We start from the raw sequence: 72,089 nt of genomic DNA, 5'->3' as shown, positions 1-72,089 counted from the left end.
TTCCATTATTCTTACCAAAGTCAATTTGTATTCGGATTATTTTTCTGTTTTTTTTGGGCTTTTATTTTTTCAGAATGTTTGCCCACTTCAAAATAGGAAAAAAAATAGAGTATTTAAAGATAAATTATTTATACCCGGGGGAATAAGCGGTCCAGATGTCTACATTTGAATGTTCTCAGGTGGCATCTTGGCACGCCTGTCGCTACCTATTAACATACTGTTTAACCTTTTTCTTAATGTTTATTAATGATATATATATATATATATATATATGATATAAATGAGATCCGGCTAAACCAAACAAAAATGTATACCCCAAATAAATGAATAAAAATACAGGACAGGAACAGGTAATAAAGGCTTTCACTTCATGTGATGGTCAAAAGAAGAACAAAATACACATTAGGCACGGGACCATTTTGTTGTAATTCATAAATGACTTATAATTAGTACTCTAATTTGTAAGCATTTTTCACAGGCTTCAACAGAGAGATCGGAATGTGATTAGTTTTGCATGTATTTAGTCATAAATAAATATTGGACACATTTTAGACCAGATGCTGCTGTTAGATGAACAAGTAAGGGATTATCAAAGTAATGGTGCTACATGAAAAGTCAAGGCATCACCCTAACTTCCCACACTATAATTTAAATTTATGTCTAATCATTTGATATATGAGCCTGCTGGCAAATTCTTTTAAACGTGCCTTTCAAACTCTTTGGCCTAGTTTGTACTTGTCCTCCTGAACTATGGAAGACATGCAACTGTTTCTGAAGTTGAGTAGTTCTCCACATGATGAGTAAACTGATCTTCAAGGATAAAATTGGTTTCCCTTTTGGTGTGAAAATATTCCTAAAATGCTTTTTTTTAATGTGTGTATTTAAGTGGGGAAAGGGTGTTTTATTATTATTTTTTAGCAAATATCCTTGTATTTCTTTTTATTCTATAATTATGCAGCTTCATCAGTGTCATTTCTCATTTTCATTCTAATAGTGTAACTATGTAACTATGTAAACATAAGCACAAGTTGTAATAAACAGTTGTATATCCTGAATTGTGTCCTAGTGCATTAGCAAGAGTGTGCAAGAGACATTTCTTTAAATTGGGTTCAAATCTTAGTCACTCTCATTCTCTTCCCATACACTATTATGTAATATTTTGCTGTTGATATGAAAGGAAAACTTATAGGTTTAAAGTTATTTTCAGCCACAACCACTAAACTCTTAAGCAATCAGCCCATATGAGTCCTCTCTGCAGTTTCACACATCATTTTCATTTTCTTTATTCATGAGTAAAACTCACTCAGGTCAAAAGTAGCAGACATTTCTTAACACATTATCACTTTTTTTCCCAACAGACCAGTTCATGCCACTGGCAACAATGTTCAAAACACAAATGTAAAATTAGCCCATTAATGCTTGCAGTCATTTAAGAGATGTTTTATACAGTATTCATATACATACATACATTAACCCTAGTGACTAACAAAGAAATAAATTATGATACAGAAATGGCAGTATCTCAAAAACTCATAACAAGTCATATCAAATGCTTAATACCACGATCACCAGCCACAAGATCAGATGTTTCTCTTCAACCCAATGAAGGCTGGATCAGATTCCCACACTGCTTAGAATGGCTCATTACAACACAGAGAAGCAGCAGTTTAACTTCGAGCCCCTTCTTGCCTGTGCTCATTTCCACCACCCTGAACTTTTGTGGTTGTAAACACAAAATAATGGGAGTTAGGTGTGCGAATAATGAAATAGCAGCAATGCTAATGGCTGTGTAAAACTGTACTTAAATTGCGATTCATCATTTAGTATCCATGATTGTCTCTAGGGACACTGGAACATTGAACAATGTCAGCACTTGTGGAACAGTCAGGGGATCAACTAAGACATTGGGATTCATTATCAGAGGACCCTCCGTCTTTGTACAAACTTTCATGACAATCCATCCTGCTATAGCTGTTTAGATCAATCAGTCTGGACACACCTCTGTTGAACCCCTAAAATCCACTTTCAGAAAAGAGGGCTTCAGAGGCCTTTAGACGATCAGGCAAGCACTTCGTTTGAAGCTTCTGAGACATAAACAATGTCACCAAATAGGAATTTAAACTGTAGAACTACTAATTGTCATTTTTCTGATTTCAGTATTCCCCCCTTATTGGTAATGTTGTTTTGCATAAACACATATACTTTTGCACCACCATTTAACATTTTATTTGATTATAACCTTGATAACTGTGTCCAGATTAGAGCAACAGTTGACTTTTGTTGCCATGCTGACGCCACTGAGGAAAGGTAAGTTATCTAATCTAGTCTAATATACAACTTTATTACACAATGACTCAACACTAATTTCACACTGGTTTCTAAAGGCTGCATTGTTGTATGGTAACCTCTAAAACTCTTTTTAATTAATCACATTTTGAACTGTACAGGAGGAACATGCTGGGAGGACAATTGATGCAATGCAGATGAGAGTTTTTTAAAATACTTTATCAGCGGAGAATTCTCTTAATCTAAATCATACAAAAGTACATTTGCTTATTATATAACAGCTGGGGTGTTTCCAACTCTTATCAGCACTAGTCCCTCCCTTACAACAGCTACATGAAAAGTATCTAGAAACAAAACAATCACTTGTTAAGCCATGTTTATTTTTGATTTGACTGAATTATTCAAACTGAACACATATGTAACTCAGGCCCAACTTTATTTTTCATCTCAAGGTTGTAACATGAAATGATGTCCTCTGTACCACTGAATGTGAAGGGGTGGTGCATTTCTCTGTTCTGAAGATCTGAATTTTACAAAGAGAGTTTTAGTGTCCCATTTCCACCCCAACAAAAATCAAAATTATTTTGATGAGGAACACACAGGCTTACCCTCCTTGTTTACAGCTAACTACAATATTATTTTAGTACTGAAGCTTTTACTTTCAGCCAATTGTTTTATTATGCATAGGTGCAAGTGTGAGTTGGCAGCAGTCTGAAATGCCGGAGTGGCACACCTCAGCGGCACCTGCAGCTGCGCCTGTTGCATCACCTGCTCTCTATTAAGATTCAGTCAGATAAAAACTGGCACCAACATGATCTAGACATTACAACAGGTACAGAAAACCAGTTGAAAATGTTGAATGGGCCCTGGAAGCTCTCCAAAGTTTATGAGAAAATACACAGAATGTGCTTATTTGTTTTCCAAGAACCTAAAACTGTTCACCTGCTCCAACTCAGCTCCACTGATGTAAACTGGGGTGTGTGTCTTTGCCTAATTTTTCCTAAAATCCTCCTGATATGAAGTTTCATCGTTGTTTGAAATTAGTTTATAACATTTGCTTATTTGTTTTTTTAGTGTTAAATGAAACGTAAAACCTGATAAACAGGTGAACCTGTCACACATGCTTTGAATAGTTAGGCTACCATATACGTGTGGAGGAGGGAGAGTGAAAGGTGAATTTCCTCCATAAAATATTTCACTATGAAAGAGGTTTCCACAAGTTTAAACAACAAACAAATGTTCATCCTAGGTAAACTCCAGTTCTAATTTGACAAAACAAACTGTACCGCCTGCAAAATTGAATTGAGCATATAAATTCTGAATGTGTTTGCTTGTACTGTGTAAAAACAAATGATAATTTTCAGGTATTGGGATGACATGATAGTAAATGTCAAATTCTGCCCTGTGGTTGCACAATGCTTCTAAATATTCAGGTTGGGTCTAACACGAAATACCCTGCAATTTATAGTTATACAATCATGAGAGCTATAATGTTTGGATTCACATTATTGGTGATGGACATAAGTTTATAACATTTAGTTATTTGTTTTTTTAGTGTTACAGGGTTATTAACACTGTATGTTGTAAGAGATTATCGATACCAAAAACCTGAACCTGTGTTGGCATTGTTTAGCTGAAAGCAGTTTAATGTGTTGGCACAGTCAGTGTGTAATAGACTCGGTGAAGGAAAGAACAGCATAACTTTGTATAAATTCGAGAGATCTGTTGCAGACGACCATGTCACTTCCTGAATCAAGCAGAACATGCCCATTCTAAGCATAACTTAACATAACAAGCAGGACACGTTTTTCCACTTAGTCTTGGCATGGTTTCTATCCTGATTGGGACTCGTCTCTTTCAAGGATGACAATGCCCCCATCCATAGGGCATGAGGGATCACTGAATGGTTTGATGAACATGAAAGTGATGTGAATCATATGCTATAGCCTTTATCCCTGCAGTAGATTTCCAGAGAACGCACTGAAGCAGTTCTGGCGGCATGGGCAACCTTACTAAGACTCCATATGTTTTTTTTAATCTTTAATAAGTTACCAATCATTAAATATTTTTTTTTATTATTATTGCAATTAGGATCATGACAAAAATCTCAGGTATCTCAAGACCTGCACAAATAAAGATAAAACTATCTGCATGGCTAGATACCACGATCGATAAATATGTTTATAAGTTTTTTTTATATTTTAAGAGAACTAATAATTTAAAACAGCATGAATTTTGTCAAATTCTGAAGTTTGTCAAAACTGTTTCAGAGAGGTGTTGATTCACATTACGTATTATGTTATTACTTATTTATTTTCTATTATTTTTATTATTAATTTTAAGGCTGCACAAATAATTTTTCTTCTTTTTTTTAAATTTTCATATTCACATTTGGTCAAATGACCAAGTGTAATGTTTAAGGAGTCGATCCTAGTGACAATTATCACCTGACAGTTCCCCTCAGCTTTACAGTGTGGTTTAGTGTCTTTCAGCTCATTGTTTTGGCTTTATATTCATCGGGTGGCTACAAACACAAGCCCAAATGAATGATAAGCAACCGTCTGCTAATGTGTCTGCCATATAACAACTTCTTAACGTGATAATATGCCAATCTTGTGTTTACAACTTCTATTACTTCTCCCCAGTGGCCAAAGATTTGATAATGCTGTTTTTGGGTCAACTGAATTTTGAGGTTACTTTAATAACTATTTAAAGTTTTCTTACTTATAGATAATTTTTATAAATGTCTAAATTCATCTTTTGTATAAAAAAAAACACGGCTGACCGAGCAACAAGGGTAAAACGAATCAGTACAGTGCATACATGCAACAGAGCTGAGATGGCTTCTTTATGAGTCAGTGCTATTTCTACTTCTCAGGATAGTTTCCTTCATACCAACAAAATAAAAACACAACAGACCAGTCTAAAATTTCTTTGTTCTCTTGATGTCTGCTTGACAGAGATGTTAATGTGTATCAACAACACCCTGTAGCATCTGATGAAAAATGTCCATTCAGGCACTGCATACTCGCTTATAAAGTGAGCTGGTTCCGACTCCCTACTTTTTTGGTCCCTTGCTCTGTTGTATGCACCTTGACCTTAGTCATGTACCAAATGTGTGTATTCTTGGTCTTTATTATTATTATTATTATTAACCTTTTTCCAGCCATTATTTTACATATTGCCTTTTGGTTTGCCTTTTTTTGTTTCTAATAGTAATTAGAAACTGATTTTAAAGGCAGCCTCCAGATTGTACATCTTACTTATCCCCCCAATGCTACTGTCTTTTGGTTTAGTGTATAAAAATGCTTCAGTTAATTTGTTGTGGCTCAGCTCACTGATTTGAACACATGTGTTGCAGCAGAAAGATAAAAGCTACATTTTTGAGCTGCCATTAATATTCTCCTTGTAATTTGGGCCAAGAATTTGTTCCTATGCTGGTTTATCACTGTCCACACTCCCCCACAGCCCATGAATCTTGCTGACAGGAAGTCATGTAGGACAATCACTGACCTCAGTGCAATATTTTGAAATAGATTAAGTCTGGAATGAATCAATCAAACAAAACAAAAAAAAACATTTACTTGTATGGAAAAGTTGCTGATGAACTAGTTTATGGTACACTTGAAAAAATCTAATTTTAGCTCCTGTAAGAGTCATCAACTTCAATTGAATAATGACACTTAACTCAAAACTTGGTCATATGTCAAGTTGCTGTTGTTCTACAAGTTTGTGAGAAACCATGATAGCGTTCTAAATAAATCTGGCACAGTCTGCAATAAGGTGGAGCAAACTTTAGTTTGTGATCGTGAGGTGAAGAAGAAAAGAAGCAAAGGAGATGTGAAGAAAAAGAAGAGGCATTTCTGAGGGAATGGATGCAGCATCATTCTTAAAATGTATTTTAAAAATCATTATTTTTAGCTAAACTGCATATTTGGTGTTGAAGATTATTGTTAGACCCAGCTGAGACATATCATGAGCACCAAATTTATGAAAATCTACATTTTGTGCATTGAAACACTGAAAACATTTCAGTCCAGTGCTAGTACAGCTGTCTAAAGCACAAGTCTGAACCACCCAAAATTTGCAGAAACTCCTGTGAATGATGCATCTCAATCAGCATTTTTGTTTCACAGACTCCCACTCAAAGCAGAGGCTGGGGGAGGTAGGTAGGAATTTATGTTGCTGAAACACTGTCTATAACAGTTCTGAGGCCCCTGAATCATTCAGAGTCCGTGCCCTCAGTAGCTTCCCTCACTGAAGGTGAAGTGAACAGATTGTGTATTGCATCCTGCCAATTAGCAGTTGCACAACAGATCTTTGCTGCTAACATGTGGCATTAATGTGGTATTGCCACTCTGACTACTGTTTGATCGGCATCACAAGTGAGTCCACACACATTATTATTATTATTATTATTAGTATTATAATAATTATTATTATAGTAGTAGTAGTTTTAAACTGTTATGCCAATTAAGGCAATAACAAGCTGATAATTTCTTCCATTCATGGATGTGATAAGAACGACGCTGCATCATGCTCATAGAAAATGTAGTTTGCCAGAGCATACAGCAGAGATCATTCATCACACATGGCAACACAGGCTAAAAATAGCTCAGAAGCCCCTGAGTCACCAGTACGGGATATTTGCTCAGCAGCTGTGGGATCCCCAGCCGTTGGTCAGGATTTGCTGCGTGCAATCTCCTCAGTTCCCTCACACTTCTCTCTCTCCATCATCAGCTTTGTCCTCTTGGACCTATTTCCCTTTTATCTGCAGTCTAACTTTTTCTGCCTGTTTTTGTGGCTTTTTCTGCAAACCAGCTGCTCGAAGGATTTTATCAGGCAGGCTAAGCAAAAACCCAGCAAGACAGAAAACCCCTCCAGCAACCACCGTCACCACTGTTACTCTTCTACATAAAGATGTGGGAGTACTTCCTAGTTCATTGAATTATTTAATGTATATCAGAAATTGCTAGTTCTGGGGTTGGTTTAAGCGAACTGATCCCTCACTTACACCACTGATCTCACTGATTTCACATACTACAGTTGGTTTAGTTTAATTATTTTCCTTAATAAATTATTTGTTAATTGGCTTTGCTGTGTGCCTCATTGGGCTATTTGTTTAAGCATTTAAATAGCCCCCCGCAAATCTGCATGAAGACTAGGGTTCAGTGAGGTAGGAGAGGGGGACTTCCAAATTAGTTGTAGAGACACTATAAGTGTCTCATTTGTGCACTTGTTAACTTAAGCAGCGCTGTCTGTTGGTTCTTGTGTTTTCTTCTGCTGGGGTCCTGTACATGTAGTTTAGTATGTCAGGGATAGGAGATTTTGTTGTTGCTCCGTGTGAGGGGTTTCTAAATCGTTGCAGTAAGGATCAGCTTCTAAAGATTACAGAAGAGTATGAAATTGATCCAAGAGGTGATAAACAGTGTAAAGAGAGTGTAAGCATATGGTGAGACTGCAGTTAGTTGAGAAAGGGGTGCTGGTGGCTAAGCAAGAGTGGACTGGTCCATCGCTAGCAGCACAGTCACTCTTAGTCTCATCAGGAAACTTTACCTTTGAACAGAAAAAAGAATAGCTTTTATTGAATTTTTATTGTTTTGTCATAGTAACAAGAAAAAAGAGTTAGAACTACTGGGCAATTTGATTGAGATAGAAGAGCACAAGTTGGAGGCTGAAAAGCAAGTGGCGATTGAGCGTTTGCGGCAGGAGACAGAGCAGGAAAAGATAGCATTGCAAACTGTTAAGTTGGGGCTAGTCAGAGATGGTAAGCTTTCTGGGGATGTGTTGCAACAGGAAGAAAGTTCATCTTTGGGGTCAGGATCTCCAGATGTTGTTAATAATTTACATCTCTTGCCTAAATTTATTGAGAGGGATCCAGATGTGTTTTTCTCGTTTTAAAGGGAGCTGACTAATCATTTCAATTGTTGGTGTATGGCTTTTGATGATCATTTTGAGATTCTTTTTATTCATAAAAAGTGAGCCTTTGCGGCTCAGTGTTTTCATGAGTGTATAATCACCTGAAATATAGGAATTGTTGTGCTTTCGTTACCATAGAATAAATCAACATTACAGATGCGTTGGGTCGCCATTCATGGAGTTCGCCATGTTCTACATAGTCCCAGAACTGACAATCCAAACACTGACTGTAGATAGGACCTCTTTCGTGGCACACTTCACAGTCCGTTCTCCTTCTGCTAAATGTCACTAAATCCTACACACTGTTCCTTTTAATGTTATTTTGTGTGATCGTCACAAATACATTAGCTAGGATTATATAATGTAATTAACTTGAACAACAAACTTTAGCTGACACGAGGCATCCATATATGTTTGATTTTCAGGCACTTATTATAAAGCACGAGCAAGTAGGATATATTGCAGCAATTCTTGACATTGTAATTACAATATTTCATGTGAATGTGACTTAATAAATTGAGTCTTTGACTGTCGTGAACCAGTCTACAATACAGACAGACACTACCTCCTCATAAAGCTCAGAGAAATCTGTAGAAAATCTCACTGAATAACTTGGGACAGCGACTCTGTTCTGAAAGTGGGATCAATCTGCATATTGCCTGGTGATATTTCCGTGGTGTGGCGAAGAAGGCTGTATAAGGAATTGTGAGTGTAAGGCTGTAGCATAAATCACAAGAGCTAGCAAGTCTAGTACCCTATGTTGCACAGTTTTTTTTTATGCTAAAGGCTTCTTTTCTTTTTTGAAAGTTCTTCCTTATCTATATCCACAGTCTAGACATAGAGAACCTCACCTTAAAAGCAAAGGGATGCACTCTGGGGGAGAAAATCATCAGTTAAATGGAAATTTGGTTGACAACGTTTCACATGTTAGGAAAAGCATACTGTTCAGCCATAACGTTATGACCACCTGGGCACCCTTGTGGTCATAATGTTATTCAGCCCCATACCCAACAAACTGTGATGCAGTGTGTGTTCTGACACCTTTCAGAACCAGCATTAACTTTTTCAGCAGTTTGAGCGACAGTTGCTCGTCTGTTGGACCACACGGGCCAGCCTTCGCTATCCCACCTGCAAGAAATGTACTCGCAAATAAGCATTGTTTCCATTATCCTCCATGATGACTAACTTAACTTAACTTTGATTTCGATCTGACTGATGAGTTGTACAAACTGAAAACTGGTAATTACAGTAAAAACACTGACAATACAACAGGAAAAGCGCAGGTGTAAACGATAACATTAATGATGGCTGAATTCCATTTAGCTGCTTTAGTTTTAGGGTCCTGTTATTGTGCATGCTGACCCGCTGTCACACTACTGGGACACTGTGCATTTTTTTAATGACAACTCAAATGTATGCTTTGAAAAAGGCCTACGGACAGGCCTACTGTCAGTAATTGCTGTTTTCAGACCAAACTGTTCTGGGGGTTCCTTGGAACTATGAAAAAGTTTACTCCAACTTCCCATATGGGAGAAGAGAACTCACTACCATCTGGAGGGACAACTGACTATAAAACGTGTAAATTGTCATTTATTGTGCAGAAGTGAAATGACATCTTGCATCATCCTGCATAACTGATGGGCAGCATGTGTGCATACACTTAGATGGGTGCATGAGGTTGTGGGAGGCAGGGTGTTCTGCACCAGGTGCATTCAACACCCCACCACCTCATAGCCTTCACCACATCCCACTTCTCGCCTGCCCAGAACGATGGATGGGCAGCTTAGTATGGCTCGTATCTCTGGAGCAGGCCATCAGGACACCAAGGCCATGTGAAATAATCCCCACTTTCACTGGCACCCGGCTCAGCATGGTATTACGTGCCCTTGAGCTGTCCTCTCTCTCACTCACACATGTTAGTGCTCTGTTCCTCTTCGTTTGTTAGAAAGGTCACAGAGGCTGTATGTAATGCAGGGAGGGGGGAGCACGTAAAGGGAAATGAACAGCATTTGTACGGGTGAATCATGAGGAAGTGGAGTACACCCAAGAGGATTAAGCATCATTCTCACAGGGCAGAACATGATCACAAGCCTTTCTTTTTTTTTTTTTTTTCTTTTTACTATTTATAGATAATTTTCATATTTTAGTACAGAAATGAAAGGTAAAACAAAAAACAAACAAATACAAAACACTGAACAATTACACAAATTTGAGGTCTATATATATCCAAAACACAAAATACCATACACAACACATCATAAACAGTCTCACACATTGGCCAAATAGGCATGCCCTTTCTGCCATCGTTTTTTACCCAGATCTTTTTGGAGTCGGATTAAGTAAGTCATTTGCTCTAGGACATGTAATTGTTTTACAATATTAACAAAAGTATCTATAGTGGGGGCATTTTTCTGGAGCCAGCATTTTGTGATGGCCTTTTTACCTTCAGCCAGCAAGACCCTAAGAAGATAAATATAAGTTTTACTCAATCTATCCGGCATGTTTCCAAGATAGAGAGTTGTGAATGATATATTGATATTGAAACACAGAACCTTTGAAATAATTTTTGCCACTTCCCTCTAGAAAATCTGGATGATGGTGCAAGACCAAAAAACATGGGCCTGATCAGCAAAGACATCTCCACATTTTCTCCAGCAGGCCAGTTGTGTACCAGTCTGTTTGGACTTCTCCTTGGGAGTTATACAAAAATGAATGAGGTTCTTCCAACAAAAGTCTCTCCAAATCCAGGAGTTGGTGGAGGATGACTGTGTTTCCCAGGCGTTCAGCCACATGTCCTCTGTTATCACGATGTCCCATCGATGTTTCACATAGTCTGTATTGTCCTTATACAATGAAGTGATGCCATGGTATAACTTGCTTTTGAGTCCTTTGATAACCCTGAGTTGTATGCATCGATAAATATATGAGTAACTGCTGGTGGTTCTGTTGGATTACAACCTTTTAGCTTTTTACAAAAATAATCCCAAAACTGTAAGTACCTGTAAAAGTCTTGCCCGCCCAGCCCATACATTTGACATAAGTTGTTAAAGCTGTTAAGCTCCCTTTTTTTAACAATTTTACATACAGCAGTAATACCATAATAGGTCCATTGTTTATATCTATTATCTTGTGCTGCTGGTGTGAATTCAGAGTCGTATGCTGGCCATCTAAGCAGTTTTATCTGTTTTTGGAGTTCACATTTTTTAACCACCTCTCCCCACACCTTCAGTGAACAGTTCACCCATTGGCTGTAATATTTTTTTCTCCATTCCCACCCAGCCAAGCAGTGATTGTATTGGTTACTGTTAAAGATAACTCCACAGTTTTGCATTTAGCCATGTAAGAAGAATTACACCAATATACTAGAGGTCTCAATTGGGCTGCCAAATAATAATCCCTTAAAGATGGGAGAGCCTTGCGAGGGGGGGCCTCTCCTCCAGAAGCTGAAGGGTAGAAAATTTAACCCCTGGTCTCTGTTTATTCCAGATGAATCGGGAAATATGTTTATTCCATTCTCTAAACTGTTTCAGAGGGATTTCTACTGGGAGTGATAAAAAGAGATACAATAACCTAGGGTGGATATTAATTTTAATTGATCTAATTCTGCTACCAAAGTCAAGAGGGCTGCAGGCTCCACCCATCAAGGTCATCATATATATTTTTGCTAATACAGTTATAATTAATATTGAATAACTGTGACATGTCTTTAGGCAAACTTACTCCCAGGTATTTAATATAAGATGAGTTCCAATTAAAACTATACATTGTATTGAATTCTTCTGTAGGTGTGTAGTTAAATGTCATAACCCATGTTTTATGTATGTTTAGGACATATCCTGAGTACTCCCCATATGTTTCCAGCATTTTCATTAATAAAGGCAGGCCTGAACTAGGATCCTTTATTGTGACCAATACATCATCCGCGTACAGACTTATTTTATACTCAACTCCTCCCACGGAAATACAGTTTAATCCTGTCTCCTGACATATTGCTTGGAGCACTGCCCGCAACCACGTTGTGAAGTTATGGAATTAGACAGACTGCCATTAACCTTAATTCTCGCAGTAGGGGAGGAGTAAAGTGCCTGAATACAGTGTATAAAATCCTTACTGAAGCCAAATCTGTCCCTTTTGAAAAGATGCAAGTTAAGTTATCAGCTAGGCTGCAGCTAGTGGCTCATAGATTCATATTGTAGCTTTACTGCAGGGCACACATGTAGATGAGTTTTGAAGGTCATTTATTTGCATCCTGTTTTCGGCTGCTGCCATGTGAATGCTTCGACAAAGGCCTTCTTGTGAGAACAGCTGAACTTGTTTATGGCAAAAATGAATGAATCTTTGTCATCATTCTACATATCATTGCGAAACATGAAACTGTAATGAGGCATCAGCTCATCAGTCAGTTTCCTCACAGTTCTGCCGTCACACTGTCCTGTGATCCTTCCAGTCTGGGTCATTCTTCCAACGCAAGGTTCATCCAGATCCAGATTTATTCCTCAGAGGCCTCAGCAAGGTCCTTTTCTGCAAAAGGCTGTATTGTGAAACAGAGTCAAATGGGCATAGTGGCATTTCATTAGTTGCTTTGAATGTTAATGTAAGGTCAGCATTTTCCTGAGGACAACATGTTTTCTCACAGTTTTGCTGAATCAGCATCACCTTATTTCCACGTTTTGTAGCTGACCCTTCCAGAAAACCCCCCCAAAAAGAACATGATGTTCCCTCCCCAAACCACTTTGCTTGTTTGTATACATGTTCACTTCAAATTGCTCTAGAGTATCTACAAAAGCTCCATCAAACACTATATTAGATGTTAACACTAAATGACACATATTAGACGATTCCACACCTCCCAATTTACATCCAGTGCCAAGGTTTAGCGTCAATGCAGGAAGTAGCGAGGAAAGTTAGGGTTGGGTTATGCTCGATCAGAATTAGTTCGTAATGATAATGTAGTTGCGATGCACAGATATAGTGAGAATAAAAAAAAACATGTCATTCCATAAAATATGTGCGGAATCAGCTAATATGGACTTAATCTGAAATCACACACAGTAAATATTTCTATTTAGGTCCTTCAGGTGGCCAGAAACACAACTCCAATGGGACAAAGATGTGGCCCAAATTCTGCAAAAATGTTAGCTTGAAAATCAAAATAACTTCAAATAACAAATGTTTTTGCGGCCTGTGTTGCTGAGTTTGTTGGTTGCTGAGTGGTCAAATTGTCTTTAAGGGGACATAATTCACATTACTCAAACAAATCCTTCAGCACCGGTACAGCAACCTTGAGGGCTTTTACAGGTACATGTGGACACATTGTAAGTTGCTCTGATTTTGATGAAACATCTCGAAGAAAAACCTTCAATTTGGCCAGTGATGTCAGTGTCAGTGTCAACTTTTCTCACTGAAACGCAACCACTTCATGATTTTTTGTGATTTTGAAATCACGTATCTATGTCATCATTTGAAAAAAACAACAGCGTCTGCAGTGTTTCTGGCTGTGAATCATCCTTCCTCTGACTGGCAGTTGACAGACTGCAGACAGCTGGGCCATTTTCAGTACCTTTAAAATAAAACCACACACTGGAACCCGACCTGTCAGGCCTTTCACATGTTGACCTGTTAACCTGCACCATGCAGGCCTGTAGAGTATTTTTGGGTGCCAGGCAACCCTCGAGGGATACACCGGCCTCTAGTCGGCCTTGCTTCCTGGATGTTTAGTTTGATGTAATGATATAGCAATAAGTGTTGCCTTATCTGACTATCAATGTAAGACAAGGGCTATAAGATTGTCAGGAACTGTTATACAGCTGGAAAAGAGGCAACGATTGTAAGCTTTCAAGGAGGGTTTTTTTAAAAAATGTTTAACTTTGTATTGTAGTATGTAGTAATACATATGTGCCAGCTGCAACAACACATACATATATACAAATATATACAAATATATATATATATATAGCCTACTCTGCTACATACATGCATAAACGCACACCCCCCCCCCACATATCCATGTATGAACATGTTCACACTAACTGTAGTGATTCTGAGGAAAAAATAATTATTTCAAAATGGAAAATATTCCCTTATCATCATTATGTGTCCACTATACAAAACCAGGCCTTATAGTTGACACATGGGTAAGCCATTTTGGCCAGTTTTCATTAAAGATATCAACTTGAGTTCTTAGTTTGAATGCAATTCAAACCATTTTTACATGCCACTAACAACACCCTCAATAAGTCTTTATGTCACTTTACACAGTGAGGGTATTCTTGATTAGATGTATTGTGGCACAATACTATACATATTCAGTACATATTATTTGTATTCAAACTCAAGTCTTTTATTACAGTCAGGTGTTTTGACGCACCCTCACACTTTCAATGTTTTTCCATCTCGTCATTTGTCTGTTTTGTTGTTTTTTTGTGGCTTAAAAAAAAATCACAAGCATTCCCAGAGAAGATTTCACAGCTTTGTTTTTACTTACAGCAGATGAGGTGATAGTCTTAGATGGAGGATCATCATACACTCCTGAACAAAATCTTAAGACTGGGAGAAAAATGACAAGTATTCGCATTTCGCATTGGTGGAACATAACAAGATTGTAAGTAGAGGTTCAAAATGCCAAAAGAAGAAACAGGAGCAAGAGACAAAACAATAGAGGAGGCAATTTATTGAAAATTGCATTTAAACTCAAACAGGCTGTTCATCAGCTGATCAAAAGTTTAAAACCATAGCCTTAAAAAGTCCAAGTCTGTGCAAAAATCTGGCTTTCACGTCATTTTCTATCAGGCATTCACACTGTCATGAACACCTGATGGCAAAGGCAAAAAGGCTTTCTGTCTTTGAACGTGGCAGGATTGGTGAGCTGCACAAGCAAGGCCTCTCGCAACGCGCCATGGATGCCGAGGTTGGACGCAGTAAGACAGTCTTTTTAAATTTCTTAAAAGATCCTGAGGTTTATGGGACAAAAAGGTCAAGTGGTAGACCCCAAAAAAATTCACCTGCGCTGAGCCGGAGGAGCCGGAGACACAGGCCTATCCTCGGCCCAAATTAAGGCCCTTAATGATGCTGACTGTAGCCCAATAACCATCAGACGGCATCTGCGACAGAAGGGCTTAAAGAACAAAAAACGTCTTCAAAGGCCACAGTGGAGGAGGCTCCATCATGATCTGGGGTGCTTCAGGTTGTGCAGGGACGTCAAACTGTGGCTGGCTATGTGGAGATGTTGCAGCGGGCATCCCTCTTGACTGAGGACCCTCGTCTGTGTGGTGATGATGGTCTTTCAACAGGACAATGCTGCAGTTCACAACGCTCGCCTGACGAAGGACTTCTTCCAGGGGAATAACGTTGCTCTTTCGGACCATCCTGGGTGTCCCCCTATTGTTTTGTCTCCTGTTTCTTCTTTTGGCATTTTGAACCTCTACTTACAATCTTGTTACGTTCCACCAACGTGAAATGCAAATACTTGTCATTTTTCTCCCAGTCTTAAGATTTTGTTCAGGAGTGTATATATGATAAATATTAGGCTATACTCTAATTGTTTTGCCATTTTTCATTAAGAGTGCTTTACCTTTTGGAGTATTTTAATATGAGGTATTAATACTTTTACTTCATTAGAGCATCTCAGCTACTTCCACCACTGTTTTCTTCACTAATTGTCATCTTCATACCTCACAACAATGCTCATAATTACTACCTAATATTCTGCTGAGTAGAAATTGTATCAGGGCCAAAACAAATATTGCCAATAAGGTGTGTTCCTCTCTATAAAAATGTACTATGTGTATTTAGTTTTTTGGAATGGTGTTGAGGTGCGTCACAGGGCCAACAAAAATAGGATTACAGCAAGTGATTTCACTGATACACATTCCACCGGAGGGGATGCTCAGATCTGTAAAAACACCAGTTGTTATCTCTCATTTGAATGAGACAAATGTTGACGTTTACATGCTGATTTCTTTGCCCTCAGAGCTTATATTTAAAAAAATGGTTCCCAGGTCTGAAAAGAGATATGATCTACTTTAACAGTTGAACACTTGAAAATGTTTACTAGTGGAAGTACATTTATTAAAGGGCCGTACTTAAGTAGGAGGTGCTGGTACTCTAGTGTTCCCATTTGATGTTACTAATACTTCTACTCTAATTTATCTGACAGCTATTAGTTACGAGTTACTTTTCAGATTAAGCTTTAAACCCTCTAAATATATCAGATATTGTGTTTGTGTATTATAACACACTAATGAAAACAGAGTTATGAATATTATATTCCATTTCTGGACCTTTAACAGTCAACATGGCCATTTATAATACATACATTACTCACAACTAAATAGTTTCATTTTGTTGGTAACACTAATGCGCTTTCACTACTAGAATGCAATAGTACTACTATTTTAAGTAAAAGATTAGTTATATGGGTGTAAACCAAATATATTTTGACATCTAAGAAGCCTCCTTAAACTGACAAATTGTGATGAGCATTTTTCACTATATTTTGACATTTTATGGACAAAATGATTAATCAGTTCATTGAGAAAATGTCCTGCAGTTACCTAAAATAACAAGAAAAATCCTGACAACTTTGTTGCACTTATCAGGTAAAGATAGAGTGGTCTCCACCCTGAAGTGGGAGGATAAAAAGAGCACACCTCTCCTGAGCAAAAACCTTTTTTATTTCTCGTTGAAAGGAACTTGGTAGAATATTACAGCAGAACACACGACTGAAACAGCTGCCATTTCACGTAACACAGTACAGGAAGAAGGATGTAGTTCAATCTCATGTGTAATATTATATATAGTATATTTATATCAATAGAAAAGAAAAAAAAAACTATTGCTCCCAGGTGTTTATTTTTTTCATATGACATTTCTGCATTTGTTGTGTTGAAGTGGGTAAAGTAAAATTCAACGAGAGGTTTACACACCAAAGGAAGTGGGACAATGAAAGTGACATTCCCCAAAGCATGGGAACTTTGTGGCTTTTTTTTTTTATTAGGCTGAGAAGTAAACTTTTTTTTTTCCATTGCAAGAAATAAAACTTGAAACCGCTCTCAAAAATGGATAAATACCATCATACAGCAATCAGAATATGCAAAAGAAAAGAACACAAGGCAGCTCCGCGTAAGAGCAGGCATGCAAAAAAAAAAAAAAAGATCATATTTTTAAAAAGGAGCACAAAAGACAAAATGTTGATGATTGCAGGTGCTTACGTTCGCGTCGTATGGCAACTGATGGAAAGCCAGTTTATGACAAAACATGGTTTAAACGGTTGGACTGAAACGAGGGGGCAACTCGATGCTATGTAAAGTGAACTGGAGTGCTGAGTGTTTGCTGACAAACTACTTCAATGAAGTTGTTTCTAGAAATTGCTGTAACATACTGTGTTATCAATTTATTGTACTCTTAATTTCCTCTAAGGAATAAAAGAAATGTTAGGAAAAAAGCAGGTATGAAATATCACCCTGGACAGTTGCATCCAAGTTTAGTGTTTTAAATAAGCCACTTTAGGCAGCATTATCTAATAAATGTCTCATATTTCTAAGACATATTTCAATATATCTCTTTTGAAAAATAATTCTATCTATACTTGATCTTTTTAGTAAGTAAATCTCTTCCAGTATATAGTTTTTCTTTTTTTTTTCTTTAAGTACAGCACCCCATTGTGGGTTTTGTTTTCCAAAAGCACCTAATCTTTCTTACAATCAGACTGAATACTGCTTCAGTCATTAATGGTCTGAGTTCAAGATTAAAAGGATCCAAATGGCGCACCCTAAATACGTCAACAAGGTCAATTCCCTTGAGACCGTAGCTCCAGCCCGGCAATATTAAGCTTTTAACTTGAAAAATTGTGACCAGTGCTAGAGGCCTGAGCTCACTGTGTCCCCCGTTTGATAAAAAGGTCACAGGGGTCAGGCGTGGGCCTGCATCACATGAGACATCATCAGTTGCCACAGACGTCTCAGCTGTAGCAACAAGTTGACCAGGTCTCTTGAGGATGACGCACAGGCACAGGTAATGCTGATATACCCAGAAATATGGATTGGACTCGCCAGCCCTGAGACAAAAGAAGCCACGTGTGAGCAGGCCTCGCCACATTTCAGCTATCGGAGCAGGAGGTTAGCACCTGAAGGATGACCCAGGAGGGAGAGAGGGAGGAGAAGGAGGAAATGGTATGGGGGTGGGAGGTCATTTGGACTCATTTGGATTGTCCATAGAATCCAAATGAGTCGTGTGCTTGTAACAGATCACCTTATGGGACCTCGCTGGGCCGAGAAGATGTCCTGCGATGCCAAGGATGCCCCCTATAGCTGAGACTGTGGCTCCGGGTGTTGTGGGTCTGTCTGGGCAAGCCGTCCCTTACAGGTCATTTCAGACAATAACGCACACACAGCCATGGTGAGTGATGCAGGCACTCTGTCTCACTCCCACTTTGCACCTGCTGGTATGAGATTGCCACACTTCCTTGTTATCATCATCATCATCATCATCATCATATCACCCACCACAGACTATAGGTCAGCGCCAGGTGAGCTCTTACCATTGGATATCAACCAGGAAGTGTGACTGGTAACCTACTGCTGTGTCTTGAGCACTGTCAAACTTAATTTGCTGGGCTACATTTGTGAGGTTATCAACAGACAATCATATATATATAATATATATATTTTCCTATATATATATATATTTATCATGGGGAATCTCATACAGGAGCTGACTTCTGCAGTCCGCACTCATTTAGCTATAACATCCACCTAAACTTTAGAACATGATTCTCTTATATAGACAGTAATTTCTCAGTCAAATATACTTTTTTTTAAATTTTAATCCGTTGTTTTAGCATTTTTAAAGTTCGATTCGTCATGCACAGGATAGTCGTTCCTCTCTCTCTGTTTCTCTGTTTATCGCCAGGCTTTGCATCATGTTGTCAGCTTCATCACAAGTAGCCACCTCTCCATCAATCGTCGTCCACGTCGTCGCCCTCCGACTCCTCTCCGGCTCTCCTCTCGTACATCTTATCCCGGTGCCGCTCCTGGATCTCTTTCATTTCCTCGGCATAGCGGCTGAACGCTCCCCCGAACTTGCTCCACGCTTTGAAGGGGATTGTTATAGAGTTTCTGTAACTGGGCTTCACCTCGCTCACCCGTAAGAAAACTCCGTACTTGTTGGATCCCACGTCAAAGAAGAACCGCTTGGAGTCCACCATGATCGAGGTGCCCTCCGGAAGCTCGCTGTAGCCCCCGGCCCCTCCGCCGCCGGCCAGCTCCTCCTCGTCTCCCCCGTAGTCGTCTATCAACTTGGCCAAGGCGTCGCGGAACTCTATTAAGCCCTGGGCCGGGAGTGCGATGGTTTGCCCGGCCTGCAGGCCAGCCCCGGGGATGCCACCCACCCCGACTCCGAAACCGGGGCCTCGGTTGACGGTCTGTCGGATCCGGAGAAACCGACCCCGCTGGTTCTCCTTCAGATCGAGGTAGTATTTGCGGTTCTCACGCACAAGGAATTCGCTCTTCAAGGCCCGTCTAGGCCCGGTGTCATCCCCGCCGGAAGATTGGGCGATCTGCTCCGGGGTGCTAGGCCCAAGCTGGGCGTAGTGCTCTATGAAATCCCCCAGGTAGTCGCGGAACTCTGCCGCAACTGACATAGAGAGGGTCAGCCGACTTTTAGAGCCCCCGGCGCCGACCTCGGCAATTTTGATGAACCGGCCTTTGGCGTTCTGCTTCACATCAAGGTAGAAGCGTTTGTTCTGAATGTCCAGCCGCTTCGAGGCCAACTCCTGGGTCTCCGAGTCCCGCTGGTAATGCTGAAACCCGCCGCCGCCGCCTCCTCCTCCTCCCCCTCCGCCACCGCTGCTGCCACCGCCGCCACCGCGCTCACTGCCACTGTCCCCATCCGCCATCTTCGCCACCAGCAGCCCGTTTCTCTGCGTATCTTTGACCCCCACCCCCCCCTTGCTCGCCGAGCTCGCAGAGGAAACCGGACGCTGGCTGCTGAGCTGTGATTGGTCGCTGCGGCTGCCAATCACAACATCAGACAGCGGGCTCGTGTTTTCATTGGCCAACTCCCCTGTCTGTCATTAAAACATCACCCGCCTCCTGGATGACATTCGAGTGGATATAGTATTTACAGTCCGTAACAGATCTCCATGGCAGTGATAACCTCATGTTGAGGGTATATCTACAGCGGATACTCTGCCCTTTGGTGAATGTACTGTTGCCATAACCCGTTTCTAACTGCAGTTAGCACAAACATACACGTATTTTAAGAAGTTATGAGTGCCACGGTAGTGAAATTCAGGAGTTAATTCCCACAATGGCCTCCTGATGGTGTATTTTGTACATTTTTTGGGATGGATGCCCCTGGAAGGACACTCACCACACACAGTCCCGCCTACTGGTTGGTTTCGTGCGCAAAAGCAGGCACGATGATCCTGTGGTGGGGGATGGGTGAATGTTGTGCAAGCGGTTTGGTGATTGGTCGAAACGGAGATTCGAAGTAACAACACGCGTTCTGATTGGCTCTCCAGACTCCCACGAGGGGTCTCATGCAAAAGATTTCCGAAAGGGTTTATTGTTTCTTTGCTTTCGGGAGCCGAAATTGTTTGCTATCTACCCAGTTCTACAATCAAATAACGAGACGTAAAAATGGTATGTGCGCTTCGGTGTATGCTTTATGCATTAGCAGGGATATTGGTACACGTGTGTTGTAATTAATGTGCCACTGTAGAAAGTGCTGTTTTGAATTTGAACTGAGGAAATCCGAGCAGAAGGTGTGTGGTTACAAAGCTGGCTAAAGCGCTAACTGTCAGCTAACGCGTTAGCATTACCATTAGCGCGAGAACTCGCTTTTATTTTAACGGTACTGTTATATTTCTGTGTGTTTGGGATATTTTAACTTTTACAGAAAGTGAGTGCTTCAAAAGAAGTACACACGAGAGGGGTTTTTTTCCGCGCGGTGTAACGTTAGCCTCTCTGAAAGGTGGATTAGCAACCATTAGGAAGCTAAGTTGAGCTACTTCATTAGCTCAACGGTTTGTTAACTGTTAACAGTTGATCATAAGGCTTTCGTTATAAGTCTGTAAACAAAGTTAATTGAGTAAAACCCACTGTGTGATTCCTGTGCGACTGGGTGCCTCTGACAGAAAAACTTTTGTCTGTTGAAATTGGTGAGTGAAAAGTTAAAGTGTGACCCGTCTTAAAGCGGCGCTTCTGTTTTCTATTTGTCGCGGGGTCGCAGGCAGCAGCCCGCTGACAGCTTCTACTATTTCTGTCAGAAAAGCTGTTATTTTTTTTGTTATTTTCTTAATTTAATCAGGTTAATTATCGGGTTTATGCTTGCGATTCGTGGTTACTCTTATTGTTGCCGCTATTTTTGTGTTTGTTATGCTTTTATATTTGATTGGCGGGAAATCGATAGTGTTTCAGCCGGGCTTCTGTAACGTCACTCATTGATGTGTTAATGCAGTTCGTTTAGTGTTGACCTTTTCATTTTTCCTTTCGTAATTTAACCACTTCATGCGCAAATATTTGGTTTTTCGAGCTCCTTTACCCACTCATTTAATAGCTTGAGGTGCTTTGAAGTTTAGGGTTTTCTATAAAGGGATTTTTCAAAATACCACAGTAACACCACAGCTCCACACATTTCTGCCTCTTGTTTTGCTTCCCTTGTGTGATTTCTCTCCATGTTTCCTGTTTTGGCCCATGCAGGCTGGTGGCAAAGCAGGAAAAGACAGTGGCAAAGCCAAGGCAAAAGCAGTGTCGCGCTCCCAGAGGGCTGGGCTGCAGGTAAATCTTCACATCTTCACACAGCCGTTTGTGGCTTTACTGCTTACCTTATGTGACACCCTCCATCATCGCAGAGGGGCTTACCCCTTTTATATTACTCAAACCACTGTCTTGTATCTGTTTCCTGCCAGTTCCCAGTGGGTCGTATCCACAGGCACTTGAAGACTCGCACAACCAGCCACGGTCGTGTAGGAGCCACAGCAGCTGTGTACAGTGCTGCTATCCTTGAGTACCTCACTGCTGAAGTAAGCCTTCCTCATTTGGCGCATGTCTGTGATTAACAGTGGCTTTGGATGTCACGCCACGCAGTGTTCGTGTGAGATGCTGCTGTTTGCGTTAATGTCTGTTCATGGTCGTTTTTGTTCTCAGGTACTAGAGTTGGCGGGCAACGCCTCCAAAGACTTGAAGGTGAAGCGTATCACCCCCCGTCACTTGCAGCTTGCCATCCGTGGTGACGAGGAGTTGGACTCCCTCATCAAGGCAACAATTGCTGGAGGAGGTGAGTTTTTTCATTTATCATTGTTTTCTTTCTGGATTTGTACGTGCATAATAAGTGCTTCCTAGTAGCTTGGTGTCGATGTGCTCTGCTACCTCTGCACTACACACGCCGTAGAAACATCTTTAGATCACAGCTACGTTTGCATGAGTCGTTTAATCTCACCAATGTTTTTTTGTTTGTTTTCAGGTGTAATTCCCCACATCCACAAATCCCTCATTGGCAAGAAGGGCCAGCAGAAGACTGCATAGATGCCACGTTGACCAGAAATTTCGGGGCTTGGGCTTTGATCGGACCAGGAGTTCACATTTGTTCTTTTTTATTATTAATATTATAGCAAACGAAGGGTGATTGTTAGGCTTTGTGTTGTAATATTTTCCCATAACTAGAAGAAAAGTTCAGAAAACCCCTTAACGACAAAAAAACCCCCTTTGTATGTTATTGTAGAACGTTTGACTGGGGAGTTCATGATTATTTCAGATTGTGACAGTGAATTTGTTTGATTGGCCTGGAACTCTGTAATGTTTTATACTGAAAAAAGAAATTGTTAAAACCATTTTTTATATAAAAAAAAAAAAACTTGTTTCGTGGTTATTTTCTTGAAGTTACAATATTTTACTATAATACAAGTTTTTAAGGAAATGTTTTTTTTGACAGCCAAATGGGTAACAACAGCTAAATGTGAGATGGTGCTTTTTTTCCTTTATACTTGCTGTAATATTTTGAACTGCACAAGGATAGTGATGTATTAAAAGTTGAATTTTTTACATCAGAATGAACAAATATTTGAGAACTACTCATTGCAACTTTCCGCTACAGTGTTTTGTGTTTGATTTATGCAGTTCAAAAAGTGTAATTAAATGTGTGATCCTCTGCTGCTGTGGTTGGGCAGCACTGATCCTGCAGTTTTTTCCTCAGAGCCATCTGTCAACTACATATCAGTAGTATATACGGGTGTCCGCAGGGTCTTAAACTCTAAAATTGAATCTGAATTTTAGTCCTTAAAATGTCTTCAGTATCATTTTGCAGTTGTCAGTCTCTTATTAAATGTGTTTTTAGGTCAAATGTATGTTGATCAAGCTGTAACAAACTACAAATCAAAAGCGAAATGGAACAGATAGCAATTTTCCTTCTCCACTAACAAAACATTTTTTTTTTTTTTCTCTTTACCACTATGGGCGTAAACTTTGACTTAAACTGTATTTGTAATGACCTTAAATCTTAAATTTAACTTGTTGAAATCTGCAGGAACCCTGCAAGAAGTCAAAGCCTTTTTCTAAAACCTATGTGTTCAGGGAAATGTGTATTTCTATCTTTAAATAAATAGCCAGAGTGTTATCCCTAGCTTGGTTTGAAACCTATTTTTGGAGTTATGAACTTAATAGGTCATATGTAAGGTGCTTCAACTGTCCAACAGTAAGTCTACATAAACAAATGTTCCATCTGTTTGTTATTTTAGAGTAGCATATATTTAGTTTGACTGAGCAAATCATAACTTAATTTGGTCACCTGACCATAAATCAAATTCCAACCATGCTACAGGAATTGTCCTGCGGTTTTACAATCTGCCAGTAGGGGGAGCCACTGACATTCACAATAACATCTCTACCTTTCCTGAAGGATCAATAAGTACTTTGATCAGTGAGACAAACTGTATTATTTTATTCCTCCAGCTAGAATGAATCTTTACAAAATTATTCAGCATATATTGGAGTTTTAAAGCAAAGATTAACGAGACAAACCCAAAGGCTTATTAAGGAATATGTAGACAACATTGTGGTTACAGCAATTTTCTAAAATATTATAGAAAGCATGTTTGAAATTCTAGTGACATTACTTTCTTTTGAGCTGCCAAAAGAATGCATTACAAAATAAGATAGATATAAAGCATAGTGTACTTGCCGCTTTAATATAAAGTAACATTGTCAGGGTTAGGATTTGTTTAACCTAATCTTTATTTAAATTATTTGTTTACTGAGATAGCTTAAAAGATACAAAAGCATTTCTCTACCCTGTGATCACATCTCATACATTTTGTACTCTGTATCTGCAACACTTCAGAGAAGCTAGAGAACAATTATATTAAGTTAGTGACTTAGATAAGTCCAACAAGCCAACATTTAATGGTCGCATTACTTGCTATAAATAATCCATTTTACATATTTTTTTTTCTGCCCTTCAGCAGGACCATCATTCAACAACGTAGAGATCATGATTTAAAAATTAAGTTGTACAGGTTTGAACCACACTTTTGATGGGAAGTTTGTTGTGAAATTAATTTTAAAAAATGGATAAAATATAAATATTAGTAACAGTACTCTGGGTTTGGTGTTTCTTTACTATAGTTGAAAGCCTGTCTATCCTGCCAGTATTTAATTGTGCACAACTGAGTATTATTTAAATATTTCACATTGTATTACATGTCAGTAAAACACAGTCCGTGTAGGTCTGATCAGTTTACAATCTCACATCTCGTTACATAAATGCCAGATCAGACTGCTATAGAATTTGTTCAAAAGCCGATCCCAAAGTAAAAACCTTGACAAAATGAATGAAGAAGATGGAGATGTATGTCAATATATTCATCAAAATGTATCATACACCCACTCACAAAAGTTAATTGTCTGAATTTGACACAGGCTGTGATACACTGTGCTGTGGAGAGCTGTTAGTGTGGGCAGTTGTTGATTTTCAAGTGTACAAAGCTTCTCGTCTTTGATGATGAGAAGAGTTCACATGGAGTGATCTACAGCGCCACTGGGATTTGATACTAAATTGTACAGAAAATGCGTCACATAACATTGATTGCATTCATCTAAACAACCTGTACACTCCCATGATGTCCTTTAGCAGTTTTACTAACGTGAACAAGGAGCAGTTCAGCTGCTTGCTGTGAGAATCATGTGATATACCTCATATATATTCTCAAGGTTTGTTATTCAGAGCTGAAATATGTTGATTACGTTTACTCTGTTTACTTTTTATTATTCCTTTTGTTACATTTGTGTTGCTAGTTGTGATTTTTCTGACATTGGTGCTGTTGTTGATGCCTTCAACGGTCTGTGGAAACACTTCAACCTTTAAAGACTTCACTTTTATTAACATTACAGCCTTTCCAAACAGCAGGAGTAGATCTCAAGAACAAGGACATTCATACTTCAGTCAATATTTGTGGAGGGAATAGTAGTGGAGTACTGAAATCCTTTACCTTGCAATGGAAATGTATTCCATTACAAATACCTGTTCTATGAAGTTTTGATCACCCATGTGGAATGATGTCTTGTTTCTGCAGTCTGCGTTCAGAGTGTAATGAAAAGTGAAGTGTTGGCAAAATAGCTATAGTTTATTCAAGTATCAACAGTAGAAGCACTGATAGTTTCAATTGGGATCCTTTTTGTGGAGTTTAAACAACATCCAGGACACAGTGAGGGGCAAACATTATACTGTTTGTCTTAATTTTTTCATTTTTCTGCTTTCAGATCAGTTGCAGACTTACATACTATAAAAGATTATGAAGATAGGAGAAATTCTCTAAAACTAGATGGCAAGATACTATTTCAAATCCATGGGACATGAAGAAAAACGGGGCTCTTTTGAGCTGAACTATTCATTCTTGTCTAAACAGCTAATTTAACCCTCTATTGATAGCGTTGCCATATGGCAACAATTACTTTCTCTTAATTTTCTAAAAGCTGTAATATAAAATCTATGTTTTTGCAGTTAGTTGTGAAAAGGGGCTTTACTTGAAGGAAATACAATTATGAGGTCACATGACCAGGATATCCTGTTTGCCAGTCCTTTTGCTCATGGACATTGACATCCAAACATCACTGTCTGGGGCTCCCGAAGATTGCCTTTTATTCAGAATTTTGGAACATTTTCATCAAATAAAAAATTGAAATCACTATCTGGGGTAAGTAAACTTTAATTTTTTAACATTAAATTCAGTTTTGATTTTATAAGTTTTTGTAATATGCTAAAATGCATTTGTTGCCATATGGCAACTGTATGCAAATATGGAAATCTCCTGGTGCATTCAACCTAATGGAGTCCCATTGACTTACATAGCATGAAACTACTCGAGACTATGTTTACAACTTTGCTTATGTTTTAAAGGTAAAAACATTATTAATTTTTTATATTTTGTGATTTAAGGTATTTTGTAGGTTATCTGTAACATATTATCCCATTTCCTCCATAAAAGATGCATCCCAGCTACTTCTAGGGAGAGGAAAGGGAACAGGGAAGAAATACTGTTCCGCTAGAGCAGAGTGAGGATGAGCTGGTGGACAGTGATGAAGACAACGAGGTTGATGTAAACCTGGATGAGAGCAGGGGCAGCTCAGAATCAGAATCAGAGTCAGAGTCAGAGTCAGACACAGACACAGAGCCAGAGCCAGAGGAAGCAGGTAGAAGTACTAGATAGTTCATCCTCAGGAGCATGTGCATGGTTGTGTGAATGTTTGTAGGAGTTGTCAATTGTTGTTATCTAAAATGCAGATTTGTGTTGTTAGTGTCAACAGATGAAGCAGGGAGGGATGACACATAGAGTTCCATAAGGCGAAAAACCTTAAGTGGCAGAAAAAAAAACATCCACCTGTGCCACAATGGAAAGGCTCCCTCCGGAGCCATCTGGAGTATCAGAACCAGTGGATTACTTCCGCCACCTTTTCACAGAGAAATAATGGAAGAAGTTGTCAGGCAAACTAATCTCTATGCATTGCAGCGTGATGTCACCAGACCCCTCAATGTTACTGTTGCAGAAATGGAGCAGTTCATTGGAGTGTGCTTCCACATGTCTATCCATGTCTTGCCAAAAACCAGGTTGTACTGGAACCCACAAACAAGGGTGGAGATGGTTGCAAGCACCATGAGTTTAAATAGATGGGAAAATATCAAGAGACATCTCCACTTTGCTGACAACAACAACCAGGTACCAGGGGGCGATAAGCTGTTCAAAGTGAGACCTCTCCTCAACTTCCTCAATGACAGCTACAGGAGCATACCCATGGATGAAATGCTCTGTGTTGATGAGCAGATGGTGCCGTTCAAGGGGAAGAGCCAACTGAAGCAGTACATACCTATGAAGCCAAAGCGCTGGGGCTACAAGATCTTCATCCTAGCAGACCAACATGGCATTGTGTACAACTTTGATGTGTACACAGGGTCCATTCAACCCTGTCATGGATTCCCTGACATTGGTGCGAGCGGAAACATTGTGCTGAAGTTGGCCTCAGTTATCCCCACCAACATTTCACACAAGTTGTTTTTGACAACTGGTTCTGCAGTGTGGACCTGCAGATACTCCTGGAGAAGGAAAAGATCCATAGTGTCGGAACTGTGAGACAGGGCCGTCTTGCAGGCTGCACATTTATGGATGATCGTGCCATGAAAGCAAAGGACGGGGAACACATGAAGAGAAGATGACCACTCACAATGGTGTGAACCTCTGGGCTGTCAAATGGTTTGACAACCGTCCTGTGACCCTCCTAAGCACATTCGTAGCAGCAAACCCCACCACACAAGTCCTAAGATGGGACAAAAAAAAAAAAGAGGTGGTCCGTGTCTCACGCCCCTAATGTAGTAGCAGTCTACAACAAGAGCATGGGGGAGTGGATCTTTTGGATTCTTTGATCGCCCTCTATCGCACCAAGATCCGGTCCAAGAAATGGTACCACCGCATTGTATTCCACATGCTTGACATGACCCTGGTAGAGGCGTGGCTGCTTTACAGAAGAGACTGCCAGTCCCAGATGCCAGAGATTGCCCATCTCCCACTGTTGGACTTCAAAATCCAAGTGGCCTCATGCTTGTGCATGGAGAACAAGGTGAGCAACAAGAGGAAGGGGAGACCTTCACAAGCTGTTGTTGTGGGGAAAAATAAAAGAGGGCCGCAAAGCTTTGTCCCGCCAGATCCTGTCCGCAGAGACCGCACCAACCACTGGCCCTTGCATGCATCTGAGAAGGGCAGATGCAAAATGCCAGGATGCAAGGGCATTGTGAGAAGCAAGTGCTCCAAGTGTGCAGTTTTCCTTTGCTTCACTGCAGAGAGGAACTGCTTTGTTGACTTTCACAAGGCATGAAGAGAATGAAATGAAATGAAACAGCAAGAAATGACTGAATGAAATGAAATGAATGAATGATGTATTTCAGTGAGACAGGTTCCAGGTTCCGGGTTATTATTACCAGACATTTCAGATAACTGTTGAAATTATATAATGTTATTAATGTATAAATGTTTGTTTAAACATTTCACTAAGTATGAGATGGATTTGTTGAGTCTTGTTTTAAATAAAATGAGTTTTTTGGTAAATAATGTTGATTTTATGGTACTTTCCACGATTGCATATTGTTGCCATAGGGCAACAATTTACCAACGACCCCCTTTAAACTTTTTTAAGATTTTTTTTAATATATCTGTTATTTAGCTCATTTTAAGTAATAAAAACATGCAAAACATTTTTACCATGTCAAAGTAATATTTCATGCAATAGAGGGTTAAATACATATACAGGTTTTTATACAACCTCATTTTTGTAGCAAATCTGTATTATCACAGTCACTTATGAGAAGCCTAATATAACTTTTGTTCCCTGACAGAAACTTAAAAGAGTCTAACTATGGTTTTCTCCTTTGTATCCCAACACTCCAGCATCATGCTCATCGCATTATTTCCTTTCCAGTTCCCACTGGCTGACGTGTCAGAAAAAAAAAATAACATCACTTCTGAAGTTTTGTTTACTCTAGTCTGACTCAGAGGTGTAATAACAGAAATTATTAAACGTGCTGTTTCCGCCGCGTGGTGGCTCAGCCGAACACTGACTGTGAGGATCTTATTATGACACTTACAGGACTGACCTTTTCAAGAGCAGCAACAACTCCACTAATGTACAAGGCCCACAGCTGGGCTTTTCTTTACATGAGAAAACCTCAGATCTGAATCACAGATTTAATATTAAAGTTGTGTCCAATTGCCAGCCACAAATGGACATGATGATGGCTAAGATTTAAGTGGAGAAACACAATGTCTTCTAAATCAGAGTCAAACTACTGCTGCTATCAGTGGGTCTGCATGTGCTGTAAAGTAGATATTTTCTTGGAAAAAAGGATTGGTTTTACATTTGCTGTTTGTTGTAGAATTAAGACTACAGCAAAGATTATCTGTGAAGCTGTAGTAAGCACAGTGGCGCTCTTAGCTGAAAACCCTATCCTACTTCATTATTTTACCATGCTACACTAACATAAGCACTAAAAGTACAGCCAATCCTGATGGGGGTTTCATTAATTTTGCAAAATTTTAAATTTTGACCTGATGAAGTCATTACAATTCAAACTGGAGTGGATGTCACATGGTCTGTACCACATTTCTTGACCATCCATTGAGTAGTTGAGATTTTTTGGCCTGGACCAAAGTGGTAGGCTGACCAACATTGCGAGACCCCTGTCATGTGGATAACAACATAAAATTCATTATTTTTGACTAACAGAGAAGAAGTGCATCAGAAACACCAGTGCTGGATTCACATCAAATATGAAAATACAACATAATGTAACCCAGATAATTAATAATTAATTAATAGACGATTAGACAGTGAGAAAAACTCTGAAACTCACATAGCTTGCGAAACTGCTTCGAACTCAGGAACCCCAACGCATATAGTGAATATTTCTCTGATCAAATGTGACATCAGATGTATTGTCCACATCAGCGCAAACCTCTGTGGGAACACATGAAAGACGCAGCCGCCTCACATCTTCAAAGAGCGAGAATCATTTGTTTATTCTTACATCTTTCTATCCCTCTGTCTTTATGGTTTTCTCTTGAGGACGGTGGGAGGGTGACAGCCAGAGGTCAGCCTTCAGTTTCCATTCTCTTCTGCAGCCAACGGGAGATGCCTGACATGCACCACACAAAAACAGTGACGGTTTAAGGTAAGAATCCAGAAATGTTTAACTAGTTTCTGTTGCTGGCTGGCGTCACAAGAATTATGGTTCAACCTGTAATCAATTCCTGAAAGTGCATGCTCTTTTAAACACATTCTGTCTGCTATACTGTCAATATTTTTCTTGGAATGATGCATTCTGATCAAAAGATCTGTCAGATTCAATTAAAACCTTCCTTTGCAACATGAAAACACCATCAGTAAAACCTGAAATAAATCATCATTTTGGACGCTTCTTTGGGTAAATCATGTAAAAACTAGTTTGACCATTCTCTGAGCTTCCTAATAAATAAAAAGGTTTATCTTTGCAATCAATAAGAGAGTCAGAAGTCACAGAGCATTATAATTCAGTCGAGTACAATATTAAAATTCTATGCATTGAGTCAAATAAAACAATATCAGTTTGTCGGTTTTATGTTTTATGGTGTGTGTTCACCACTAAACACGTCTTCACGTCAGATTTAGAGCTGAACTCAGCTATTCTGATAATTAATCAACTGTTGGTTCAAACAAAAATTGCCTATTTCGTATTTCCAATCATGCTTTTTATGTCAAATTAATTGTGTTAAATGTAATACTTTTTGGTTTAGGACTGTCGGACAAAACAAACTAAAACCTTTAAAGACTTTAGCTTTAGGAATATACAATGGGCATTTTTCACTATTATCACGCATTTTATACACCAAACAATTGATTCAACTCTGTTTAACCCTGTCTAATGGAGTGTGGGTTAGCGAGACACACATCAATCTGTGCACAATGTCTGTGTTAAAAACAGATGACCTATCCTTTAATCCAACGATTTCAACTTTATACACTTATGTCATGACGGATCCTTCCAGATGAACTGAATTAACTTAAAATATCCATTCTGGCTTTGAATAAAGTCAGGTATCAAACAGGTGTGATTTGTTACAGTGTGGTGGTGAAACTGGAGGTAATTCCTTTACTTCATGATGAAAAGAAACGTAGGCGTCCTTTGATCCTCAATGTAAAGAACATGTTAGATCGACCCTGACAGAGAACATCTCCATACACTTTAAAAGAGAGGAGCTTTCAGAGAGACCTGTCAGCGTCTGTATGTGTCATTATGTTTGATGTTTTTAAACCTTACAGCTGGGTTCAATGCAGTCTGGTACCAGGCAGGAGACTGAACACATTTATTAGATTGACGTCTTAAAAAAAAAACACAAACTAGCAATAGTACTACATTGGCCTTGAAACTTAAGAGAAACCAAAAACAAGTTTTCAATGTGGCTACTGTAAAAACAGCAAAAGATATTTTCATTGAACATCTAAAAGTTTGCCTCGTAAAATAACAAAGGATGAAGTAAACAGGAGGCATCAACTAAAACATTTTTTACTAACACACAAACATGTTACAACCGTTGAGAAAAATCAATGCCAGGGGTTGCTTTCTGTTTGAAATTGTCTACACTGAACTTCGATTGACTTTTTAAGCAATTAGAGTTTATAGTGCAAACAATCAATTCAACCATCTTTTCACCGCTTGTCTATTTCTACATCACTTCAAAGTCTGCACATCTTCTTTTAACACAAATACAAAAGCACTAACAGGCCTCTAGTTGTGTTTTCAGTTCCAAACTTGTGTATGGCACAGTGTTCTTGTAGCTTCTTCAAGTGAGTTCATCCAAGGAGGCACCAGTATGGTCATGGTAAAGGTTTGTGTTGGCCACATGTTCAACACAAGCAGTTTGAATTCTCCTCATATCTTCACACACATCATGTGCTGCTCTTGTTGGCCACATTTATACCTGAGTAGGTATCAACAACAAGAAATGTTTATGACTTTAACTGAACTAAAATCTTTCCACTCATCTACATACAAAAACACACAAACAACAGTTTTCTTTCTCCCTCTGTGTCCCTGAATGTGTTGGTATTGTTCAGGAGGTGTTTTATCTCCACAGTTGCTATTCCACTGGATCAGCACCAGGAAAACGACCTCCCCACCATTTCAAAGAACAACTTGTTGGGCTTCCTGAAGTAGCGACAAAGCTTCTTAAAGGCCTGGGTGCTCAGCGGTGCGTGCGGCCTGCCTTTAGACTCGTCCAGGCACTTGTCGTGTCCGGCAGACAGGAGGCAGTAGAAGCCCTTGGTGGTGTTGTAGTAGAAGTTGTTGGGGCTTATCCTGGGAGGAAGGTCCAGAAACCTCTCCGCCTTTCTCAGCTCGGGGAAGGGATCCCGGATAAGGGCGTCGCCATCCACCACGTGGATCTGCTCCCTGGGGAAGACCTCCAGCCAGCGGGCCAGATGCTGGTGGTACAGGCTCCTCTGCAGCGCCTTGTAACCAGGGTCGATGTGGCCCTTGTGAATCAAGAGCTCCTCTAGCGGCTGGTAGGGCTTGTGGCGGGTCAGGCGATTGTGGAGGACCTGGGTGTAGTCTGAGACCAACCTCTCGGCTGGATCCCGGACGATGAGTAACAAGCGGACAGCGGGGTTCATGTCCCAGATGCGCGCAGGAACCTGAGGGGCCGCAAAGTAGCCGGGGGTCTTCTCCACTGTCAGTTGACCAGGGAGGGTTAAGGGCATCTGGGCTCGGTACCAGGCCAGGCCTCGGCGGTAGTGCTCCTCCACGTTGAAGTAGTGCACCTGACAGAGGGACAGAAGTGTGTGTGAAGATAAGGAAAGCAGTACATGTCCATGAAATTTCACTTCTTGATGCAGTGGTGTTGAAAACCTTTCTTGAGCTGCACTGAAACAATGTGTAGGGATGAAATTTAACTACAACCCTTTCACCATTAAAAAGACACTGAGCTCTTTTCATTTTGTCCCAATCTTGTCCAAACTAATCTATTCCTTTTCGCCAGCTTTCCAACTTTTAGTTCCTCATCTCAGACTACCCTGGTTAAGATTTCTCTCTTCGGGACAGGCCCTGTCATCATTCATAATCACAAGTACACTGTCAACCACATATAGGCTGAGCTGACTTTGTTCTCATTTTATCTTTGCCTCTCTGCATCGGTAATGATAATAGGGTAAAAGTTCACCTAGAGTGGGATACAAAATTCCCCTAAATAGTTTCACAGGTTAAACAGCAGATGCTACTTGTATTGGGGAAGTAAGAGGTTAGCTACAGAAGCAATTAGTACACTGATGAAGTCCATCAGTGGAGCAGATTTATCACCACTGGACCATTATATCAGTTCTGGCAGAGCACTGAAGTCGCACTCGCATCAGCTAATCAGCTATCTGTGTTAACTCATGCTTAAGGATCAGTGGGTCATTGATACATTGGCTGATTGGCTACCAGCTGACTTGTGACATCCAATTACTGGTATATTCATATGGACGTACAGGGTGGCCTTTATTAAATCACAATTCTCATTATTGCTCTCCTTATACCTTCAAGTCAGCTCCCTCTACCACCCCAACTTTATGGATTGAAAGGTATGATGACTTTTCTTACGTTCATGTATGTACGTTCATGTATGTTTTTACAGCTGTCTCTGACCTCCATATAATAAGATTTGTGGGCTTAATATGCAGGTTGAACTTCCAAGTGTCATTGGATCTCAGATTCTTTGAGCCAAATGTATTCGATTTGATTTGATCTGTCAGTGCCTTGACATAACTTTCCCTGAATGAAATGTAATGGTTTATGGTTATTCCTCCAATCATATGAAGTGGTATTTGGCAATGTGTGATAATGTCCCACATTATACCCAAAAGAAAAATATACCTAAGTATCACAACTAAAAGCATCATTTTGAAGAATGGTCTCTTTCACACTGTAAACTATTAACGTGGTAACCTTTAAGCAGCATTTTAATATTATAGATGGTCCAGCTAGCACTGGGTATAACTTCTTTATACACAGTTGGGAAGTTTCAAATTCAGAAAGGCTTTATATTTTATGATTCTCAAGGTAAATGTGGAATTATAATCTGCAAAGTAACTCATAACTACAGCCAACCGGAGTTTAGAGTAACAAGTTTAGTTGGGCTGAAATGAATGATTATTTTTTATTGTGGATTAATCTTCAGAGTATTTTTTTTAGATTACTAGATTAATCACTCTTTAAAAATGGCTTTTTGTGGGCGTCTGGTTAGCTCACCTGGTAGAGCTGGCAACCATGTACCAAGTTGCTGCAGCAGCCCAGGGTTTGAATCTGACCTGCTGCCCTTTGCTGTGTGTCATCCCCTCTCTCTGTACCCTTTCCTGTCTACCTTCAGCTGTCACTATCCATTAAAGGCAATAAAAGCCCCAAAAAATAACTTTGAAAAAAAAATTGGCTTTTTGTGTGTTTCCCAATAAAGACTAATTTAAAATATATGATTTGTAAACAAACTCCCCATGCACTGCCAACAACAGTGAAGTGCTGGTAGGTGGAAGGACCATGTAGTAGAATATCAGAACTAACCACCGCACACTGGAATGACTTTACTGTGATTTATGTAAGAGCGAACAACACGTTTCACTTGCAGCTTCCTCAGGTTTGCTCACATAAATCACAGTAGTCTTTCCAGTGTGCAGTGGTTAATTTAGATTTTTTAATTGACATATAAATTGGTTGTAAATAGTTTTTGCAGCTGTGTTACATTTGGATTACAAATTATGTACTGTACTTGACTGTGTATACTTCCCATCTCTGGATGTGTGAGTCTAATCTGTGTGATGGTGGAGGACATACTCAGATCATTTACTTCAGTAAAAGTACCAATACAACAATGTATAAGTATAGCTCCTGCATTCAAAATTCAGTAAAAGTACAGAAGTATCATCAGCTTTGTGTAGCCTGGTTTGAGTATCAGTATCAGTAAAAGTACTTCCTCTCCAGTAAAGTGTCCACTGTGACTGATATATTGTTAACTATGACGTTATTAGATCGTTCAAAATTGATTTGTCAATATGTGAGCGGCATTTGGAGCTAGTTTTATCTACTTTATAATCAGTTGGCTAGTTAAATCCAGTGGCGCCCAACCTAGGGGTCTGGCCCCTTCAAAGAATCAAAAGATTAATCTGAGCGGTCCTGAGAAGATTAGCAGGAGAGCAAATGACCAGTAAACTTCACCTGCTACCTCACCTAACTACAGTGCTGTCAGTATCACTGAACTAGCTGAATAAGTTTGTTAAATTGGGAAATTATGGATTTGTTATCAAATGTCTCAGGTATTGGATAATTTTTTTATCAACCTTAACTAAACTGGTCGATTTGGAAAATGTGCTGCCTTTTTGTGTGTCTTTGGCTGTTTCATGCTCTCTCTCTCTCTCTCTCTCTCTCTCTCTCTCTCTCTCTCTCTCTCTCTCTCTCTCTCTCTCTCTCTCTCTTTAAGTTGTGCATATTTGATCTGCTGCTGATGTTTGACTCTTAAGCTGTTGTGGACTGGATAGACTAATGTGCTGTTTTAGGACAAATGTGCAGTGTTTGTTAGGTGGTCTGTGTGTCAAGTTTGTCTTGACCCACCCTGGTGTGGTCAGCACCTACTGCAGCACTTCAAATCTACTCTTCTTAAATTCAGTTATTTGGTGACAGTGATGGTCGTTTACCTCAGCCTTTGCCACTTCCACATCTGGGTGCAGATTGAGCATCTCCAGCAGGGCTCTGGTGCCGCCTTTCCGCACGCCAATAATAATAGCTCCGGGCAGCCGCTGCTGGGTGGTATTGTAAGAGGAGGAGGAAGAGGATGATGAAGAGGAGTAGGCAGGGGAGCTGGAACCCCCGCTGCGTAATTCCCTTAAGCACACAGACAGCTGAGTCTGCAGCAGCAGAAGCACCAGCAGCGCTAGTAGCACTGTCCACAGCATGGTGCCACACACACACACACACACACACACACACACACACACACACACACACACAGAGGTGGAGTGGAGGTTATGTGCACACACTCATGAAGCTCCCAGACTTGTACAGAGTTGTGCTTGTTAACAGTCAGCAGGGGGCCTCAGGAGGGAGCTCTTCAATTGGACAACCTATGAGCCAAGAAACAAATAATGGTTATTTGTCCACCTTTGCTGTCTCACTCTACCACTTTGTTCTGTAATATTGGCCTTTTGGTAGAAATACAAGGTAGAAAAGTGACACACTTGGCAGAGATGCTGCTGATAAACAAGCAATATGAAGTCCTCTAAATCAAATATTACTTTACTAATACCCCCATACTATTAACAGAAATCATTGTCATCAACTGTAATCTTTTTAAAGTTTATGACAACATATTAGCACATTTTATAACAGATACAGACTGTAGTTTTGAAAACAAGGACGTGTCAAATCTTAAAAATCAACATTTCTGTCAACCATCATAGCCACTTATTTGAATATTTGGTTATTTCATTGGATCCTCATTAGCTTCTGCAATATCAGTTGCTAATCTTTCTGGGGTCCACATAACACACACAAATGTCCTCTTAAAATACTGGCACAGTAATGGAAGACAGAAAAATATACATATTAAATACCGTTACATAAATAGTGCACTTTCTTTTTCTCAGCCTTTGTACATGAGGTGCCAGTGCTACGAGGTGAGCTACCAGGGCGCCCCACACTTTCCTGCATTTCTGACAGTGAAAAATACACTACACTAACAGATCTACTGAAAATGCACAGTTTTGAAAAACAGGTGAATCTGTGTCTCGCCCAAATAAAATTACCAAACCTTCTGTACAAAAAGAATCAAAATGTGAAATGTTTGCTTTGAGCGGGGGAGGAAGCAGTGTTGGCATCACTCAGATTACAAGAGTGTAGTCACAGAGCGGTTCTTTTCATCTCGCATAGATACAGCAGTCGCTCCGTGCACGCATGCTTGCTCAACTGTTTCATGATCCCATATGTCTGAGACGCCTCTGCAGTCTAATATGCCATTTTACAAAGTCTCTGTCCAAGCAGTGGTGGTTTCAGCCCAGAATATAGTGCTGTGATGTGATTATGGCAAGAAGATACTAAAATATTAATCTACATCTAAAGCAGACATAGAGGAGATGCATTGAAAATTAATGCTGTTATGAGGTTTAGGGTCTCCCCAAGGAGCACTAACACCCCTCTGAGATGAGCTGAACCATTTTTACAGTATAGAAGACAAGTTGCAGAGAATCTTGAATGTCTGAATGCTGCACTGTGTCTCTTGGTGAGGTTTCCAGTGATGGAAGAAGTATTAATATCCTTTACTTCAGGAAAAGTACCAATACAACAATGAAAAAATTACAGGTAAAAGTCCTGCATTTTAAATCCTACTTAAAGTATAAATGTATCATCAACTAAATACTGAATAAATAATAATAAATAAAAGATCAAAAGTAAAAGTACTCGCTCTGCAGTTGAACTGCCTTTGCAAGGTAAATTAGGATATATAATAGATTGTTAATACTGACACAACACATGTGTAAAACAGCATTTTACAGTTGTATCTGCTTGAAGTAGAGCAAGTTTTAATAACTTTATACAGTGAGCTGTATCCAGAGGTTCCCAAACTAGGGGCCGTGCCCCTCCAAAGGGACACAAGATAAGTCGGCTGTAAGATGATTACTGGGAGAGGAAAAACAAAGTTCTGATACATAAATCTGGATATATTGGATAATCTGACCTCTCTGGGTTCAAACTGTTCAGAGTTCAGAGAAGAAATGCCTCTTTGAAAATTGCAGGCTACTTATCTAAAGTACACTTAGTTATTTTGCACCACTGGAGGTTTCATGTGTCAAGAAAACAAATTTTTACAGATGCATTAAAGAAAACTGATCCTTCTTCCAAGACTGTTTTGTTTCAACTGAGCATCAAATATCATCTCATCTGCTATGAGAAAAAAACAAAGTTGCAATCAGCCACTCATGATCTGCCAACATCATCTCTGGGAATGCTTGTGATTTGTTTTGACACCACAAAATTTTCATATACATTATATTCATTCAGAGACAGTGAATAGTGTAACACTCTCTCCTTCTAAACAATGCTTTGCCCTTGAGCAAGGCACATAGACCAGTGTCTTCGAACAAAACCGATCGGCCACTTAACCACTGAGCTCCACAGCTCCCTGGGCTGCGATGTGTTTTAAAGAACATGAGCATGAAACAGAGGTTTGATAAGAAAAGAGTTTCTGAGTAACTACATAAGCTTACATTGCTTGCACTGGTCCTGACCAAAATGATCTGCAAGTCATGAACAGCGGCATCATGAGACATGTACACATTATGTCACAGTGTCAACCACAATTTTATAGGGTTGACGGGTCAACAGAACATAAACAAAGCAATGAATGCTTTTGTAAGGAAAAATACAACTTCAGCCAGTGCTCAGTTAAAGGAATAGTTCAACACCAAAGGTTGGTGAAACCATAGAAATATAAGAGTTTCAATTTATGCCACATTCATGTTGTATTGTTCATATCGTAATAAAGAGCTGTTAAGTGGGAAAAACTGTGGGAATTACTGGAGTGTCACTACAAGCATAGCAGTGGGGTAAACATCTGAAAAATGCCTGAACACAGGATTTCTTGTTTTTTCCCCCATTTTGCTGACATCTATTAAAGCTGCTTTGGAGGGAGAGATCAGTATGTTGTATATTTCTCACTGCCTAAAGATGCTCTTGCACAGAAACCTGTGTTTGTGAGAGCTGAAATCGTTTCTGTTAGTAAACTCCATTCCAGCTACACTGGAAATTTTGTCAGTTTTGAGGCGCATTATTTAGAAAATACACCATGGACATAAACATGGTCCTTAAACTGTTTGCAGCTTCAATTTGCAAATAACTTTTTAACAGGACTGAAAACTTTTAGTGAGGATTTCCTTTAATTACCTCAGTACACAGTTGTTAGCGAAACACTAAACCCTTCCTCTTGTTCTTTTGCTTTTCCTGTTGTTGCTGTTGTTATTGTGCTGAAGCCGCCCTGATGCGACAGAGTTATTAATTAGTGTAACAATGTTCTGGTTCAGAGGAGGAACCCTGTCTAGCTTTGTTCCTGTAGCGGAGCACTAATTGCACCTTCAGGGAGCACTGCTGCACCCCCGACCTTCTGTGCTATCCCCTGGCTTGGTGACACTGTCGTCATCAATGTGTCAACCTTTGCCATCCCTCGATGACTGTGGATGGGAGTTTCAGTGTAAAGTGGTTTGATGTAGGTGTTATGGGTGTGGTGAGCGTTCACTGTTGCTGTTAGCAGTGAGGATCGGCCTTAATACATGTATTCTAAAACATAGAAAATATATACTTCTTCAGTATCTTCTTGGTTAAAGGTGTTTTGTGAGTAATGGGTTTAAAAACATATAATTAATCATAAGAAATCAGAATTAACCACCAGGTTGGACCAGAACCTGACTGTTGAGTTGTTTTTTTTTACAATATAATCAAATCATATTCATGATTAATAAACAGTTGATTTTAAAAATGTGTGAGTGAAATCAATCAATGCATGGCATTTTCAAACATAAGATTATACCAGAGAAAGATAAAAGACTCCCTATCTTTTGTCAGTTTTGAAGGGCATAATATATTGACTTAATATAAAATTATATTCCATTTGACTTTTTACTGCCAAGTCACGGCTGAGAATTGAGAGGCTGCACTTGTGATCTGGATTTAACAAGACTAAAGTATCTCTGTGGGGACTGGCCATTGTTCAGACACCCCATTATACCAAAACCCCAAATAGTCCAAAACATGTCCCATTGGACCAAAAGCCCATTTGTCCAAGAGCCTCTTATTTCTGAAAATACAATATCCAGATTTGTTGCCCCCCTGAACATATACGAAAACTCAATTTTATTTGGCAAAGGCCTTGTGAAAAATCTTATATTCTATGCGTCGCTTTTGGGTCAGCCACTAGGTGGCGCTATTGTCAAGAAATTACATTTAGGCTAATAACTTCCGCGTCTTTTGTCGCACATTCAAAAACCTTATATCAACGTGTTCGGTGAATAAAGCTGAATCTCCCCATATAGGCCACGCCCATTTTCGGCTGGAGTTTTTTTTGCTAGAGCCCAAAATGTCCATAAACTACTTTTTCGTGTATTTCCTATGCACTTTGTCCGATTCACATGAAACTTTTCACGTAGCATCTGGGGAATGTCCTGGAAAAAACAAGATTCAAAGAACTTCGATACTTCAAAAAATAAGCCTGTTATAAAATTAGCACTTCCTATAGATTTTGGTAAAAACAGGAAGTGTAGCATTTCTCCACACTGGTAGGTCCAATTGCCACCAAGCTTGGGTCCGTAGTTCCTCATGTCTTCCTTAGGCATTGTGCACAATTTTAGGCCATCGACACTAGGTGGCGCTCTTTAACTCTTTATCGGGCGAGGAACCATATATGGTCACTTCATTATGATGGTTTTAATTACACTTCTATTGCATATTTTGGTGTGTTTTTTTTTGTGGGTGATATACTAATATGCACATCAATGTTACAGCTTTCTCTCACAAATAATTCAAAGTGGGCTTGATCTTGATTTGCTTATGGCTTATTTATTACATATTTTCATAGTATATTGATGTGGCATATTTCTTTTGCAGCAGCTGTCTGCTCAGTCTTTCTATGGGAAGAGGAGGCCTGCTGTGCCACAGATTGTTGTTGTGCCAGCCCACGTAGATATCATTGACTTTGATTTTCAGACTAAAACTGACTTTTTCAAAAAAATCAAAACAGAAAAAATGACTTCTTATATCCACCAATAACACTCCAGGTTCAATACAGTCAAAATATGTTGCTGATCAAAAGTTGTGCTATTTGTGACTGTACGTCGACACGCATGCCGGTGACGACGTGTCAAATTCTGCCAATTGGCCATTAAACAGATAGTACTCCAATAAACTTCACATATAACAGTTCGACCCTGAACAAATCCTCACAACTTCCGTGTACGTGGTCCAATCTCAATGAAACTTGACATGTTTAATAACAGTCCGGCCCTGAACACGTCTACATGACAATATTCAGATATAGTGAGAGCGCCACCTACTGGCAACAGGAAGTAAGTGCTGCGTGGTGATTTTGAGCTGATTTACGTGAAATTTTCATGTCGTGGTCCGCACGTGTTACGACGGCACGTGACGCGGCTGCAGCACGCCCTGAGTTGCATGGTCCCACCCAACGCTGCTTGCAGCTTTAATTTGACTTTTTTCCACTAAAACACAATAAAACAGGTGGATGGAAACCCATCTACTGTTTTCTTATAACGTCAAACCTAGTTTGTGGGGCACCCCATTAACTCACCTGAATGTGCATACATGTACTGAGGCTGAGTTCTTACCACAGCAGCTTTGTTGCACATCCTTTCCACTTTCCTGTCATTCTTCAGCTGCTCTATCAAATAAAGGCAATAAAAAAGCCCCAAAAATAATCTTTCTGTACATATTGGCCAACACAGATACTGATACTATATTTACATTAAGCTAAAATCTATTATTATTGGCTAATTGCAGACTCAGAACGTTTCTGAAGGTGCCGCAGCGAGCAGAGAGAATGCCAAAGCACTACAGTCATCATTTTGATGTAAAGTGGCAAACTGTGGGCTGATGCCAGTCACAGTGTGGAGTGTGTACAGTTTATGTGTGTGTATGAGAACAACGGAGACAAAGAGAGAGATCTTTTGGGAGGTTTGTGTGTGTCTGTGTGTAGAAGTGTGTATTGCACAGCGAGACACATGCCTTTTGTTAAGTGGTTGCGTGAGTCCCTTGTGACTCCTCCGTAAACTGGAATATTCCCCTGCTGTCAAGACGCTTCGCTTCCACCTCACCTCATGACCTTCCAGTCTCTACTCTATCTCCCCCCCACCCTCCCTCTCTCCTTTCCTTGTCCTATTCAACCCTAACCTTTGTTCTGTTTCCTCAGCCTGATCCAGAGTCTTTTTCTGTGAGTTGTTTGAAACCGTTCCTGTGTATGTGGATCTGCTAACAAACCACGGCACCATGCTAATGGGGATGCCCTGCAGCAGCCTCTTAGCTGCTCATAAATAAAATACAAGCGCACCTTTCTGCCCTGAAATATTTTTGAGTCAATGAACTTTTAATCTTGACGGATTGGAAATGAGACAGGATTGGATTTAGAAATGAGAAACAGCTCAGTGTACATGTCAAAAGTGTCCTGTCCTTAATTCACCTTAATTGAAACTTTTTATGGGATATAAATATATTTTTGCACAACTTTCTTCACTGTTTCCTGAAATTTCTGGATTCAAAGCCTTTAATTTGTACTTTTATGTGTATGTCAGTACAATCTAAAATACCCAATTTGTACTTTTACTCATTATACAAAACAAAAAAATACATTTTTGAAAGAAAAACCTTTCCCAGACATTTCCGTTTAGTTTTTTGTCATTGCTGGAGTATACAGTACATTGTTGTACTCTTTGTATTAAAGTTTTAATTTATTGTCTACTGTTTTGAGTTGCTTTTGTATGAGATAATGCTCTACAAATTATTAGATTTTCTACACACAGGTTAAAACTTGATGTACTTCACGCATGGCCTTTTTGATGTAAATGACACAAAATGGCTGACTTTATTAGCCTCACTTGATGGTTGGACAGCTCTTTTTATCGGTGCCATATGAGCTCTAGGTTAGCCTCTTAGCCCTGCTCAATGAGGCTCACATGAGTCATTACAAGTCCTTGCCTCTTCTGCTCATCGCTTCTTGTGATTCACATTAGCCAGCATGAAAAGGGAGAACAAACAACAACAACAACAACAATGCCAGGATTGTCAATGATGCATGAATTCTCCATATTGACAAACACGAGTATCTATCCAGGCTGGAAAAGATAGAGACGGAGAGAAAAAAGAAAAGGGTGGAGTGTAATTATCTGTGAAAGGCAGATGCTGTCATCTGCGTATTGGGAGAGTCTCTGTGTCTTATAAGTTTTGATGTGTGTGTATGTGTGTGTATCTCATCTCATCTGCATGTGTGCTGTGCCTTTGCCTTTTGTGCCAGCACGCAGCATGCGACTGCCCACGATCCAGGCCCTTGGAAATATCTTTTTACTGAGCGATGGTATTTGGGGGTGGGGGAAGGATTATCCTGTACAGAGAGACAGAGGGTTATAGGGAGGCAGGATGGGGCTGAGGTACAGTTGGTGTGTGTGTGTGTGTGTGTGTGTGCTCTGCAGGAGGGTGTGTGTGTAAGGCACCAAGGAAGATTGTCCCTGGTAGGGGGTGGCATGGTAAAACGCTTTGGATTGCCAAGCCTGTCATATCACCAAGGCTGTGAGAGTCAGATAAAACTCTCTCTGTCCTCCTTTCTTTCTTTCATTTTCTATTCATTCCCCCCTCATCCATCTCTCTTTCACACACTGGTCTCCTTCCTCCTCCTTTATTTGCGGGATCCCACCTTTATTTCCTCGGCTATTTGTCTTTCTTTACCTCCAAACGTCCACCTCAGCCGCACTTTCTCAGCTTTCTGTTTGACTCTATATACCTTCTTGTGCCCCGCTTCCGCTCTACCAATCAGGCTTGCCGATTACGCACACATAAACCACAGCTACGCAGATGATTGCCTTTCAGAATAAAAACCGAAATGTAACAAGGCTGGTCCTATTTCCCATTCTGTTCCCATTACCCGCCTGGAGTGGTGATGGCCAACACTCAGAGGGGGGTCTGTAATCAAAATAGATGAAGCCATCTGAGAAAGACAGGAATTGGTCATGCTTCCGGATCGGGCCGACTGCCGCGTTAGTGTTGTGTTATCGTACAAAAAAGATGGAGGACAATGAACAGTGAGAATTTGGATGGTGGTTTAATATGTTTGACGATGTACGAATACAGAAAAGATACTCGAGAGATTCTGCAAGCCCACCTTTCTCCCTTTCCCATCACAATATGTTACAAAAGTCCTGAGCCCAACACAGCTTCCTACCTGCTGCCAGGTCTTTCAAAGTTCATTGATAAGATGAAAGAAATATCAGATGTGAATGAGAGAGTGAAAACAACTCCCATCTCTATTGAAGTCAAGGAATTTCGGCTCTTCCAGCCACTGTTATCTATCTGTGTGAGGCGTTCAAGGCATTCTGCACCAGGTACTGAGCCTGGGGAAAGATATGTGTAGTTACCCACATGAGATAAAGATTTGATCTTTTAGAGTAAAGAAAAATACAGAGAGAGGAGGAAATAGACAAAAGGGGGAAAAACAGAACGGCCCAAGTAGGTCCTGAGTCTCTTTATCTCTCTTTCAGATGTTTGTCTGTGCTGTCAAAGGATGTATGGTCATTAATAACAAAATCATGTGCACAAGTGGAATACTTCATACTGGTAATGAATAGAGAGAGATTCTGGAACCACAAGCCCTCTAAATCAATGACAGAATATGTAGTTCCTCTGTTGCGACATGTAGAAGTGTTCTGATCTGATGCTCCTATGAGCAGGATTATTTCTTTGTGCATTTACTGAAAGGTCTGATTCTGTTTCTTTTCTTGGGAGCACAGTCTCTTTTGAACATAATATAATCCCATTCAAGTCTAAAATGCCTAATTATTATGCAGCAGTTGTACATTGTAACTGATTAATAGTTGTTTTTCCACACTCAATTTGCAAATTGTGTCCAATATGATGAATCTGTGCATCATGATGAACAATGTTGCCCTTCTTCAAATGATGTGAACGTGCAATAAATATTTTAAAAACTTTTCAATAGGCCACATTTTATTGAAAATAATTGATTTTAACATTACGTACTACTGCTATGGCTTTCCCCAACGATCAATCAGCCATAATTTCAAAATGGTCTCACTGTTAAGTGGTCATACACTTAAGCGTCAGCAACCCAGTGCACTCAGGCTATGCTGTGACTGTATGTTGCTGGTGCAACCACAAGACTTAGTCTTAATCAATTCCCCTGAATGTGACAACAAATCATTTCTACAGTACTACCTGTACCATAACAAAATAATTCTCATTTACAATGGAAAATGAGCTAGGATAAAAAAAAACAATAAATACACATTTCTATTTACTACATTCATTTCTTGTCTACTAGCTGCCAAATTAGTGCACTTTAGTGAACATTAGCATTGTAAACTAATAGTTTATCTACTAAAGTATTAGTGAATAGGTTTGTATCAAATTAAAAGCAGCCCAAAAAGTAACCATATCCTTTAAATCCCACTAAAACATCAATGTAGTGATTATATAAATAGCTTCTCATTGAGATCATCCAACATGGCTGGCAGGCAGAAAAGCCTCCCTTCGCCTCATGTGATTTTATCATTTCTTTATTTGTTGGCTTCTACCATTCTCTGTGTATATCTCTCTCGCGCTAACCTTTGCTGAGGTCTGTCCATCTTTTACCCATCAGCCCCCTGCTGCTTTTCAAATTAGACTCTTTGGAAAAAAAACTATCTGAGCAGCTCAGCGGCCCACACCCACCGCCCTTTCACTCCCTCATCATCTTATTCACTCACACATGCATAACACCCAGATACCCCAGCCCCCTCATCCTCCTGCTTAAACCCCTCCCTCCTCATCCCCCCTCTCCTCCTCCTTGCATCTTCTGCCGTGCACGCTCCAAGATCTGGGTCAAGCGTATCAAACACCAAAATGTGCCTGCTCCTTCTCCTCTCTGGTGTGTGTTTAGTGTGTGTATGGAGCAGGAATATTGTGTGTGTGTGTGTGTGTGTGTGTGTGTGTGTGTGTGTGTGTGTGTGTGTGTGTGTGTGTGTGTGTGCAGGCGAAGAAGTGGGGATTCTAATGTTTTTGTTTTATCAGAAAGTGCGCAGGGGGAGTCTGATTAGGAAATTCAGTTTTATCAAAGGAATCATTGTGTGTGTGAGAGAAAGAGAGGGAGCGAGAGAGAGAGAGAGAGAGAGGGAGAGCTGAATAGTATGCTGGGAGTGTGTGTAAATTTTGGTGTAATTAGAAAGGGTTTTGGCCTAAGTGTCTGGGCACACAATCCACGCTTACGTCTGCATCTCTCTGGTGTGTGTGTCTCTGTGTGTGTGTGTTCTGTTTACATGTCCCACCTGGCGTATGTCGTGTGTTTTGTAGAGGTGAGAGAGAGAGAGGTTGTCTGCAGGACGACACACCCCTGAGTCAGGTACACAATGAGCCATCTTTCTTTCTCTATTCCACTTTTTTCCATCAATGGCTGTCTTGGTCTTCTCTCTGTCTTCCTCGCATCATCTTGCAAAATAGTTTACCCACCGTTCAAGGTTGAAAAACAGGAGTTGTAACAACATAATATCTCAGTGGAATCAAGTAGCTTCACTCTAAAGAAAAGCAATTCTCCAACAAGGTTACAAATTCTTCTACATTTGGTGCTCACTCATAATTTTGTGTCCCTTTGTTCCAGGTCTCCGTAGTTCCAGTGAAGGGAAATCTTGTGTGCTACAGAATACAATGATATTTAAACAGTAATGTGCTTCCAACTTTGTGGCAACAGTAAGATCTTTTTTTTTGTTTCAACATTACAATCCCCTAGTGCACAAAACCCGGTCTGGTGGAAGAACTTGACAGAGCCTTTTGGGATGAATGTGAACGCCGACAGTGAACCAGACTTTATCACCCAACATCAGTGGCCAACCTCATTAATGTCTTACCAGAAGAAGATTAATGCCCACAGTTTTGGATTAAAGGCATATGGGTGTAATTTTCAAGTCTCCACATACTTTTGGCCATGTACTGTATTTTATAGTAGCTAAAATGTTCTATTCTGCTTGTTTATCCAGCTCTGCAACAAAATAGACTTAATGAAAGATCATGCTGAGTCTATTCTAGTGAAAAATTACATCATATAATCCTTTTTTCAAGGTCATAAAATCCAGGAAAATATTTTCCTTCTATGCTTCATATTGTAGGAGCTATAAGGAAGGATGTTAACTGCTTTATCAGTGGAGTTATGTACACCAAAACTAATAATTCATTCGTTGGTCCATGGCCTAAGCCTCCACCAAAATTCATTGAAAGTTGTTAAGTAGTTTTGAGATATTTGGCATACATACAAAAAATGTAAACGAAAAAATACAACACAAACAAACAGCAACAACAACGTGCCTATATTTAAGGTGGTTTAGGTAAATTTGGTCGACACTGGTGGCGACACTGGATCACCTTCTGATGGTCACTCCTTTGAGGGGTAACACATCATTTTAATTACTGCAGCTTCACAGACCACACACACCATGCTTAATTCACACCCCTGTCCCCTCCCCGCTGCCAGTATCCTTGTTTACACGCTCAAAAACACACACACACACACACACACACACACACACACACACACACACACACACACACACACACACACACACTTACAGACATAACATATGTGGTCTCTCTCACAGTGACAGTGGCCTCGACAGCTTGGCCTGACAGTGAGAGGAGACTGACCCGTCAGAGTGGATTTAACCCGACTGTCACTGAGTGATGGGACACTTGAGGGGTGCAGGACTGTTTTGTATGTATGTGTGTGTGTGTGTGTGTGTGTGTGTGTGTGTGTGTGTGTGTGTGTGCGTGGTATTTGGGGGGGTTATCTCTTTGGGCGTATTCCTCTTGGCCCATCAGCTAGGTCAGCAGCTCTGGGGCAACAGACATCATCAACATGTATTTTCGGGTGAATTCAGTGTCGCTTGCTGTACGTTGAGTGTCACGCTTCTGTACATATGGGCGTCTGGAACGAGGGCAAACTGACAGATGGAGGCGGGCAAGTTGTGTCTGGTCAATATCATCACGGGCCATTGAGCCCAAATATTATATGGGTCCTGAACTTTGGTTTTTCTAGGTTACACACATTGTACATGCAGAAAGAAAACAAACAAAAAAAAAAAGAGCCGGGGGTGGGGGGGTGGAAAGCAGATGGTGTTTATGTGAAAGAGGACAATTTGTAGGTTGGAGGTAGACGAGTGGGAAGTGAGTGACACATGAAGAGAAAGGGACAGAGAAAAACATGATGTATCTGCATCATCAGGTGTGTTTGGACTCCTGCTGTTAGCTTACCATGGCAACGATTGTTTAGATTACTCTCACCTGGGCAGTGGACCCCAGGGGTTGATAATTATTAAAGCGAGGAGGTTGGGATGGATGGAAAAAGAGAGTGAGAAAAGCTGTAGAGAGAGAATGAACGGATCAGGGTGGGTGGTGGTGGTTACAGATGATGCCACAGTTGGTGTGGTGTTACGGCCAAGCGGTGCCCTACGGCGACAGTAATAAACCAAATCGGCTCCTCGTGGCTTTGTTGGACGATTAGTCTGATTGGTGTCTCAGCTAGTCAGCCCTAAAGTCAACAGAGACGCACAGAGAGACACATACCCTAGCTAGCAGCTATGTTTGGACCTTTCAAACCTAAGGTCTTTTGTTGTTGAAATTCTATTTACATCCCGATAGCAATCAATAAATCCAATGCTCTGAAAAGAAATGACAGTAAATCACAGTGTCCCTTATGTCTTAAATGTGCTGTTTCCCAGCTGTAGTTCTGTATGTTCACACGTGCAAAAAAAATTTAACAAGGCAGGTTTTACAAAAGACAAATGAATAAAATAGCATGTCACTGATGGTGTCATTGCTCAGCTTTTTGCCTCCCGATGTAAATTCTGATGCTCAGGCAGGTGAGGAAAACTCTGCAGCAGCTCCCAGCTGTCAGCATGTTTGCCCCTCTTCTTTCTGCTTTCATTTTGGAACACACATACAAATTTCTGTTGGGATGGTTACAAGAAATGTGCAGCAGTTTATTGGCAGCATGCAGCATGGAGACCAAACCAGAGCTAAAAGTATTGAATTTTCATCCATCAGGTGCTCATTCTCACTTCTTATACTGTTTTCTCATTATTTTCCTTTTCTGTATGTATTATTTCTGCCTCTTTATGTTTCCTTATGTATCATATTATACCATTAAAGTGTGTTACAAGGAAGGAAAAACAAGAGATGAAGACGGAATGTTTCCTTTTGTGGATCATTAGGATAATACTGTATATCCTAACGAGCTCTCAGACGTCGCCGTGTGATGATGACGCGGTGTTTGCACAGTTTAACTTGCAGGCTGCTTTAGATTATTTGGTTTGACAGTTGAAACTGATGCAAAAAGTGTGTCTGCAAGCCGAACAGGAAGCACAGAGTCCTGCAGTGGCTACAAATTAGGCAGAAATTATGACTCACAGGCACAGGCGTACGTGCAAATGCATGCACATGTATTTACAGTCACAAACACACTGATGTATCGGACACATAACACACTAATCACTGCATCTCTGTGGGAATTTTCACAAAGCTCCACTGGTGGTGCATCTTTTCTTTCTTTCTCCCTTTCTTTCCCTTTTTGAGCCCTGTATCCCACTGAATCTCCAGACTGGCTCGCTTACCCCCTCAGCACACACACACACACACACAAATGACACACTGACACACACATTGACGCACAAACTCACACACACAGAAACACGTTCATACATGCACTCTGTTTTTTCTCACCATTACACTGACTTGACAGATGTGCACACACAGCATTACATTTAAACACACACACACACACACACACACACACACACACACAGCGAAGGACATGACGTGCCTAGCAGGGTGGTGGTTATGATTGACCAAGCACTTTATGACTCTTAAATGGCTTTATTGCCTTCCTACTTAACCCCCACAAACCACCTCCTTCCTCCCTGTCACACCGCAACACACACACACACACACACACACACACACACACACACACACACACACACACACACACACACACACACACACACACACAGAGTCCTCAGGCCGTCTCTGCAACTGGGAATTAATGAGAGCCATCACTAACCTCACACACACACACACACACACACACACACACACACACACACACACACACACACACACACACACACATATTGCCACCCAGCTTGTGATTTGAGCTCCCTGCTACTGTCTGGAATTCATCAAGGTCACCCCACAAATCTAAAGTGTTGCTTCCTCCTCTGGAGTCTTTCTGTTTGCCCTCCATGACCTTGCTTTGATAAATTTTTTTCGTACATTTTGGGAGCGGGCCAGGATTCAGATCTAATGACTTTGTTACTGTACAGAGCAGGTCGATATGGGAGATTGGGTTGATTGATTTTAATTGGCAGGACACCAAGAGGCAGCAGGGCAGTGGAGGATGGGAGAAGGGTTCATCAGATATGAGAGTTTGAAAACTGCTACTTATCACTATCAAACTGTTGAGTGAGAGAGCAATTTTCAGATTTTGTTTGCAATTTTGAAAAGCATCTGACACATTAAAACACACAAAATAAACCACCAGAAAAAAGTTAATGAATCTGATGAAAATGCTGCTAAAATATAGAATCAAGCATCACATCACAAATTAGCAAACTTTTTTATTGCTGTAATTGTAAAATAACCCTCCAATATGAGATTGAACTATCTTCACTCAGACCCTCTGTATCAGTATTCAACTCAGGTAGAGTGATGATGTTCTCCTTCATATTGAGTGGGAAGATCATCCTTCAGCCTGAATACTTTGGCCCGAGCCCAGTGTGTTGACAGAAATCTAATCCTGCTGTTGTGCCCTTGAGCTGAACACTGAAACCCAGCCAGCCTCAGGACAGCTGCTCTGTAGCTGACCTCTGAGCTCTGTGTGCAGGAGGGCAAGAGAAAGGAAAGTTCCCTCCAGGGATCAATACACTATCACGTAATTAATAGAGCTAAAATGCATCGTGCAGGAAAACAGTCCAGAGTTCAGTTCTGAACGCTTAACCCTACAATCTGCAATAAACTTTGCTGGCAAAAGTGCTGTCAGTGTGGTTGCTGGTTTTTAAGTTTCAGGCCTTCACACTGTTTGTTTTGGCTTGTAACTATTTTTTTAAATTGCTAATTCAGAGTTAAAGAAATGCTTCACCTAAAGGAATAGCAGCAGTGGTTTGAGAAGTGTATATGGATGCTTTGATATGTTTTTTATTGGGGTTGTAGTTTAATAGTATTTTATCAATTCCCAATTATTCTGCATCTCTTACTGAATCAATTCAGTGTTCCCCATTTGCAAATAAATAAACTTGAAAGTGAAGAAAATGTATCTGTCTGAGACACTGCAGTTTTTAGTGGCAGCCCAGTTATTGTTCACAACCTGTAGCTACAGGCTGAAAGATATAAAGTGTTGATTATGTATCTGACACATTGAAAAGAGTTTTTTTTTCTATAGAGATAAATCCATCTTTACTACAACAAAATGTAACATCCTCTCATTCGCACTTGGGTTAAACTGTCAATAAAATCACATGTCGGTCGGGGCTGTCAGGTTGATGCCTGCAGATCTTGGCCAGAAAACAGGTGGTACCATAATAACGTATATTACAAGTGTGTGTTTGCGTGTGTGTTGCTGGCTCCCTCCATCTGTCTGCACCACCAGGAGTTCATGTCACCTCAGAACTGCTGAGGTGTGATGGCTTCGATAACCTACATGTTTGTGTGTGTGTGTGTGTGTGTGTGTGTGTGTGTGTGTGTGTGTGTGTGTGTGTGTGTGTGCGTGTGTGCGTGTGTTTCCCTGCTAAGCTGAAGTCACTGTGAACCTTCACCCTGACAGAGCGGGTGGCTGCCAGGCTGATGAACTCCTACCCCAAGGTTTTACAAACACAGTTAACACTGACCTCCTGAGTACATGGCCTCACTCCAGCTCCAGGTCTTTAAACACGGACCACATCCTTAAAATAAAACTGCTGCTAAAGACCTTAAAGGTCTCTGGTTTCTGTACAAAATGTTTTTGACTCATTAAACAAAACTTGTCCAACCTTTCAGGCAGTCTTTTTCTCAGTCCAGGTAGAAGAAAACGATGAAAATCAACATGCAACCATGGCAATTTTGTAAACATAAAACCATTGCAGCAGTTGAGACAAAACATACATATGGCACAGTGACATATTCCAAGCTCTATTCATCATATAACCCAGGCTATGAGCTACTGAGAAACCATCTTTTCAAGGCTACAGTGATAGATCACAGATTTCAAGCAAACATACAGTCTCTGCAAATTGATTGTAAAACCACACTGTTGTGAGCTTCTGGCAGAAAGTAGAACATTACTTTACTGTTAAAATATTAAGCAGTAATATAGAATATGAATTATTTGCAGTTAATCAACTCAAACATGCAAATGACTAATTCGGACATAAGTTATTTAAAATATTTCAGAAGTGTAAGAAGTTGTACATTTTAAACACAGCAAAAAAGCCCTGTTAGATATCTCTATGGTAGATAAAGCATGATACAAGGTCATCTCTAGGTTGCCCTTGCAGTGGACAAAACGCGGTAAAATTAATCCTGACTAAAGTTTTTACTGCGATGGTGCCCTTTATAGTTTTTTTCACCCCTGCCCCTCAAACAGTCTGAATCTGTCACGGCTCCAATCCTTAAATCACCTTCCCATTGTTAAAAATAACACCCTGCCGATGAAGTATCTCATGTAACTCTCCCTTTCAAGGATGCAGTCTTTTCTGTGAGAGTTAAATGATGTCTCACTTTGGAAAAAAACTGTTAAGTAACGGATGAGGCTGCAAAATTCAGCACACCATGATAAAACTGTGACAGCAGGAAATCGTAAAAATGACACTTAAAGCTTTTGATTGTCGGAAGTCATCTGAATATGACTCTCTTGTAAGTGCATTGCGTGATCTGGTGTGTGTGTGTGTCTAAGAGTGTGTGTGAGACGTTAATGGGCTCATTGGTTGCCCTGTCAGACCTGAGGACTGTTCAGCGGAGTGCACCGACTGTCTGCTGTCGCCTTTTTATGTCTGCATGTAGGAATTTGCAGGTATCTCAGACATACTGTAAGTCACACACTCAGCTGCTCTCTCTCCCTCTCTCTCTCACACACACACAGTCATGCTTTCTCACACAAATATAAGTATTGTGCACGTTGCCAAATTGTGTGATTTTGAGAGCGTGTAAGAGAGTGAGTGAAAAAGGGAGGACTTTCTATATATGTGTGTGTGTGAGTGTGTGTATATGTGTCTGTGCCCTGGTTCATTGCGCTTCAGAGGACGTATGCACTCTGCTCATAAATAAAGACCATGCATTATTCAGGGCTGCTCCTCCAGCTAATGCCCCTTAATGTGCCCAAACAGCCATAATGTACTCTGCTACCAAGGTGGCAGAGACCCCCTTAAAACACACACACACACACACACACACACACACACACATACACACACACACACATACACACAGACGTCAAACCTCCGCCCCTAGATGACAATGTCTTTGTCGGTGTCGCTCTCATGCTCTTATCTCCCTCTTAAATCGCCCAATGTTCCTAATTTTCTAAAAAATCCATTTGACTTCTGATCCAAATTGCTCTTGCTCACACTGTCTTGCCATATTTCCATCAAATTTGCACGATTTGTCCCTAATTTTCCATCGTCACTGTCTCCATCTCTCTCACCTCCCCCATACTTATCCTCACTCTTTCTTGCTCTTTGTTTTTTAGCAGAAAATTCAGTTTTGAAAAACCGACTGTTCTCCTCTGCATTGCCCCTGGGGTGCCAGCTTTCTGCAGAATTAGGATTTTGTCTAAACAAGGATTTGTAGCTGTGAAGCTCCGGCAGCAAAGCTTCGTAAGTAGGTAATCTTAATCAGTTTTTGGGGAAATTAAACTGATTCCTTCCGAAGGTAAACAGGAAACAGTTTGGAGCAAAATATGCCTTGAAAAAATATTAAATTGGTTTAAGGTGAAGTGTTTATTACTGCTGCTTTTCTTGTCTGCATTTTATCGACAGTGTTTTATATTCTAATCACTATCTTATTGATTCGCCTGTTCACTGTCTGTGGTCTTAATTGCTTTGGCCATTTGTGATCCTCTTTTGTTTTGGTCTTTGTGGAGCACTTTAACTCTTCTGAAGTGTAATATAACTCAAGTTTACATTTTTTATTTGTTATAAGAAATAATGCATGTATTGCTCAATTTTTGAGACACTTCCAGTGCTGCTTTAGAGAATTAGTTGTCGTTCATTTTAATCATTGAATACATTCAGAGCAAAAACACTTATACTGACCCCTATTGATTGAAAGTTTATTGCACTTGTGTTGCCACACCTGCCAATGATGTCACCATGCACTATTGTGTACCATTACGTCACTTTTTGGGTGTGTGAATGAAAGCAAAGGAAGGATTTTCAGACTTCATTTGACATGTCTTGGTACAATGATTTTAAAACTTAGATTTCCGCCACAATTTTTTTATTTTCCTTTACTTTTGTTTGTGTTGCTTTAATGCCAATAGTTGATCATGAACAAGTTAAAGCTGCTCTAATCAGTATTTTTATATTTAAAATTGATTATATAACTACTTGTATGTAAAAGAGGTTGTTTGTAGTGATGAACCCACAGAAAATTAGCACCTGACTGAGTCTGCAGTTCCCTTTATAGCAACTGAAGCTCATTGTTTTAGTTTTCCAGCCCACAACTTGTGTTGTTTTCAGCCACAGCAGGCAGATGTTTTAAGCAAGAACAGTTCAACATTTAGCAGCATATAATTTTTACAGTTTGATTTGAATAATTTAATTTAATTTTCAGTTTCGAATTTGTGGGTGTGACCTTCAAAGTAAGCTACAGTTGGCCAGTCATTGTGCTAACAATTCAGTCCAACATAAAACACATGACTGCCTGTGAACCAGGTGAGTTTTCTGAGTATGTTTCATAGTATTGTAGATATAAAATTATGAAACAGCATTTATTGATGAATGGTTCACTAATGATTACTGAGTAACACAGTTATTAATCAGGATCTCTGTTTACAAGACACGCCACATCCTGGTGTAACATTAACCTCTCACATGATACTGATTGCTCACAGTTTGTTTTGAGACGCACAAAACACGCCCCCTCATTCAGCATGCACACACACACACACACACACACACACACACACCCATACACGCACAGACCAGACAATGACTCCATTCATTCCTTTGCTCTCTCTGTCTATTCTGTCTTTCTCTATCTCCTCCTCTGCTCCCATCAGCTCTTTATAAACACGGTGAAGGTCAAAAAACACAAAACACACCACGTCTGTCCCTTCGCGGCCTCTCCGACTGCGGTTGTTTCGTCTGTTTGAATACTTCAGACGCTCCAAAGTAGGTCTTGCTTTTAATGGTAGACACTCACTTAACCAATTAGTCATGTGGGAGTGCCATGATAAGTGGTGCTGGCTGAGATTTACTGCTTTGTTGTGCACATGTTCAGAGTTTGGCTTAATCATGCTGTAGATTTTTTTTTTAGTTTGGATATTTGACATTACTACCAGTGAGACATTAAATCAAGCACAAGAAAAATCAACAACAAGTCCTCCAAATTAAACAACAAAATACATAGTTTGTAAGTGCTCCCTACAGCGACACTGATGCTCCATATTGGCATGTAGGATCCTTTGTCTATGCTCCCCAAAATTGTTGCAAAATGACTGTTGAGAAAATAAATCTATTCTATGACAACGCTATGGTTAAGGTTAGAGAAACATCTTAGTTTGGGGTCCAATGACGACTTCATTAAGGTTAGGAGACTGAGAACTCGCTTGGTAAAGTCTGCTGTTTTTTTGACCCATCCAACCACTCCGACCTCCCTCTGTGGACTTTGTGGCCGTACAATAACATCACCCAACTCCTTACACTGAGTCACAATTACTACAGTCACTCGAGGGCTTTGTCACTTGAATTTAAAGAAACATTTGGGGTCATTAAGCTGAAAGGACTGATGCTGCTGTTTTTCTTTGGAGGACAACCTCGATTTTTCATACAGAGCGTAGGAATATATGAGGTCTCCAAGTGCCTTGCAGACCAAATCATACCAAATACCAAATTATCATCAATAAAGGCACTTCAAGTCAAACAACAAATCATAAGAATTATACACAAACTAAGTAGAAAAAGTTCCATTTAAACCAAACTTTTACCTTCTTTTTTAAACAGTGGTTGGCTATTTAGTGTGCAAAAATAACTGATTCTGATCCCCGGCATCACCGAAAGTAAAGGAACTAGTGTTAGCATTAAACACATCGTCATCAACTGCATGCGCACAAGTCCCCATAACTCAGGAGCTCTTTTATTAGGTTTCAAAACTTTCTTCCTTACAGATGTTCATTCTGTTTTCATTTTCCTCATAACTCACTCTGTCTCTGACTCTGTCCCCAGCACACGCTTGAATGCGCACACAAAAGAGACCTCGTCAACCTAATCTACACAGATGAATGAACCTTAAACTTCCCATGCTTTCCCCACATGCATTTGTGACTTAAAAAGCAAGCACAAGCAGCTCAAAATGTACCTCTATGTCTTCACTTTCTCACAGGAAAAAAAATAAACAAGCAAGCTTCCAAAAAGATGAAGAAAAACTTCCAGAGCTTGAAGGCAAATGAGGTTAACTCTGCCAACTGACAGTGTACAGGTACTCACCCGGAACAGCATGAAGTGGGACTTTACACTGATTTTTACTTGATGTACAGATTGCATTCTGTATAAATATTGGCTGTGATGTGCACAGTGTAGTGGTTTTTCAGATTCAGTGTGCTATCATGAAGAAGAGTGAATGCAAGAGAAACAAGAAGAGGTCTTACCTGACTGATATTTTCCCAAAATATATCTTTATGTCCTCTTATATCTGCACCAGTCTTCTTCTCTTCTTCTTTTACTTCTTCCCTTCTCTTCTCTTCGCTGCTTTCTCTCCTGCTTCCTTCCTTCCTCTAGTCAGTTTTGCTTCAGCTTCCCGGGGCGTCTCTGAGGAGGTGTGTGTCAAGTGTCTGAGCGTGTGTGTGAGTGTGTGTGTGTGTGTGTGTGTGTGTGTGTGTGTGTATGTGTGTTGTAGTGTGGTATGTGTGTGCAAGCTGGTAAGAGAGCGACTCCGCTTTGTGCTGCCGACCTCGGTGAGCGTGTTGTTGCAACTGACTGAGTGACTGGTAAAGAGGGAGGGAATGTGTGTGTGTGTGTGTGTGTGTGTGTGTGTGTGTGTGTGTGTGTGTGTGTGTGTGAGAGAGAGAGAGAGAGAGAGAGAGAGAGAGAGAGAGAGAGAGAGAGAGAGAGAGAGAGAGAGAGATTAGTTCACACAAACAGATCTCCGCCACAGGGAAACACCCCACTCCCTCTCCTCCTTCCTCCCTTTTTTTCCCTTATTGTCTTTTTATTTCAGGTCTGTTCTTTTCTTCCATCTGATCACCTTGAAGGACTTATGGAGCAAAACATTTTCACTCCTCCTCCTCAGTCTCTGTTCCCATTCCACTCAAGCCGATCCTCCTTCTTGATTCTCAGTTTATAACCTTCTTTTGTTGTCTTTCTTCTTCATATTCCCCCTTCAGTTTGCTGTCAAGTCCCCTGAATCATAAATAAGTTACAGAGAGCTGGCACAAAACTGCACAAAGGCAACAAAACAACACAACACTTCTCTCTGTGAGTTGTTGCTTTTTGTTTGACTTCATATCAGTAAAAAGATGTAATCTTTTTGCACTTTCCATGTTTTTCCTCCCTTTGAATCTACAAAGACATTTAATTGAATAGATGAGGCAGTAGGTGGAGAGAGAAAAGAACCTTTTACTTTTCAAATCAATTCAGGGACAAGCTGCTTATTAATGCTTTTAAGTCAGACTTAACAAGCATTAGGTGAACATTTTTGGTAAATTTCATAATGTTGAGTGTTAGAGAACCAACATTTCTAAATTTAAAAAGTCTAAACAGTTGTATCCTTCAAGTCTTTTTCTAACAACAAATATTTTCCAACCACTTTAGTTAAATACAACAAAAAAAATCCATCCATCAACTTATTCCTATCCTTGAGTCCTACAAACCCAACTTTTCTTTAAAGAAGTAAAAAAAAATCACTTAAATAAAGATTTTTCAGATATGAGCATCTGTGTCTTGAAACAAGACGAATCAGCTTGGTTGTTTGGAAACAGGATAAAATATAAAAAAAATATACGATCACTTTTTTGTTCCTTTTTTAAATATATGACCTTAAAGACTCAATTACAGAGAAAATGTCTCGATAAAAATACACACACACACACACACACACACACACACACACACACACCAAATTTACCATCCAGATCAATACCTGAACATTTTTGCAATAAAATGGAGGCAGAGAAAGAAGCTGGCCGCCTGAACGAATACTGACAGGTAATAGAAAAAGACAGCAATCAGTTTAACCTTGAGGAGACCCCTACTCAGTTTTGTTTAAGCCCATCACAGCGATTACAGAATTTAGCTTTAGCCTGCTAATCTGCTCTAGATCCACATTAAACTGCTCCTCAGGAGGCTGAGCAGAAGGGGTGTTTTTGTGGGTGTCCATTAATATAGAGCACAATCTCCTGAAGTATTTGGACTCTTTTGTTTTGGCTCTGTACAGCAGCATATTGGGTTTGAAATTAAATAATGACTGAGGTTTAGAATAGGCCTTCTGACTTTCAGCTTTAATTCGAGGGTGTTTACATCCACGTCTGGGAATTGTAACCCTTTTTATACATAACACCCCCAAGGGTAAGAAGGTCTACGAGTCCCACTGTTCACAAAATATGAATATAAACAACCTTAAACACCCTTAAAGCTGAAAATTAATACTTTAACCTCATATTCAACCCTGTCTCCAAACAATTAATTTCATATACAGTTAATAAAACATTAGCAAATACCATCCATGTTTTGTATCAATATATCAAGATACTTTTATACTGAACGTGATATTCTGTATTTTTGTTACTGTAAACAACTCCTGTGATAAAAACAAAACCAACATGTGTTAGTATTTTTTTCACCACATTCTAACTTTCCCATTTTGTTGGTGGCCCTTTGCTCTGAGCACATCTTTTAAACTGGTTCTGAATAAATACCTTTTTTAAAGGCTAAATATTTATTTGATAGTCAGTAATGTGTTTAGCAAACTTTACTCAAATTGTGCGTTTTGGGGGGACTATTTTCAGCAGCGGATGAATCCACATTTGGTGTTCTAGTGAGTACTTCTTGTAGTATTTGCTGATTGAGAAACAGAGAATATCACCAGACTTAAAGTTCAATAATTGAGTTGAAGTTGACTTTTAGAATCTTTAACGAAAACATGTGGACACATGAAATGAACCCCAGTATCACACCTCGTACACCGACCCATTAGCTACTTAGCTCAGTTAGCCGGACTGGGAGCTCATCAGAACGCCAGGGGGAAGTTTTGGTGTTTTCACCTGTAGCACAGGAACATTGGGAGGAGGAGGTTTTCAGGCCTGGAGGAAGGGGATGCTTAAGGGAAGCGACACCGGGGACGGACGAGCAGGCAACAAAACAGGCTCAGCCGCCTCCATGGACATCAGAGACAAAGAGACCGAAGAGGACGTTGATGGAAGAAGCTAAGAAGTGAAAAAGAGAGAGTGAGAGAGCAAGAAAATGTTGGCGAGAGCTTTGTGAACAGATGGCGAGCTGGTCCTCTTGCTGTTGCACTAGTGAGTAATACTACTGAACTTGCTATGTCCTGCAATGTTTGGATGTTTGTGGACACGCTGCTATTTGATCGTAACGTAATCGTAACAAACGTATGTGTACAACTACCCATATTTACAACAGTGGGGTATTAAGTAAATTGCACATTGAATCAGTAGAAAAATACTTGTTACTTTAATAGGCATCTCCATCCACATTGCTATGTGAATATTAGAAATTGAACACATGAAAACAAACAGCTGGTGGAGCTAATTCTCCAGTCTGGTGACATTAAACCATAGTAGACAAAGAGGGTGCAAACATCAAACCGACGAAAGCCACGCGTAAAACATGATGGAAATATGTAATTTATGTTTGTTTTGTGTATTCATTTGAGGAATGTTACAGTTTCCTTATCAGTCTGCACACATCTGATGTTTTTGCCAGCTGCAATTTGTCATCTCTTCAGTGGAAGCAGAGTGACGTTTAAATCACATGCTTCATATACATCATGATTAATTCACTAGATCTGATTCCATTGGACTTTATGGCATTTTTCTTCTATCGATACACCAACTTTTCCACTCCTAGTTTTTTTAATCTGCAAATTGCATTTTTTTTTAAACTGCACATAAAAACGGGTGGATTGAAAATCTCTTGTTTCATTTAATTTGAAATCTGATATGTTAAAAACACGGAAAGGGACAACAGGAAACACTATACTAAGACAAAGCCTGTATATTTATATTTGTGTGTGTGAATGTGTGTTTAATCTTATGTTGGTAGGTGGGCAGGGTGTGTGAATGTGTGTGACTGTGTGAGACTGTGGGGGTGGGAGATGAGGGACCAAATTAGAAGAAGCCCCCATCTCTCTAAACAATGCTCCTCCACCCGCTGAAATATGGAGTGTACAAGCCTCTGTTATCACCATGTTACTGTTGAGGGTGGTGAGGAGGTTTTTCTTTTTTTCTCTGCAAAACAAAAAGCTGACCCCCTGCTGAGTTTCTCTGCGGGGGGTGCACTCGTCGAGCCATCTTCCTCTCCCTCTGAGACCCCTGGGAGACGCTCAACCAGCCCTGCACCCCTCCTCGCCTCCTCCCTCATTAGTTTCCATCACCCCCACCTTCCCTCTGTCTCTATCATCTCATTTCCCTCCCTCTGAGGCTCCAGTTAACTATCTCTCTGATCTGCTGATCTGATCGCTTTCCCCAAAAAAACTATTTTCCTCTCCTTTTTTGTCATCTTCCCATTGTGTTCAGGTCTCCTTCCTGTCTCTATAGCCCCTCTCCTCTCTTGCTGTCTCTCAACCTCCCCCCTGACCCCAACCTGTAATCTCTCTCCACTGCCGCCTCAACCCTCTTCTTTTTACAACCTTTTCTTTTCCCTTCTCTCTTTTTTATTCTATGTTGTTTTTCTCTCCTTCTAAGCAGCAAAGCGATTTGGCGCTCGCCCGGGCCTGTGAGAAGACCCAGGGGGTTGGTTGCTCTATGAGGCGACATCTCTGAATAAATAAGCATGGGTAATTTGCTCCAAACCTGCAGCTCCTCATTTTTTTCTTCTTCTTTTCACCCTCCCAGTTCAGAGAGAGGAGATAAAGACCCAATAAAATGGTGGGAGATCCTCACAGAGGCTCATTATATGGATGTCAGTTAAGTTTTCTCACAGGGCTTTGTGACAGCTCGCTCAGCCCCACTCCGCTCCATCTAGTTCTTTTCGGGGCAAATTATCTATATTACATTCCAGTTTCTCCAATGGCTGAGTATTTGGGTAAAAGCAGTCTCATTTAAGGAAGTAATGAAGCACCAATTCTAGCTGAACTAAGGCAGATTATAAAGAAAAAATTGCAAACCTTGTCGTACAGAACAAACAGCTATTAGCAGCATACTGCCTCACTCACCCAGCCTATGTGCCGCTGATAAGGATTAAGCAATTTATAAGCAGTCGGCCTCCAAAAGGAGACATTTCATGCAATGAACTAGACGTGGTGTATCCATCCACTGGTTTAATTCTCTTTCTGTCGGGTACACACACACAAACACACACTTCCAGATTCATGGCCTGAGGAGGGAGGTGTGTGAGCGCCAGGTCAACTGTGAACATCAGGAATTAATAATGCAGGACAGGAAGCAGCCCCTCTGACTACAAAGCTGTGCACTCCGACTCTGCGTCTCCGCGCCCCATCCCACCGCTGTGAGCTACATAACCTGACACAGACTGGGAGGAGACCCCGAGAGGTGCGTGCAGGGGAGGAAACCTGGCTTCCAAAACTGAGGTAAAAAACTATGACAAAGTAAAATGGGTAGAAGAAAACTGTGAGGAGATATAAAATGATAAAGTTTATTCTGATTTTCACCTATTGATCATGTCAAACAGACCAGCTTAAGTAAACACCTTTTGTTAATCTTCCTTTGTAGGATCTCACAATCTTTGTCAAAAATCAGTCCTTTTGAAGAAATTGCCCTTTTTTTGTTATTTTGTGGTGAAATAGAAAAACTTACAGTTGTAAAAGTTTAAATAACACACTGATAATCAGAATGTGTAATTGTGTGGGAGTAAACACAAGTTTATTACTTTGCAGTCAGCTTGTGAACTACGAGACTTTAATCAGTGCCTTAAAATTAAAGATGGATCAACAGTGATGAATACACAGAGACTCTGCAGTTCCCCTCAGCTCCAAAGAGCTTTACAGCCTCTTTCAGCTCCTTGTTTTTGTTCACTAGCAGCAGTAGTCAGCTGTCTTCAGGAAAAAAGCTCCAAAGACTGAAATAACAGACAGACAAAGTTAGCAACTAACTGGTGAGTATATGGAGCATTTCAATAAATAGTTCCATCTGTTAAAACTGCCCCAGGACCCCCAATACATTTGTATTGGTAAAAACCACTAATTAAAACAGAAACAGAAATCAATGATATGAGGTCATTAGAAACAAACTGACTGACAAAGTCATGAAAAATTGGAATGACAGACTAAATCCTGTGAGACATGACAAAAAGTATGGGTCTGCAGATACCCCAGTCAGTAGGATGAGGTTAGGTGCAGATGCGTTTTGTTTTCTGAGAAAGGGCACAAGCAGGATAAATCACTGCAGACGGTATAAGCTTTAAATGTTTATTGCACTTAGAAAGTGATTACAATAAAGGTTTTTGATACATTGCCTGAACACTGTTAAGTCACAGTTTGTGCTCATTTAACAGATCTTTTTTGTAGAACTGAGATAAACAGCTGTTCACTCTCTGCACAGAAAACGCTCTCTGTGAACATTTGGCCACTTCTGGAGCCACTACACTCCCCATGCGTTGTCCACCATGACTCTTAGCTCTCTTCACAAGCTGCAGAAGGACAATTACCCACTGATGAGTTATTTAGCTTCATCAGGCCAAACAGAGAGAACGGAGGATAATTAGCCAACAGTTGCCAGCTGGGACGTCAAACCTCTGCGCTCTTGATGTGTGCAGTCTTTGTTTCCGGGCTGAGAAAACTAAAAGAGCAGCGAGTGTAGGGAAGAGATCCAGCGAGAGGCTGTGATTGAATTCTGGTCTCTGCTTTGTGAAGACTCCAGTAATTTGAACAGAATGAGAACAAACTACTGCATGAGGGCAAGATTTTCGATTATGTAAATTGTTATTTAATATAATAGAAAATTAAACTGATATAAGAAAATATGAGAGATAAGATATATTTCCTCATTGTTGGGGTGTTCTGCGTTGCACTTTTCCAGAGTGATTGACAGCTCCCTCACTCTCCAGAAATCGAACAGAAAATGAACTCCAGTAGCAAGTTGTCTTGACAGTGATGAACTTTGAGAGGATGGATGAAGCGATTGTAGTTTATTAGCTGAGCTGCACAATTACCTCTTGTATTGTCAGAGAAAAACGGCAATGGTTTGCAGACAGTTAAGAGTCTGGTACAAATACACTTTTTTGAGTAAACTGAACTTATTATCCCATTAGTGACCAAGTTAAACTCACAAGCTAACTAGTTTGCTTACTGATTGCTAGTTACTGCTTTATTGGACAAAGTTTCAGGGGGGCTGAAAACAGAACAGTGGGGAGAAAATAGAAAAAAATATCTGGAAGCTATTGTGACAGACAAGCCCTAGCCCAGTTAACACGTCCAATGAGATAATGGTTTACTCAGTCACCAGCTACAGTCTCCAACTAGCCCTACAAGTATGTGACTGAGCTTCCCGCCTCACATAATTCACGTGGATGAGCGAATGTCTATTTGTACTGTGACCACCACATTAGTAAGAACTCTTATCAGCCAATGACAAAACATTGTCATTGTCAAAACACCTGTGTGGGAGTGGGTGGCTTTTAAGCAGGGCACAACTATAGACACTGATAGATGTGTTGCCCATCCAGCTGTTGAGTTTTATCATGTGCCATTTCACTGCACATACACATCTAATTTGCATAAAATAAACTGTTTGCAATTGTTAATGGATACAGACAAATATAGAAATTAGTGGTGCTCGTCACAGCGCAGCCAAATTCATTTTTCTTTTTGCACAGTGGCCATGGTTGTTTGTGGGTAGTTTTGTTCATAGCAAAAAAATATACAAAGAGTAAAGCTTTATTGGTGTAGCAAATGAGACACTTTGCTTCATTCTGGATTAACTGGTTCTGTCCTTCAAAAGTCAGCCCTGACAAGTGGCCATGGGCTTGAATTAATTTGTCACCAAGTTCCCCAAAGGCTGCGATCGTCACAACTAGCTTAAAATGAATTGATTTATTGAGTTTATTTGCATTGTCATCCATTCATATGTGACCAGGAAGCATTTCCTTCCCTCAGTCTCTGTGCCTTCAAGTGGCATTAGACATAAATCTGCTGCTGCCTGTGATTTTTGACCAACTGCTGACTTGATGCATTTTAAATAAAACCTCAGCAGCAGGGTTAATGCAGTGTGTCTGTGCACATGTACTGAAGTCTCAGAGTCTCAGACTAATTACCTGTCATGAGAGTAAATGGCTTCTCAGGAGAGTAAAAGAGACATTTTTGGCATTTTCACATACTCTGGGTGTGTTGAAGTGGCCTGGGACGTCAGAGCAGTGGAACTTCCAACTCCCACCATCAGTTAAACAGAGCCAGAGGCAAAATTATTAAATGTTCTTGACTCGCTTCAGCTCAAAGTCAAATAGATCATGGTTCTTCCTAATCAGTAAAAATAGTAAATATCTGCATGTATATGTTATCCACATTGGTGTGTGGCTGGCATGATTCTGTATTTGTGCAGACATTTCAGCTCACTCAAAACTGGGAGATATATTTTGTTCCTTGACTAAAAGTATGTATCAAAACAAGCAGAAGAAGTTTAGGTACAAAATCAGTGGTGACACCTTTTGTTACACTGCCTCTGCGTGCACACGCGTGTCTTCTTGACATCGCTGTCAGTGCATGTTGGTAGGGAATATGTGCTACATCCTAGAATAGATATGAACTGTCATCCAAAAGAAATCTGATTCAAGCAGCGATTCAGAACTGAGCACGAAGGCCTGCAGTGGGACTGTAGCCGCTCTGACACACAGACACACACACACACACACACACACACACACACACACACACACACACACACTTCACAGGCGAGGGTTTGGCGGCCTGTCAGTGAGCGTAAGTTAGCAAGACCAAAATAAGGAAAGACGTAAGTGGGGAAGGAGGAGTGAGAGGTAAGAGACAAAAAGGATACCAATGCAAACTCCACAAAACTTAAGAGCAAGTTGTAAGCTGTTGTCCATCTTTTTCATGATTTCATCTAATTAAGCGCTGACTAAATTTCTCCTGCTCATTTCATGTTTTACTAACTTCACCTGCCTGAATGCCTGCTTCCCATCAGTTGCAGTTGTCAGTAGCGGTATATAAATGCTACTTAAACAAACCTCTGAAACTTTGTCTCTAGCAAATTCCATCCACCAGTTTTTATGAACATTTAACAAGTGGTAACACCAGAAGTTTTTTTTCACTCCTGGCTTAGGTGGAAAAGTTGGCATACAGAGAAAGAGATGTGATAAAAACTAATGGATTTTTTTCAAATAAACTTTGTTGTTTTGGTGTTGCTGCTTGTAGTCAAAGCATTCATGCATGCTGCCACTCACTCCAACTGTGTCACCAGAAACCCCAAAAGGTTTTTGGGGGTTTCAAGGGTATATGTTTTACCAACATCACTGAACCTTGGTTGCCTGTCATCAATAATCTCCAAAGAGGCTGATGAAAATAAAATGGTTTAAGGGTGGATCAGAGGAGATAAATTTGTTCATCCATTAATTAAATCATGAATTAATGTACCAAGGCTGAGTCCTTGCTGTGTCATCCCCTCTCTCTCCCCCTTTCCTGGCACTCATCTGCTGTCACTATCAATTAAAGGCAATAAAAAAATATTTAAAATCACAAATGCCATCTTGGGTTGAATCAATGAAATGCCATCATGAAGTGTAATTCATGCTTTTTATTTTTTACTTGGACAACCATAGCCAAGTGCCTAACTTTCAGCTGAGATGTCAGATGTATTAATAGGAACTTATAACTTCTGTTGCTTTGTTACTTTGCCTTGTATAGCAACAATTGTGTATAAGACTTGTTACTCATGCCAGTTTTCGCAAACCCATCACAGAAGAGAAACATTGATTTTGCTGATCTACGTTGTTCAGGGTTGCCAGCTCCCGTGCTTTTGTCACGACACACACACTTCCGGGCTCTGTCACGCAACCCAAACAAACCATTACAGAGAGAACTATGAAGTCACTCCTTAATGAAAAATATAATTTATAAAGTCTAGGACAACACCTGAACATCAAACTATTTCCACATTTCAGCACTGCAGTTGGTCCATAAAGGGCTGCCATCACACTGCAGCAGGAACAATAATTGCGTCTTCAAAGAGAGGCGCTGTGCACAATAGACATACGTGACACAGCAGCAGTAATTTCATTAATTATTTAAATCTTCTGACATGGCAGAAAATTAATTAACACTCAGGCAGTCATTTCCTCTGCAGTAATATTTTTTTCTGTTGTGTCAAGGTGACATTACAGGGAGTTTGCATTTTCTGCCTCACTGTCTCACGATGTTTACAGCGGTGTTGTTATTGTGCATCCACAAAAAAAATCTGTAAATGTAAAAAATAACAACATAAAGCAGCAGATAGTATTAATGAAAACAATTTTATTATACTATAAGATTTGGCTGTTGCTCCATTCAGAATATAAGAAAAAAACAACACAAATGCAACATGTTGGTGCGACAGAGCATGATCTTTGAGCCGGACAGAGATTAATCATCGAAGCAATTTACATTGTCATTTCAACGTCAAATCACAAATGTGGTGGTGGGCTCCAAAATCTCACACTGGGGCACAAAAATGCAAACATCAGTGCTGTTTAAAGACTAACCACAACCAACATGTAAGTATCATAAATGTGCTGGCCATTTGCCTTTCTTCTATCTTTTAAATGATGGGATGACTTTAATCTTATAATGTTTAATTACAAACTTGTAATATACATTGAAAAGCAGGAAACAGCAACATCTGGCTGGCACTAAAAATGAACCACTGAAAGAGATTTGTAGCAAAGTGGTTCATATACTGATTGGAAACATAGTCTCTAGGGAAAATGCAATTACTTGGTTTTTGGTGAACACATGGGTTCAGTCACACATGTTTCCTTTATAATGGGTTTTTGCTCAGTCAGTGCAGCTACACATATCAGAGCTTGTGTTTTTTACAGCATTAAATTCCAGCACTGTAAATACTGACTCTGACACATTTCTGTCTGTATTGGTGTGTCAGTTGTGTGTTTTTACACCAGAGCCAACATGCAAAAACTGAAACTTAACATCCCAGCTTGACAGACTTGATCTTTTTTAAGGTGTCTGTTCAATTCAAGTTTGGTTTAACACAGAGAAGTTTGACTAACAAGTATAAAACAATTGAAGTTTAAAGTCAGCTAATACAAATCATAAAACAATATGTCTTTCTCTCTCACCCACACTGGTAGGTGGCCATGAAGACAGGTTTTTTTTTTTTTACATATTTGCCATACCTGAGATGTCTGCCTCCTCCATGATACAATGTAGGTGGCAGGAATTTTGTCTATGGTGCTCAAACAATGTCTGTTTCTTTACAGACCTCACAATCAAGAGTTTTCATTCAGTTTTAAGGAAAATGTCTTTGGTAGAAAAGTAGTTGTCTGTGATTTGGGTGCAGTGGCCCATTCAACACTTTATATAAACAGCAACACACTAGACAAAATCATTGAATTTCACTAAAAGCTATACTTAGATAAAGTCCAGTTATGCTGAAATACACACTTCCACTGTAAATCCCATTGGAAGACTAGAACTAACAATGTGTCTGTTGTCCAAATCACTTGTATGTGTCACAAACATACAGTATCAATATCAATTAAAGGCAATAAAAAAATATTTAAAAATTACAAATGCCATCTTGGGTTGAATCAATAAAATGCCATCATGAAGTGTAATTCATGCTTTTTATTTTTTACTTGGACAACCATAGCCAAGTGCCTAACTTTCAGCTGAGATGTCAGATGTTTTAATAGGAACTTATCACTTCTGTTGCTTTGTTACTTTGCCTTGTATAGCAACAATTGTATTTTTGTGCTTCAACATTGCAAGTTTGTAAATAAGACTTGTTACTCATGCCAGTTTCCGCAACCCACCACAGAAGAGGAACATTGATTTTGCTGATCTGCATTGTTCAGGGTTGCCAGCTCCCACATTTTCGGCATGAGGCACACACCTCCAGGCTCTGTCACGTGACCCAAACATGACAATAAAGTGTCTCAAGTCTTTATCTTGAAGCATTTGCTTTGAAATTAGGCAACATGGGATTTCAGTAGCGTCACCAGTAAGTCTAAGCACTACCTCTGCCATGTGAGAAGATAGTAACAGAGAATAATAGACATTGAATATTACAACAGACCTGCCAGGAAATATGCAACATGCTGATGAAGACTGTGAGATATGGTTATCCCAGCAACACCAACTCAAAACAAATGCTTTGCTTTTTAAACTCCCTTTAAAAGATTTTTGAAATTTAAAAACCTCCCCAATTTTGGCTAAAGAACATCATCTAAGCTTTCATTTTGGTACATTCATACAGATTGTTGTGTGGGTATCTATCCAGCACCAAAACATTTTGAGTCTTAAATGTTTCAAACCAAGCCCAAGTCAGTTAATTGCTATTTGTGCAACAATTTCAGATAAAATAAGCTGCCAGTATTTTTATTTCTTTCTGAAAGATTGTAGCCAAAATTTTGTTTTTGTTTTTTATGTCCACTATGGATATTTAACAGTTCAGGTTAAAATAGTTTGGTTCAATCAATATCTGTGAACAAGGATCACTCGCTCCCGAAGCTGAAAACAAGACGAGGCAGAGAGGATGCTCTGTGACATCCTCGAGGGACAAAACCTGGAGCCTATCCACTGGCAGCCGACCAGAGACTGACTGAGTTTAAAGGCTGAACAGCTGCTTGCAGCTTCTTTTTCACAGAGGGGCTTCTCTTTATCCTGCGTTTAATCAAACACAGCTTCAACACACTACTGAGGTTAATGAGCTTGGAGTGTGTGTTTCCCTTTGTGCAGCCCATATTTTTCTTCCATATATTGCAAGTTATTTTTAATTAATTCAAATTATTTTGGGGGGAATTGAATGAAATTAGATTGCAGTAGTAGAGAGATGACATGAGGAGGGAGAGAGATACAACAAAGATCCATGGCCAGACTCAAACCAGACCAAAACTCATAATGGTTGACATCCTAATCTCAAAACCATGGGGGCACACTATACTATAAGTTATTTTTGCTCATTTTTATTTACAGTCAATTATACCTATAAGGTCTTTGTAGTGCCAACAAATATAAATATAACTATATATATATATATGTATATATAAAGAAGCCTGGTGTTGTCTACCAGCTGCAAAGAGATTCACATGTTGACTCATTATCATCAGTTTGATATTCAAATAAAATGTACGGTTCTCTGATTGAAAGTACTTTAGACTGCATGATGATTGTTAAATGTCCACATTGTGTTCACATTGGAGTAGGCCTACTTAAAAAGTAAAACAGCGGCTCATAAAGGGAAGACCTAAATGAGTTTGCCTGCTTCAGCAAGAACGCTCATATTATTGTTGTTAATGTTGTTCATTGTTAATTCTCTCTGTCTGACTCCGTCCCTCTGGCCCAGCAGAGTGAATTGGGTGTGTTGTGTCTGGAGCCCTGAGCTTGGAGATGCTCCACTATGACGCTCCTTTGAGCCTTTGTGGCTTGATGAAAGGAGAGGAAAGAAGGAGAGGAGAAAGGAAACAAAGACAGAAGAGAGGGAAGGAGGAGAAAGAAATTTAGGAGAGGAGAGAAACAAGGAAGAAGATAAGAGAGGAGGTAAGTGTGGAGGAGAGGAGATAAAACAGGAAACAAGGAGAAGAAAGGATACAATAATCATAATAATAATAAATTTTTTGTAAAGCACTTTCAGGTCAAAGTGCTGTACAGAGCATAGGAAATACAGTTTCAAATAACTAAAACAAAAATAAACACACACTCGGACTCTCAGGAAAACATACAGAGAAATTAGGCCTCATACACAACAGTAAACAAATGGATCTTTAGTTTTGCTTTAAAAGCCTCAACAGAACAAGCCTGCCTGATGTCCAGAGGTAAACTGTTCCACAGTGTCGGTGCACGGAAAGAAAAAGCCCGTTCAACAATTGTCTTCTTTTTAACCTTTGGGACACTCAGAAGACCCATCCCCTGAGAACGCAGGGCTCGAGCAGGCACATAGGGGTTCACTGGGTCTTTTAAGATACAACGGTGCGCTGCCATTTAATATTTTATAAGTTAGCAGCAACACCTTAAAGTCTGCTCTGGTATGAACAGGGAGCCAATGAAGAGGGGATAACACTGGTGTAATATGTTAATATCTGGAGGCTCCAATCAGAACACGAGCTGCAGCATTCTGAACCATCTGCAGACTCCGAAGACTTTTCTTTGGCAGACCCGACAGAAGGACATTACAATAATCTAGCCTAGATGACACAAAGGCATGAATAAGGACCTCAGAGTCCTTAAACGACAATATTGATCTGATCTTGGAGATGTTTCTAAGATGGAAAAAAGCAACTCTGGTCACCTCCTTTATATGTAAATCAAACAAAAGTGTCTGATCGAAAAGCACACCAAGATTCTTAACTTGGTCTCTGCGATTGATTTCACAATCATCGAGAGACAAAGTAATGTGATCAAAAAGATGACCTAGTTTTGCTGGTCCGACAACTGTCTTAGCAGAATTAAGCAACAAGAAATTTGTTGATAACCAGCTCTTAACAGCTGCAAGACTGGCCTAAAGTTTAGCTGTATTAGACTCGCTTCTTACACCTAATGGCATATTAAGCTGCATATCGTCAGCATAACAATGAAAAGCAATCCCAAAAGAACGGAAAATCTGACCCATTGGGGATAGGTAAAGGGAAAAAAGCAATGGAACCAGTACAGACCCCATGGCGAACCACATGCTTGACGGCACAGGACTCAGAGAGTATGTTGTCATAAAAAAACACATTGAAATCTTTCTGACAGGTATGATCTTAACCACTATAAAACTTATGCCAAATAAATTCTCAAGTCTATCCAATAGTATACAGTGGTCAACCGTATCGAAAGCAGCCTTAAGATCTAACAGCAATAAAACACTTGTTGACTCTGAATCTATAGACAGTAGCAAATCATTCACCACTTTTGTAAGTGCTGTTTCTGTGGAATGAGTTACCAGAAAAGCAACTGAAATGGCTCAAATAGCTTATTTAGTGACAGATAATTTAAAAGCTGATTTGAGACCACTTTCTCAAACATTTTTGGCAGGAAAGCAAGGTTTGAAACAGGTCTATAGTTGGTCAGGGAGTCTGCATCCAAGCTAGGCTTCTTTTGTAGGGGTTTAACCACAACAGTTTTGAATCAAGCTGGAAAGACTCCAGTGAGGAGGGAGTGAGTTTACGATCGATAAAACATAAGGTCCTAATGTAGGCCATAGATCTTTGACAACCCAAGAAGGCAGAGGATCCAGTGAGCAGGTTGTACATCGTGCCACCATTACAACCTTACTCAAAGAAGCCAAGGAAATTGGTTCAAATTCAGAAAAGCCTTGTCCTGTCCAGATAGACAAAGCAACAACACACTCTGCTTTGTCACTGTAAGTCTGGGGTATTTTGGCTCTAATGTCCTCAACCCTCACATTAAAATACAATAAAAAATCATGTGCAGATAGGTCAGTACCACTAACTGCCTGAACATGCTGTGAGAGTCGAGAAACAGTGTCAAATAACAGTCTAGGATTGTGCCTATTATTTGAA

General features: G+C 40.0%; 3 protein-coding genes across 4 annotated transcripts; 1 reads left to right on the top strand and 2 right to left on the bottom strand.

Annotated features, from left to right (window-relative positions):
* Positions 1–16,856: 16,856 nt before the first annotated feature.
* On the bottom strand, positions 16,857–20,150 carry purba (purine-rich element binding protein Ba). Its single transcript, XM_051423912.1, has one exon. The coding sequence runs from the start codon at positions 20,096–20,098 to the stop codon at positions 19,160–19,162; it is 939 nt and encodes a 312-aa protein (XP_051279872.1). The 5' UTR covers positions 20,099–20,150; the 3' UTR covers positions 16,857–19,159.
* Positions 20,151–20,683: 533 nt separating this feature from the next.
* Positions 20,684–23,262, top strand: LOC127376725 (histone H2A.V). Of its 2 annotated transcripts, XM_051423915.1 has the most exons (5): positions 20,684–20,846; positions 21,906–21,983; positions 22,115–22,228; positions 22,353–22,482; positions 22,669–23,262. In XM_051423915.1, the coding sequence occupies exons 1-5, from the start codon at positions 20,844–20,846 to the stop codon at positions 22,728–22,730; spliced, it is 387 nt and encodes a 128-aa protein (XP_051279875.1). In that variant the 5' UTR covers positions 20,684–20,843; the 3' UTR covers positions 22,731–23,262. The 2 variants fall into 2 exon arrangements, with proteins under 2 accessions (XP_051279875.1, XP_051279874.1); XM_051423914.1 differs by lacking the exon at positions 20,684–20,846 and having other exon boundaries at positions 21,900–21,983.
* A 7,924-nt stretch (positions 23,263–31,186) lies between these two features.
* hs3st1l2 (heparan sulfate (glucosamine) 3-O-sulfotransferase 1-like 2) lies at positions 31,187–57,225 on the bottom strand. Its single transcript, XM_051423908.1, has 3 exons — positions 56,879–57,225; positions 35,934–36,359; positions 31,187–33,035 (listed from the first exon to the last, which is right to left on the bottom strand). Exons 2-3 carry the CDS (start codon positions 36,189–36,191, stop codon positions 32,370–32,372), a joined length of 924 nt encoding a protein of 307 aa, XP_051279868.1. The 5' UTR covers positions 36,192–36,359; positions 56,879–57,225; the 3' UTR covers positions 31,187–32,369.
* Between the last annotated feature and the right edge of the window lie 14,864 nt (positions 57,226–72,089).

This window comes from Dicentrarchus labrax, unplaced genomic scaffold, assembly GCF_905237075.1.
Source record: "Dicentrarchus labrax unplaced genomic scaffold, dlabrax2021, whole genome shotgun sequence".
In the NCBI taxonomy this organism is placed as follows: Eukaryota; Metazoa; Chordata; class Actinopteri; family Moronidae; genus Dicentrarchus; species Dicentrarchus labrax.
This window is presented reverse-complemented; position numbering and strand designations above follow the sequence as displayed.

What these genes read in the sequence shown, in the direction of transcription:
- hs3st1l2 (XM_051423908.1), bottom strand. Translation starts at nt 36,191, where the DNA reads ATGCTGTGGACAGTGCTACTAGCGCTGCTGGTGCTTCTGCTGCTGCAG. An exon ending in TGGAAGTGGCAAAGGCTGAG is followed by an intron (nt 33,036 to 35,933) that starts GTAAACGACCAT and finishes TCCCTCTGTCAG; the next exon opens with GTGCACTACTTCAACGTGGA.
- LOC127376725 (XM_051423914.1), top strand. Translation starts at nt 21,900, where the DNA reads ATGCAGGCTGGTGGCAAAGCAGGAAAAGACAGTGGCAAAGCCAAGGCA. An exon ending in CCCAGAGGGCTGGGCTGCAG is followed by an intron (nt 21,984 to 22,114) that starts GTAAATCTTCAC and finishes GTTTCCTGCCAG; the next exon opens with TTCCCAGTGGGTCGTATCCA. An exon ending in TTGAGTACCTCACTGCTGAA is followed by an intron (nt 22,229 to 22,352) that starts GTAAGCCTTCCT and finishes TTTTGTTCTCAG; the next exon opens with GTACTAGAGTTGGCGGGCAA.
- purba (XM_051423912.1), bottom strand. Translation starts at nt 20,098, where the DNA reads ATGGCGGATGGGGACAGTGGCAGTGAGCGCGGTGGCGGCGGTGGCAGC.